The sequence below is a fragment of the Phyllostomus discolor genome, chromosome 8, assembly GCF_004126475.2.
Source record: "Phyllostomus discolor isolate MPI-MPIP mPhyDis1 chromosome 8, mPhyDis1.pri.v3, whole genome shotgun sequence".
Lineage (NCBI taxonomy): Eukaryota > Metazoa > Chordata > Mammalia > Chiroptera > Phyllostomidae > Phyllostomus > Phyllostomus discolor.
In genome coordinates, this window is record NC_040910.2 from 73,420,494 (window position 1) to 73,490,904 (window position 70,411).

Sequence of the window (70,411 nt, forward strand, 5' to 3'; positions counted from 1 at the left end):
TTCCACTATTATCTAATTGGACTCTCAGAGTTAAAATGCACTTCCTGGAGCAAGGATGGCAAATACGTGGCAAATGTCTGCCAGCTACTATCCCATACCCATCACAGACATCACTAATCAATCAAAGCACCCTTCCCGCAGAGGCTAAACAAAGCTTGAGAATTGAGTGACACTCCAGGCAGCTGCTACCTGCTGAATCAATTTGAAACATAAAATCTATGTACCATGCTTACATTTGATGTTGGGTGTGCTCTATAAGCCTCTTAAGTATGGGTCAGAAGACAGGTAGCTTTGATTTAAAGTAAGCTCACCAGCCCAAATCCATTGTGTAAAAAGCCATTATGATGCTAGGGTGGACCCAATGAAAGAGTGGAGGAACCCACGGCCAGGGAACCAGAGACTCTAGTCAGTCTGTCTTTCCAGCTCCGTCTTGTGTTCTCATAGTTTAACCAAGTGATTGGCCAAGCCCTTACTTCTCCAGCTCCGGTGACAGGACACTCACTACCTTCCAAAGGAGCCTACACATTTTTTGTCGGCTCTGCACAGTGCAGGCTATGAAATCATCTGGCCTTGACTTCGCCTCGGCTTCTCCTGTTATAACCGTGTGACTTTGAGCAAGCCACATCGTCTCTTGTGTATAAAGCGTGGCAGAAGTTGCACCTGCTTCAGGAGGTGTGAAATGTAATTGAATGTATGTGAAACAACTTGCAGAATGCCTTATACATGGTTAGTGCATAAAGCACATAGGCTCTTTCTATTTTTAAGCTGTACCAAATTCTACCTTATTGAAGCTTCCTCTGCTGGTTGCCTGGGATTCCAGAACACATCTGCTTCCTCCTCCCCCTGACAGGCGGGCAGATGTTTAAAGTTATTGGAAGACAGAGGGCCACGGCTCCAGTTCCTCAACATTTACAGAAATCTTTCATCTAATGATCGCTTCTTCCGAACTTGCTCCTAACAGGTGGACCTAACTCCAGAGTTAGCTCTGACCACCTCCAGGCAGACAGAGAACCCTGGCTTCCCTCACTCTGCACCTTAGACACCTGTTCATTTACTCACATATTTGTTCACTTAGCTGATACTTCAATGAGTCCCTTCCATGTACCAGGCCGTTGGCTGGGAACAAGGATACAGTGATGAACCCAACAATAGATATGAGGCCCTCAACCTTCACTGATTCACTCATGCACGACTTTGCTAATGCATTGATTCAACAAACATTTATGTGAACCACCCTGCTAGAAGTTGTAGATGCAGCAGAAGAGAAGGCTGATGTGGTTCCTTCAGTCATTTAATGATTATTTACTAAATTTTGAGCACCTAGTATGTGCAAGCCAGGCAGGAAGTCAGACAAAACAGAAGGGACACTGGGATAAGTGCTGTGAGGGTGTGCAGGCTGTGACGAGGTCCGACCCCGGTCTTTTTATTTATTTATTTGTATAGTGGCAAAATATATACATATAACATAAAACTTGATATTTTAACCTTTTTTAAGTTTACAATTCTATAACATTAATTGCCTTCACAGTATTAGGCAACCATCACCAATATCTATTTCCAAGACTTTTCCATCCTCCCAAATTGAAACTCTGTACCCATTAAGTCGTAGCTTTCCCTCCCCTTCTCCACCTCAGCCTCTGGTAACCTCTGATCTAATCTCTGTCTCTATGTATTTGCCTTATCCTAAGCACCTCATATAAGTGAAGTCATTCAAAATTTGTTCTTTATGTCTGGCTTATTTCACCTAGCGTGCTTTCAAGGCTCACCCACTTTGCAGCATGTATCAGAGCTTCATTCCTTTTGAAGACTGAATAATATCCCCTCATACTGATGTACCAAATTTTGTTCATCCATTCTTCTCTCAGTGGACACTTGAGTTACATCCATCTTTTGGTTATTGTGAATAATAGTGCTGCGGGCATTCGAGTACAAGTAATCTGCCTGAATCCCTGTTTTCAAATCTTTTGGACACGCAAGTGGGGCAAAAGTAGGTTTACAGTGCGAGTATGCAAAACAGTTTATTCTTGTGTTATTGTATTATTAATTATTATATTGTTTATTTGTATTGCAACTGTAAGCCTACCCTTTCCCCACCCTGTATATGGTCTTTTATTTTGGCTTTAACATGGGGTGCACAGAATTGATTTGAGTGTAATCCTTGTTTTATCTTACAGATTGAATTGTGTTGCGCCAAATCCATATGTGGACAGTGGCAAGGAGTACATGGGGACTCTCTGTACCTTTTCCTGTTTTGCTGTGTCCCTAATACTCCTTTAAAAAATAAAGTATATATATTTTTAAAAGTCCTCTGCTCCTTTAAGGCATAAACCTCACTGGGGCACCCTCCACGTGGGCAGCCGGCGTGAGTCTGACTCTACCTGAGACTAGGGAGATGCGTCGGGCAGCTCACTACCAGCAAGCCGCCTGAGAGGCCCAAAGCCACATTTTCCACCTGATCTTCAGTAGTAATAAGCCTGACATTTGGGCCTGTATATTTACTTTTTATTTCATTTCACAGCTTGCTCGAAACCCAGAAAGGGTACCATTTATTAGGGGTTTCCCCAAAGATCCTCAGAAGTTGGAGCATTGGGGAATACAAAAGAAAAGAAGAGACTGGAATTCAGGAAGCCAAATGTAGAGACAGCCAGAGCCTGCAGGTGGCCTGGACTTCTGGGTTTGGGCAGGGCATTTTGATCTTGGGGGTTCCTAGAAGTCTGAATTGGGCTGAACAGTGGTGTTTGTTCACAGCTGTGCAGTTGTCAGTTAACAGTTCTGGCGTGGGCAGGGAAGTTTTGCCCCAGGCCGAACAGGACATTGACTTTGGTGGGTGAATTTTGATGCATGCAGCCAAAAGGGGAGCCTCTGAGCACCCTCCAACAAAAACCAAAAAAACAAAAACCCTGAGTTTTGACAAGTGGAGCAAACAAAGAATTGACGGGCAGGTGCAACTCTAGGTCTGCCAGCTGGACCCAGGCAGGTCACGTCCCTGCAGGAGCAGAGAGCAGCACAGTCCCACTCCCTGCAGCCAGCTCACTCCCAAGAGGCAGAAGAGACCATGAGAGACCAGAGGGAGTTTGGAAAAGACTTTCTGGTGGAAAGAAGGCCAGGGGAGGAGGCATTCCCTTCAGGCTCCATTCATTCTTCAGGACGGGGCCCAGGAAGAGGCGCACTGAGCTGGGTTCACTGAGGGAACCTGCATCCAGCGCTTTGGGGACGCTGTGAATTCAACTGTCCGAATGTTGGGTTGGCTTAGCCCTCAGGGTCCTGCCCAGGCAGGCACACACTTTTCTTTCCGTCACTTCTGACCCGGCAGGGGTCAGCAGGTGCAGATCTGGAAACACACACCGGCTCCCTGGCCACCGCGACGCCCTGAGCTCCCAGCATCACTGGCCGTGGGGGCAGACTCTCTGTCATCTGCTTTGATATCAGGACCCAGGTAAATAATTCAGCAGCATTTCCGCCCCTGCAGCATGTTGTACTGCGGCAATTAGCCAAGGTTCTGCTGGGATTGCCTTGTTTCTAGTGTTCCCTGACCTCTGACCCCAGTGAATTTAATTCTGCTCCTTTAATAATTTCTGGGAGTAGAGTTTATTGAGTGAGCAGGTTCCCTCCTGCAGAAATCAATTTAAATCCTGAAGCCGCACGTTGCATATTCAGGAAGGCTGAGCCCTGGTTTGTTGTGGGTGCAGCAAGCAGGACAGGGGAGGAACCAACCCGAGTCCTGCCTGGATGCATGGGGGTGGGGCAGGCCCTCCAGCACCCCACAGATGAGTTGCTTCCTGGAGGTTTTGGTTCTTGGAGAGGCCCCTTCACTGGGTTCCCCAAGGGAGTAGAGCAGCTGGAGACTGCCTGATGCCCCAGGTTAGACGGGCTAGGTGCTCCTTCATCCTCATGCCTCCCTTTACTCCACAGCAGTCTGTGTTCTAGGCATGGACTGGGTACTGGAGGGGGCAAAGATGAGAAACATGTGGTCCTTTGGGGGTCCTTTAGGAAAAGTAGGTGTGTGGTAGACAGATATGAAAGGATTGAGCCACTCTGGAGTGTAAGGTCATCCCATAATTTGGGATCTGGTGATAAGCACCTGGCCCTGGAGAGCCTATCAGACCTCTGTCTGCGGAACTTTGAAACTGAATCAGAACCTGCTCAACATTCTGGTCGCTAGAGCCATCAGAAAAGTTACTGAGTGGTGATGCGTTGGTGATGTGTTTCTCCCTTGAGGCTGAGTTGAGGAAGATGCTGGTGTGGAGAGAGAGAGGGAGAGAGAGATGGGGGAGAGGGACAGAGGGAGGGACAGGGCAGGACAGAGACAGACGGAAAGACAGAGAACTAGAAAGGCAGAGAGAAGTAAGAGGCCAATACTCGGGTGACAGCAGAGCATGGGGGTGGGGTGGGGGGGTGCAGTGTGCACCCCCTGTGCTTGTAGAGGCTGTCCAAGTTTATACTCCAGGCCTTCCTGAGGCCCAGCTGCATTCTTGCCCTTGGGGTTCTGTGAGACAGCTCCCTGTTCTTATAATGCACCTAACCTAGCTTGAGTGAGTTCCTGACACCTGCCAACAAGTCTTCATAAACTATTACGACGGTTGCCATGTACTGGCCTAGTTGCCATGCAGACCAGAGAGGGGATTGCAGAGGCTCAGGCAAGACCCATCCCACTTTAGGTGGGAGAGTCAGCCCACAGGGGAGCCCTCATAAGAGGGCCCATATGAAATCGCAGTCACAAAGGAATAGCAACAGTGAAGCACATCCTTCCACAGTCACTTGTACCAGACACTCTTCCGCGTGCTCTGTGATTGTCTCTAAGTTAGTTTTTGCAGCAATCTAAGATGTAGGGATGATGGTGATGATCCTATTTTTCAGATGGGAAAACTAAGGCTTGGCGAGGCTAAATCGGGTGCCCAAGGTCATGGAACTGAGCTGAGATTTGCACACTGACTCTTGCTTTGTTCAGCTACCAGGCTGTACTGCTTCGCTGCCCACTGACCCCTCCCCAGGGTTTTACACACGGACAAGGAGCAAGCAGAGCTGGGTTGAAGTCCAGTGAAGGTTTTGAGAAACCAGTGATTCCATCTGAGTTTGTGCTTTGCACAGAGTGGATCACTGTTAGTGCCGCACACAGGGAGGGGCGGTCAGCCTCCCCACAGGCAATCCCAACAGGGGTTTTCTTAACACAGCCCACGTGGGACCTCTTGAGTTCTTATGAGAATCTGGCCAAGGAAGTTCAGAGGCCGGGGTGGGAAAAGACTAATTTAGGGGACGTTGAATCCATTAACACAGTATCTTTTTTTTAAAGTCTCAGCTGGAGGAAAATATTTGAATAGAAGTCATTAGTGAGCATATTTCTGAAGCCAACAGCGCCTAATAAGTCAAAATTGCTTTCCCTAAAAATGAAACCTATTGAAGGTTTTCAACCCCCCTTTCTGAAGTGCTCAATTAGGGTGAACGAATACGCATCTCTCCTTGGATGGGACTTGCTGAAAGGCGGGAGTGCTTTCTGGTTAGGCCTTGTCCAACCGCGGCGATACAAATCAGCCCTTTAAGATAATTTATATCTCAGAGAGGAGTTCGGAAATGGGTCCTCTTGGAACTAAAAGCATTGCAAGTAAGCTGGGGTGGGTGACTGTGCCCGCTGCAGCCGGGAGTCACAGACTGGGCTTCTAGTGTCCCCGCCCCCCACAAGGGGCCTGCTCTGACCTGGGCCTCCTAGGCCCCACACAGGCCCCACCCAGGCAGTCCACACCCACCGTCCCCATGGGAGATTTAGCCTCAGGGGAGGGCAGAGACCCATCCACGGTCCCACAGGAGGGTGGTGGCAGAGCCAGTGGCAGAGCCATGCCTCTCGACTGCTCGGTGTGCCCATTAATCTCTCCCTGGTGCTGGGACTGTCCTCCACCCGAGGGCCAGAAGAGGACAGTATGGAGGAGGGACAGGCCATGCAGAAGTCTCAAAGACACCCTGGTAAGAAGTACCAGTGTTATGATTGAAACAAACACACAGCAAAGAGCATTTGTGTGCATGCATGCACACCTCCATGTGAATGTGTGCATGCATGTATGTGTGTGTGCATGTATTTGTGTGTGTGTGCATACATTGTATTGTGTGTGTCCCCATATGTGTGTGTGCATGCACATGCATACATGTGTTCCTGCACACACACAAGTGTACACAAGTGTGTCTGTGTTGGGGGCTGGGACAACTAACCCAGCCTCATCCAACCGCAGTGATACAAACCTGTACTTTAAGATACTTTTTTTTTATATCAGAAAGGAGTTTGAAAACGGGTCTTCTTGGAACTAAAAGAATTGCAAATAAGCTGGGTTGGGCGTCTGTGACAGATGATTTAATCTAGGAACTGATGGTCACGTCTTGGACAAGGCTGGCAAAATGTGGACAATAAGTTTGGCTGCGTCAAGCCTGGCATGGTTGAGTTTGCAGCTTATCTTACAGGACACTGCAGGATCGAGAATCGGGGCATGACTTAGCCAGATCTGCATTTTCAAAACTGTAAATGTTCACATATAAGATGAGATTATTTTTCTCCAAATTTTCACCCAGAAAAGATTCCTTCCAAAGTCTCTCATGTAACCAACAAGACACTGTCTAGATTGTTTTGAAGAGCAGGTCTGTTTGGGGAAAGACATGGTAGCCTGAAACCCTTTGATCTGTCAGTAAAAATAAAAGAACACAAAGAAATTGAACACAGGTGGAAAATTAATTATTCCTGGGAGACTGACCCCAGGGTTGTTGGGTGTTATTGTTAGCAAACTTTTAAAGGTTATCTTTAAAAAGCTCTGAAGAAGATTATTTCTTCTTTCCAGGAGACAGTCATAGTGATGGGTAAAGAGGTGCTTGATGCTGGGCGTGGAGGAACCAGGTCTGTCTTCACAAAGGATGGCTCTGGGAGGCAGGGGTCAGGCTGCAACTGGACGCAGCGTTCCAGAGCCTGACCTGGGAGGAAGGAGGCAGGCTGAGGGAGGGGGCCATGGCACAGGCCCACGGGGGCAGGCAAACAACTTGGGGCGAGAACTTAGCATGTCTCGGTGGCTCCTGCTGGGGCAAGAGTGTCTCTGAAGTGCCACATTCACTTGCAGCCTGCTTCATCGGCCTGGAAATCCAGATGACAGAGTCTTAGTGACTCCTGGCACTGGCTGTCCCTTCCCATTTCCCTGTTTCTGGGAGCTTGATCAGAACTGGGTAGAGTCTGGCTGGAGAGCCTGGCCCACACATGACTTCTGCCATCTCTCAGGCAGAGGAAGCAGGAGGGGTGCTGGGTCCACAGGCCAGGCCTCGGCTTTGCTGGAACTGTGCTGAAACTGCTTACTCGCCTAGGAACGCCAAGGGGAATAGGCGGCTCCAGTTATTTGTCTTAAACTCGGGCCAGAATCCTGAGGGTCAGACTCGTGCATATAGAAACACAAAGATCCCGCTTCACTCTTCCTGCTACTGGTTGCCACGGTAACGGCAAGCCTGGTTGCAGTGGTCAGGATGGTCAGGACCCACCACCCCTCACCCTTCCCTATGGCACTGTTTTCACCAATTGGCGGAAAACTTTCAGTGGCTGTCCAGCACCCAGCTCCAGGATGAAGGCCAAATTCCTTAGCTTTTCTTAATACACTTCTAGCCTCATGCCCCCACCTGCTTGCCAGCCACAGAGGATTCCTCACCTTCCCTGAACATTCCAAGTATGTCTGCTGCCTCAGCCTGGACAGACTTGCACCATCCCCTCCTGGTCCTGGAATATTCTCTTCCACTCACCCACTCCATCAACCTGTGCCTTTTTTCTGAAGTGTTCTCCTCAATCTCCACTTCTATTCCTCCAAAATGGATACCTTGCTCTTCTGAGCTATCAAAGCTGGTGAACGCAGCATCTGCAGGGCCTATCTGAATGATACAGACAACCTCCATGTCCCAGGTCCTGCCTGCTCCCAGCTCTCTCCCGCTCTCCTCCAGTTTTCCACCCACCCAGACACCAGGTACACCTCTCTGCCTCACACACAGTCCCAGGTGGCGGGGACCAAGCAGGAGGGAGTGTGAGCACCATTCATTGCACACCTCGTTACAAGGCCCTGCCCAGTGGCAGGCAGGCTCTGTCCTAGCTTCTGGGAAAGCAGCGTTCATGAGCTTGAGCATGGCCCCTCACCATGGGTTTCAGAGGCTAGTGTCAGAGGCAGACATTAACCCACTAGGCACCCTAATGAAAATGTGTGATAAGTACAAATTGTGATCACATATCCAAAGGGGAAAAGAAATAAAGAAAGTGGTGCAGGTAAGATGTGAGGCTGAGGCTGGGGCTGGGGACTCCACAGGGCTCATCTCCTTTCAGCCCCGGCATCCCCATTGTGCCAAAGGGGAAGCTGAGGCTCTGGGAGGTGAAGGATGCTGCTCAAGGACACATGGTCACACTGTTAGAGGGGGCAGCCTGTCCACTCTGCTGACTTCCTTGAGCCACTGCACCTCTGCTTCTTAGCACCTCCATCCCTTGGTTCCCCTTGGGGAGCACACACAAGAGGGAGCAGAATGCACCACGGAGGAACGCTTTGTGTATCCGAGTCACTTTGCCCTCCTCCACTCTGACGTCTGCCCTGCCACAGAGCAGCTTTCTCCCAAGGGTGTGCCCACAAGTGGGGTATCTAGTACCAGGGTTGTGGCACAGCTCTTTCTCTCCATCTCCCCAGAGGATCCCCCGATCCTGCTCAACCACCTCTCAGAGAGTAACAGCTCTTCCTCCCTCTCCCCCCCCCCCCAGTTCCCTGGGCTCTGACAATGCCATGAGCTACACCCTTTATTAGTGATGAGCCAGCAGCACCCTTTCCATGAAATCCCTTCATAATCGGGGGAGGAGGGCAAGCATGTGTGTGTTGGCTTTGAGAAGGCTGTACAGGGGAAGGGATGAAGGCCAGAGCCTTCTCAGAACAGAGAAACAGCCACTGTCCCTGTGTGCCCCATTAGTGGGATGGGGCAACGGACAGGTAGGTGGACATGGGTAAAAGATTAGAGCCCATGGGGATGGGGCCCTTTAAGGCCAAACAGAACTGAGCTTCAGCTGAGCTTCTACACTTTGCAGTTGTGCGATGTTGGCCTAGTTACTTACTCCTGTGAGCCTCAGCTTTCTCATCTTTGCAATGGGTCTAAAACAGTACATAACACATAGGGTTGTGAGCAGGATTACATAAAGCACCGCATGTAAAATTCCTAGCATAGGAGCCAGCAATCCATGTATGCTTCCTAAGTAATAGCACCTCCCCCTGTCTCACTGAGCTGGAGGAGGATGGATGGAGACATAGACTTTCTGGGACAGCAAAGCTCTGAACAGTTCTGTACAACCCCCCTCCCCTGCCCCACACTCACACATGCACACAGACGCACACATATACATGTGTGTGTGCATCTTAGCTGACTGGAGATTCTCATGTGGCCTTGAGGAAGCAAACAGCCATGTCACAGGGAACTGTGGGTAACCACTAAGAACTAAAGGTGGCCCCCAGCCAACCAGTAAGAAGCTGAGGTCCTCAGTTATTCAGCTGCAAAGAAATGGATTCTGCCAACAATCCGGGTGAACTTGGAAGCAGACTCTTCCCCAGTCAAGCCTCCAGGTGAGAACACAGCCCAGCTGACCCTTGATTGCAGCCTAATGAGACCCTGAGCTGTACTCCAAACTCTGGTGTAAAGGAACTCTGAGGAGATAAAGGGGTGTTGTTTTAAGCTGCTGAAATCGTGGTAATTTCTTACGCAGCAACGGAAAACTAATAAATACAACACCAATCTATTCACCCACAAATCTATCCATCCATGCTGTAAGTTTGAGGTGCTTCCAGTAGCTTAACTCAGAAAACTACTTGCAAGTTCAAGGCCTTTAATGAGTGACTTACGGGGAAGTTCATAAAAATAGAACGAAGGTGAGGTGCATCCTCTGCTAAGTACACACACATGCCCGCTGGTGCACACAAGGCAGCAGGAGGAACAGAGTAGCGTGTCAGCTCTGCCGCTCTCTTGCACCAGGGCCCATTCACCACCCCAGCACCCTTACAACTTCTAGCCAACAAATGATCCCACAAACTCTGCATCTAACCTAACCAACAGACACCTGCCCTCAATCCCTCCCCCCAACAACCCTTGCCATTGCCTTTGTGCAAATAGGATGGGTGGTGGGGTCAGGAAGTTGTACATCCAATCCAACAAAACTTGTTCTAGCATCTGCCACATCAGACCCTGTTGGGAACTGCCCTGACTGGTATCAGAAGCTGAAACCCCCGCCTAGGCTAAGGCTAAGGGAACGCCCTTGGAACCGTAAGCCAGCAAGGAGACAAAAGCTTATCTCCCTGGCAGAAATGCTGCTTCTGCTGCTTTATTCATAACTGAACCCCAAAAAGCTTGGTTGGTTAGCCAAAGACGGGTAAGATTCCCCACGGGGGGAATGACCTAAGACAGGCACGATCACTTTGGGAGGCCCCCCAAAAGAAGGACTAGGTGGGCTGCAGCAAAAGAGGGTGATGGACCCTCACTCCTCAGCTTTGGCATAGCCTGAGTTCTCATCTGGGAGAAAATCTCCTTATTGCCTTAGTCACCAACTAAGCCTGAAACAATGACAGGGTGGTGCAGCTCTGTGCTGAAAAGGGCAGATTCCCTGGGTGATCAGGCCTAAGAAAGAACATGTAAATTATTGAGAAACCTTCTTTGTTTAGAATGCTCTCAGTTGAATGAGAGGGGTCCAAGGAGGAAGTTAGTTTGTTCCTCAAAGTCTTACAGTTCTTTGACCCCCACTCAATAGACCAGCAAAGTTCCTTGTTTTCTATGGTTCCTTACTTCCCCCTAATGAGTACTGTACTTTGCCTGAATTATTATGCAAAATGAGCCCAATAAAAGCAGGTATGGACGGTAAATCGGGGCGCTCCCCACTAGGGGGGGGTGGCCATTTCTGTCCCTACTTCCCCACAGAAACTAGTCTTGTCTCTGTGCATGTGTTTGTTTCTCGAGTGGTTTTCGGCGAGCCATCCGCAGCATTCCGTGGTCACTGCTGGCAGGTGACCCACGCGCAACAAGACCCCATGACAGGTCCAGGTCCAGTCAGAGTTGTCATCATAACTATCACCAGTTGGAAGAATCATCACATTAAATATACACCCTGTGCCAGGAATGGTTCACTAGAAAGATCTTCCCCATTAAAAATCTACTGGGAAAAATTATTTAATTTTCCCAAGTAGAGTAGCAGAACTGATCCCAAGGCACTCATTTTATTCCCCTAACCAGCATCTGACATGAAGCTGGGAAGCAATGTAAATATTTGGGATCCAGTCGTTGGGAGCCACAAGAGAGGAGCAGATGGAGTCGAGAGCCAAGCACAGGGAGATGGAACACTAGCAGGATCAGACTGTTCTGATCCCCAGTCCTACGCTGGCAGGGGAGGTGAGAGAGTACATCACACAGTTGTAACTGGGCACATATCAGCACCACCGCAGGACCACCACAGAAGCCCCTGTGATGTTAAGATTTCTTCCCACAATTGCTTCTGGGATATAGACAGAGATGATATGCAAATGTGTATCAAACAGTCCCAGCTACGCAGAGAGAAGAGCTGTGGCAGAGAGTTGGACTGAGGTTGAGTGATTCCGTTATCAGGCCTAGTCCAAGTGGCTTTCTCATGTCCTCTTAACTGTCACCATTGCTACAGAGGAGGGCCTTGTCCCAAATACTCCCGGCCATGTTAACACTGTAGGTGGTCCAAGCTGCATGTCCCAAGCCCTTCTCAACTACTTCCTGGATGCTCTTATGCACCTCCTTTCTGAACACCTCTCCCCAGAGGTGTCAAGCACTCCTTCCCACCTGTGTCCCTGGAGGGCTTTGCAAAGCAGGTGCAGGGTGACCACAGAAATGGCACAGATGTCCTGCGGCCTTCTCTTTTCTTTCCTTGAGACAACTCTCTTCCCTTGTGGCAGCCTCATCAACTCCTCAGCCTGAGTCCTCTCTCCCAGTGGTAGCAGTAGGGTAATGCCCAGCCCCCCAAGAGGAGATAGGCGTGGGTTTGTCCAGGGCTTACTTGCTGGGAGCCTGAGGCTTCATTCATCTTTGAGCCTCAGTAGTTCCATCTTTAAAGTGGGCCCATGAAGGCACCCACCACCTATTGTGAGTCTGAAGTGAGGCAATGGGCATGAGAGAGTCAGGACCAGCTTCCCAGGCAGAGGTCTGCACAGCATACAGGGCCCCCTGCTCAGAAGGGCTACACACTTGGTTTAATGTTCTGCTCTTGTCTCAAAATTCTTAGTAATTCTTGAACAAGGGGCTCACATTTTCATTTTGCACCAGGCTCTGCAAATTATGCAGCAGGTCCTGGAGAGGGCTTTGAAAATCCAAATGCAATGCAAAAACGTGCCGTGGTTATTCTTGTTGACAATAATAGCAATACACACACCCCACCTTCCACAAGGGACGTGCATGGACTCTGTAAGGAGTGTGCATGGGGCTTTTCTGCAAGCCAAGAATGCTGGGGCCAGAATGCTATAAGAGACAGGATGTGTCTCTTACACCCTGTGCCCTCGCTAGTCCCAGGGCACCCAACACTCACCTTGAGGGAGCTGTTTTAATTTTGGTGCTTGGCCTGACCAGCTGTGTAAACTTAACCAAGTCCCTTTTCTCTCTGAGTGCCCTTTAGCTGACCTGCAGGAAAGTGTGGCTCAGACTGGTCACCTGGCTAATCTTCTCCCAGCCATCCAGCACCTGTTGAAAGGCTCCTCTGAGCCTTGCCAAGCAGCTCTGCCCCTAGTGGGAGTCAGAGGCATGAAACTTGCTTTCAGAAAGATGGGGTTAGAACCACGCCACCTGCTCCCAAAGCATCTGCCGGTCCTCAGCCTGCATGAGCATCTTCACAACCAGCCCTGGGTGAGAACTGGGCCCAACGGATGCACCTGTCAGAGCAGGGGTGACACTGGGGCTTGGGGATTTCTGAAGAGCAGGGCTTGGATCCAACCCTTATTTAAAGAAGGGGAGTGTTTGTAGCAGTGTGGCTGTATACCTGTGCGTCTGCACCAGCACCTGGCCCTCTCAGTGTGTGTGTGTGTGTGTGTGTGTGTGTGTGTGCCATGCCCAGTGTAACTCTCTACGTAAGAGTGTCAGTGGATTCTTGTGCAGCACTGCTTCCGTGGACGACTGTATCAAGGCATGGGTCTGTCGCTGAGTGTGGGTGCGGAGCAGTGCAGTCCTGGCGGCAGAGCCCTGAGTGTGCAGGCAAGGAGAGAGTGTCGGCATATCTGTCTGTGGGGTGGTGACTCCGTCTGGGACTGTTCCAGACGGGGCGTGTGTGTCAGGATGTGGGTGTCAGGGTCAAGCTCCGGGTGGGGCAGAGGTCCACGTGTGTCTGACTGTGTGTTGGTACGGGAGTGCTGCCAACGGGGTGGCGGTGTGCATGTGTGTGCCCACCACAGGGTCCCAGGGTGTTTCTGAGTGCGTGGGACAGAGCCCGGTGTGTGTGAGAGAGCCTGTGAAGCAGCGATTCAGTGTTTGTATCAGGCAGTGTGTGCCTGCCCTGTCTGTGTCTGAGTGAGTGTGGCGACCTGCGCCCTTGGGTGGTAGTGCCCAGTGTGTTTGTGTCTACGTGTGTCTGGGTGTAAACGCCAATGCATTCTCCCGGTGTGTATAACACAGCAAGTGAGGCTGTGTTTGTGTATCTGTGTGAGACTGGGTGTCCGGTCCTCGCTTGGCACGCGGCCGCGCGGTGGGCCCCGGCGGGCAGGAGCATGTGGTGGGTGCCCGCGTGGGGACCCGCGACCCCTCCCACGGGCGGGCAGGAGGGCGGCGGCGCAGGCGCCTCTAGGACCCGGCGGCGGCCGGCCGCTGTCCCCAGGCCGCGCGAGTGAGCATGTGCAGAGCCGGGTGCCCGCTAGCCCGCCGCCCGCCGGCCCGCCGCCCGCTCGGCGCCCGCTGGCTCTGCCGCCGCGGCTGAGCCCAGACGTCCGCAGCCCCGGGGAGCCCCGCAGCGGCGCACTGTGCACTGGCCGCGTCAGGCCGCTCTCCGCGGACCGCCCAGGGGCGTGCGGGCGCCAGGGGCGCCCGGCTCTGGGCACTGCGGGGCTGCGGGCTCGCCGCCCGGGGGAGGCAGGAGCGTGGCCGGCGGAGCGGGCGCCCCAGCCGGCCGCGATCGCGGGTGAGTCCTGTCTCCCGGGTGCCCCAAGCGGGACATCCGCGCGCGCTGCAGGCAGGGTTCCCCCCGGCCGGCCGCGGGCGAACAAGTTTGTGTAGACGCAGCCGCGAGTGCGGTGGGACTGCACCTGCTCCGGCTTCCGGGCGGGCTGGCGGGGGGCGCTCTTTGGGGGCAGAGAGTGCGAGTGTGCAGGCGCGGCGGGTAGAGCTCCGAAATGAGCGGTCTGGGGCCGGTGTGCAAGGCAGTTGCTGAAGCCGAGACCCCTTCCTGGAATACTGAGAGCCCGTCCGTTTCCCGGGAGGGAGCCGCAGATCTGGTGCCGGGGAGGGAGCGAGGACGCGATCTGGGGTGCGCACTACCTCTCCTAAGAGCGGACGATTACCCAGCATCAGCTCCCTTTCGTTCCGCTACCGAGCCAGGCTTCCGGTCAGTGGAGGGTTGCTCTTGGTGAACTTGAGCAGAGGCAGAAGCTAAAGAGAAACGTACGTATTTTGTCCCGAAATCTACCCCAAGCAGAGCTTTGCATCTTCCCAGGTGTGGACGGAAACTCATGACTGAGGGCTAATTGCGTTTTTCTTTTTTACCGAGGCGACTTCGGGAGTACCCTGCCTCTGGGTAACCTCAGGGTTGTTTTTCCTGGGCATCTGTGTTCTCGGATGATGCCTGCTCATTGCAGGCTCATCCCTGAGGAGGCGGGGGTAGAGAGGGGATCTCTGTCCCTTTGCTGAGCTGCAGCAGCCGTGGGAAGGCTGGGTGTAACCGCTTCAGCCCCACAGCCCCCGCCCTGGGATCCAGGTGCTGCCCACACTCACCAGGTTCCCAGCTGCTCCCAAGATAGACAGGCTCAGAACTCCACTGCACTTTTCTAACAACATTAGATGTCATCGTCCCTCCTGTCGTCGCTCCTGTCGCTGGAACTGCATGCTTCAGTTTACAGAGGCATTTGGGTTGTCCCAGGTTGGGACACCATACCATAGCTGAGATCAGAAGATGGGGGCCTTTTATTTCCTCCTTTGAACTGCCTCGGTTATTGGGCACAGAAAGTGAGGGCTGCTGGGGAGTGAAGCAGAGGAGGGGGAAAGCTGGCTCAGCCTGCCCTGTCTGCAGCAGCCTCACCTGATGCTTGCAGGTGTGGAAAAGAGGGCAAGGAGGAGATGTCTCTCAAAGATGTCTCTCATTACCTCATATGCCCTTGGCTTAGCCCTCAGAGTCCGTGAAGAAGGTGCCCTGGTGGGCCACCAGAGCTGGAGCTTCATTCTACAAGGAGGAGCAGCTATGCTGGTTGTGGGAGCGTGTGTTGGCCTCCCAAGCACACTTGCTAAAAGGAGCCTGGGCAGCTGGGCAGCTGGGCTGGTGGGCTGAGCCTGGCTGCTTCATCTTCCCCTGCAGGAGCCCCCTGGTCCTCACCCACTGCTGCACCCTCCTGTCCTCAGCAGCACCATTTCCACAGCACCTCTGGAAGCAAGAATGCCTTACTGGGGGTTAGTGGACACTGGAGCCCTGTGGGGTGCTGTCCTGCAGCCTGCTGTGTATCAGGCTGGAAGGGAAGCATGGATCAGGCAGAAGTCCAGCCCCAGTCCCTTCCCTCCAGTCTGTCCAACCAGGCAGAAGTGGATCTGCTGGACCACCAGTTGGTCAGTTGCTAAAGCCTGAGCCTCCAGCCGAGTCCGTGAAGGCCCAGCACTGGGCAGTAAGGCTCAAAGCTGGTTCCCCACAGAGACTCCTGGCAACACGGAGCTTCCAGGGCAGATGGAATCACGTCTGAGTGGGACCTCTAGGGAATGGGTGCTTCTCTTTGTGGACACTCCTGGTTGTGCTCTCCTCTGGCTCAGATCCCAGTCCTCTGGCACTACACTGAGGTCAAGGCCGAGGGTTTTGGGGCAGCTCAATGTTTAGGCCTTCAGGGTCTTCTTTACCTGTAGGATGTGCTTGATCATCAAACCTGCCTACAGAGGTGGAGCTGGGCTAGGGGTCAGGCCCTGCTCATCTGGGGAGTGAGTGCTTGAACGTGGCCTTTGACTACCTACTCCTTGGGGCTCCATGTCTTATTTTCACACTTTCTTCTAACCTCTCCATGTGGCTTTAATAATCCATGTTGACATATTGCCTGCAAAATTACCAGAAGTGTGGCACTTCTGGAGAACATGGCCAGATAGGAACTCTGCTTCCCAGTGTGGATGCGAGAAGTAGAGGAAAGACTGGGCTGGATTAATGTTGTAAGCTATAAAATGCAGTGCACCTATTGGTGGCTGTTAAGGTCTCACCCCTCCACTTGTCTTGCTGCTGGAAACCAGAGGTCAGCTGTCTTGGCTTGAGGGGGTCAAGAAGGCAGGGTCTGATGATAGGAATGCCAAAGGAGTCTTGGGTCCCCGCCCCCAGCATGAGTCCCTCATGCCAGTAACTGCAGGCACAGCAAGCAATGGCCAGAGAAGGGCAAGGCTGACTTTGGTTGGGTGCTCCACTCACTCGCCCAGGTGTGTCCAGATCGCTCAGTGTGGTCTAGGCAGCCAGCAAGAGTGCTCCACGAGGAGGAGAAACATAGGAACAAAACAGGCTTCTAGGGAGGAGGTGACCCAGAGGTAGCCCAGAAGAGGATTGATTGGCTGTTTCAAGAGTGGGTTGGGCTCCAGATCAACCAACTGAAAAGGGAAAACACCAGTCCCCACAGTGGTGTTCTCTTTTTCTTTGCAGCCCTGGCCCCTAGCGTGGTGCCGGGAAGAACCTGTGTCTGTGGTGTTGAACAAAGAAAGGCCGTGTGATGTGGGAGATGATACCACAAATTTAGAATCAGAAAGTTTGAGTTCAGTCTAACAGTAGCTATTTGTCTTTGGTCAAGTTAACCAGCCCTCTTTCTGCCTCAAATTCTGTGCCTGTCTGTCAAAGGGGGATGACAATGATTGCGGTGTCACAAATCTGTGGGAAGGTCCCTCATTCATGTGTTGATTTGCGCATTGATGCGCACACTTGGTGGTATGTGAAAGGGCCTTGCAGTCTCTAATGAGGCACAGAAGCATTTGTCCTTATTTATGTGAACTTCAGCAGTGATTTGATGGAGGATCCTCCCACCTTTGCATCGAGTGGAGTTCTGACTTTACTATTAAGTTTTATACCTTTTAGCAACATTTCTTACCCTGGACTTTTTCACTTAAGCTCTTTGAAGTTTGGAAGATCACAGATTTGCCTCTTTTGTGCTTCCTTCAGCAGTACATAGACCAGAGATTTGCCTCTTCCAAGTTAGGGACCCCCACCCCATTCCCGTTTCCCACACTGTACCCCACCTGCCATCCAGCAGATTTATATTTAGTAGGACCTTTTGCTTTTTCTGAGTCTCCAAGACCCAGAAGCATTGGACCCCAGTATGAGGGTGGCATGGCCCTGGGCAATGGAGCATGGCCAATGGACACAGATTTCCTGGGTGCCTGTCCTGGATCCCACTCAGCAGTGGGTGGGGGTACTGACTTCATCTGCAAGGGACTCGCAGGCTGGGGGAGAAGTAGGCAGAGTAGCAGTGAGTCCCGACTCCAGGCAGGACCAGGCACAGTTCACAGGGCATCTAGCCTTGCCTTCTAGTGCTGGAGAGCGGCTCTGTTCTGGGGATCAGGAAGGCATCATGAAAGAGGTGGCATTGGAGTTGATGCCACAGTGATTGATGGCCACAGTGCATTTCAGAGCCACAAGATGGGGCTCAGGCACCCACGGCCAATGATTAAAAAGATATGAGGGGGCACAAAGCACCTCATGCTGGCCAGGGGACACTGGTTGGGAGACTGTATTCTGAAAGCAATGGTGAAAGGAAGGGGCTGGGAGACTGAACCAAGAAGGGCCACTGAGTACCAGGCTGGAGAGCTTCAACTTGGCCATCTGAGTCCTGGGGAGCCATTGCAGGCGGTGGCATTGGTTCTTTGTGTTAGAAAGATCACTCTCTTAGGCTACCGGGAGTGGCCAGCCTATTGGGGCAGGTAGGGTCCAAATGCAGGTGCTGAGCCTAAGCAGGGCAGAAGCAGGCTTTGGGGGCATAAGAAAAGACAGGGAGCAATAATTCAGAGCACTGAGCCCCCTGAGGGCTCCCTGGTATAGCTTTGTGAGGTCCAAAGACCGACACCCACCTCCTGGCTGCCAGTCATGGAGCCTGGGGCTCGGAGCACCCAGTCCCCAGTCTGGAGAGCCACATGCTGGGCCCTATTCCTTCGTCTCACGGCTCTCGCCTCGCCAAGAGCTCAAGGCTCTGAGTCCCTTGAGGGCCACAGCCCTCACTGCAGTGGTCACCATGGCTGAGATGCTTCTGGGGGTGTCTGGAGTCATTCTCCCCTCACCTGCTGCTGCTTATCTCTGTCTAGGGGTGGTTGGGAGGCAGAGAGTCATGGGACCGACCCCAGTGGCCACTGGGCAGGCCTGGGTCAGCTCCGAGCTTCTTCTTCAGCCCACAGGCCCCCTGGGACTGCCTCCTCTCCCCTCCTCTGCTCTCCTCTCCTGTCCTCCCCCTGCTGCTGCCACCCCGCACCTGCTCAGTTTCTCAGACCCCCACACCTAGGTGAGAGGCAGGTACCATCTGCCCAATACGCCCTCTCCTTCATCTTCAGCACCTACCTGGGACCCAGATAACAGCAAAGTAGCAGAAGAAGGCTCAGGTTGTCTGAATCCCCACCTGAGCAAGGCTCCTGCTCCCTCCCTGAGACCCCCAGAAGCCCCTTTGGCTTATTATTCTCCTCTCATTCCTAAGAGGGAACTCAAGGTCTCTGTCCCTCAGGCCCTGCCCCCCTCTGGGGTGACACTTGGCCTCTAGAAGGCTGCTGGGCATGGGAGAGGGCATCCAGCTTTGTCCAGCCTGAGACTCTGTACTCAGCCCTGGCACCCTGTCCCAACAAGGCCTGAGCCTCAGGCAGGGTTGGAGCCCCCACCATTCTCCTGAAGCACTTTGCGTGGTTCCTAGAAGGGAGACACCACACGGGAAGCATGGCTTAGGGAGAAATGACCCAGGCTCCCAGAAGGGGAGGGCCCAGGAGGAGGGAACGCTTACCCAGGTGGCAGCATCTGGGAGGTTTGGCTCGCAGATGCTGCGTGCAGCACCTTCTCCAGGAGCTTTGGCCTGGCATGTTTCCAAAAGGGTGCTGATGGAGGCACACTATACAACTTTCAAGAATAAATCTTGCCTCATGTGAAGCTGGAGCTGGTGTGGGGAGAGGGCAGGAAGCTTAATGGGCACGGGGTCGCCTCCGAAGCTGGTGGCCTGGGTCTGGGTGCTGACCTTGGGCAGTGCATGTCACCCAGCTGAGCTTTGGAGACCTTGGCTCTCGGGGGTGACCAAGGCACCTGCCCCGGTGGGGCATATGCAGTGAATGAGATGGTGCAGGTATCCAAGGCAGCCTAGCCTGTTTATTATTAACACTGCAAGTGCTTAATAAACGGCGATGAGGAAAACTAAGGCGACTGCTGACAGCCATCTTAGCATGGGACCAGCCTTAAGTCAAAATGGGATGCTGGGCTCCCCCAGGGGGTGGGGGGCTAAGAAGGGGGTGCTGGTCTCCCCCACGGCACAGCTGCTGCAGGCCTCCCCTCCAGCATTCTTTTTCTGTCTCTCTGATTCCTAACCGATGTTTGCCACGGTGTGTAGGCAACAGGAGTGTTGCTCCCCAGTTTGAACCCACAACAGTGCCAATTTATCCCCATCTGACAGAGGAGGAGCCTCTGCCTGGTGCGGCGACTTCCCCAAGGCAGATTTGTGTTAATGAAGCCCCCTGGCTTTGGGGTGCGGTGGGCACAGCTGGTGGACTCCTGGGCCCAGTGCATTCAGGCCAGAGGAGGCGCCCCCCTGCCGCTGGCATTGGCAAGTTCTGCTCTTTGACAGACTGACCTCGTGGCCTGGCTGTGAGTCCTCTTGCGGATGCTCCCCACCGCCCACCCACCTGCGGCCTCTTCAGGTTCGGCCACTCCGAAAACAGCTGCCAACCCTGCCTTGCAGGCTGTGTGCTGGGGTCTGGCGACATGGCAACAAATCGTGTGTGACTTGTGCCCTGGAGGGGCGGCCAGCTGGGAGGAGAGGTGGCATGGCAGAGAGTGGGTGGGGGGGGGTGGCTGACAAACGTCATGTTGGTGGGAAGTGTGGCAGGAGTCCAGGGCAGGGGACAAGGTCCTAATGCGTTGGGCAGGCAGCCTCCAGCAGCCCACAGCAGGGGCTCTGGGGCTGGGGATCAGCTTTGTGATTTCAAAAGTTCAGAGTAGCAGCCTGCTCTGTAGGAGGCCTGGGTCATTGAGCTCTGGCCTGATGGTGGCTGACCCCTGCCTTCATGCCCAGTGTGCCCCTCCCCAGACCAGGGGCAGCCCCTCGGGGAAGGGGATGCTCCAGAGAGGACTTTGGAAGGCCTTGGGGCACTTGGGTGTGACCAGGACAGTCCTCGTTGTGGCCCTGACAACGGCCCACCCACTGTGCCCACCCTGGCTCCTAGCTGTGTCCCAGTCCCACACACGAGATGCATGTGGGGTCCACCCCACACCTTCACACTTCTGAGCTGTTAATCCATTGCCCACATTTCTGCTCTGTCTTATCAGGACCTTCCTTTCCATAACGGGAGTCCTTCCTTCTGCCCTCGTATTTAATTGTACAGGGACTTTGTGCTGATAGAATCCTGGTCTTGGGACCAGAAGCCCTTTGTGAGCAGCCCTGGAAACCCCTCTTTATGGAATCACTGTCAAGAAAGGATAACAGATAAACCTCAGGCACCTTGTTAACTTCCATGTGTCTGAAAGACCTCAGCTGTGTTAAGCTGCCCTATTTAATTGTGCTTCTGCATTTCTCCATGCCTCCCGCTTGTCAGGCTGAGTGCCCACAGCTCTGGGTAAGTGCAACTTGAGATTTCCTTGCCCTAAGACCCCATAGGAGCAGGTTTCCGATATCACGATTTGCCTGTCAATTTATCTTATCATTCATCTTTAAAAATGTATTCAGAAACAAACATGGCCAAAGCATCTGCACTGCCAGGCCTCACCCTGGGGGCCAGAGTTGCCAAATTGAATGGGGTTTGACCTCTAGCCTCGAGTCAGTCACAGTCCTCCCAGGATGACTGACAAGGAGTCGGGCCATCAGAATCATCCCAGGATGCGAGTGCTGGGATGGGGGCAGCTGTGGGCTGTGGGAAGACAGAGGATCCCATACCAGTGGGTGGCTGGTGGGGGGGAAAGCTTCTCGGAGGAAGTAACCCCCAGGCTGGGCCTTCGGAGGAACCACAGGGATTTGTTCTGCAAAGAGGGAGGAAAAGGCCTCAAAGGCAGAATATACAAAGGCACCGAGACAGATGTGGTGTGGTAGTTGTGCTAGACCTTGGTGTATGAGTATGTCTGTGTGTGTTTGTGTGTGTGCACATGCATGAATGCCGATGGGGAAGCTGAAGGAGAGGGGCTGGCGAGAGAAGAACCGATGGGTTGAAGCATGAAGGGGCTTTGTGCGCTGTGCTAAGGAGCTTGGAGTTTATCCCGAAAGCCATGGAGAGCTATTGAAAGGGCTTGAAGCAAGGGAGTGCTGTGATCAGATCTACGTGTTCAGGAGGATCGCCCTGGCAGCCCTGTGGAGGGTGGACCGGGGGTGAGGGGGTGGCCAAGCTGCAGACAGGGAGATCAGTCAGGATTTCTTGGGATTTTCTCTGTGGTTTCACAAATCTGACGAGCTGGCTGGGGTGGGCCTGGCACACACCAGCTTCGAGAGAAAATAAAAGCCCTGGAAGCCCGTCTGAAATGGCTTTCTGACTCAGAGTTTAATTCCATCTTCATTTTCTGATTACCCAGCCTGCTGCCCCCACTCCAGCCTAAAGGACCAGCCGCCCTGTATTCCCAGATCCCCCTTCTCCCCGAGGCCTGAGAACCTGGCAGCTGGCAGCGTTCAGTCAGAAAGGGCCGTGCCGGCCTGGGCACCTCGGGATCTTCGCCCCTGGAATGCCAGGCCACAGAGCCCAAACATTGTCTTTCCTCTCACACCCGGCCGGCTGCTCCCGGTGCACAGAGCAGCCATTGAGGGGCCGCGCGGGTCTGGCGGGGGTCCCAGGCCATGTTAGTTACGGGCAGCAGCTTAGTCACGCTCCTCAGAGCCTTTCTTCTTGGGACAAGCGTGTCCTTGTGCTGAGGCCTTCCTCATGCAGCAGCCCCCCTCGAGGCAGCTGCGGAGGCCTCTGCCAACCCCTGCAGCGCACTTCAGAGGCCCCGCCAATGGGAACTGAAGCTCAGCACGAGTGCCGAGTCCTAGGAGCAGAGGGCCTCCCTGGGGGGGCCGCTCTGAGAGCTCTTCTGCCTGCTCTGCCTCGGACGGTCTGGCCTCCTCTGTTCACAGGTGCAGGGCCCTGGGCTGTCCTGCTCCATCGGTCTTCAGGACGTCTGGGGAGAGTGTGCAAGTCTCGCCCTCCCCTGTACCCACTCCTGAGTTAAAGCTGACCAGCCTCTGCAAAGCAGTTTCCCAAACAGAGCCTGCAGTGCCAGTGTGCCCCTGGGAGGTGGCAGCTTGCACACATGTAGTGAGCACCCATTGTGTACTGATGCCCTGGGCTGGGTGCACTTCTGTGTGGTGGTGTCTCATTGTAGTCTGGGCTGTCTCTGTCGTTCAGAGTACGGGCTTTGGTCCAGACTGCTCCAGTCCTTGGCTCCTCTGTTTCCCAAGTGTGTGACTGCGAAAGTTTCTTTGCCTCCTTTTGCCACAGTTTCTTCATCTGTAGTGTGGGGACGTTACAGTATCTGCCTCGCTGGGTCAGTGGGAGGATTCAGTGAAAAAATACATGAGGCTTTTAGCTGAGCACCTGACACTTAGTAAGAGTTCAGTACAGAGCTGCTGCTGCTCTCCCTCTTCTGTGTTGCTGTCGTTACTGCGTCTCCACTACTGCTCGGGGGACACTGTTATTCCCACTTAAGAGGTAACTTGCCTGATGTCACACAGCCAGCCAAGGGCAGAGCTGAGATTTGAACCCAGCTCTCTCTGTCCAGTGCTCCTGCAACACAGCCAGCCCGTTGGGGAAACAGAGCTGGCAGTGAGGGGCTCCCAACCCCAGAGCAGTGGGAGTGGTGGACCCTATTTCATCTACATGCTTTTTCTCTGCTTTTCCAGATTTCAGAGCCAGGAGAGGAGGGTCGATAGAGCTCAGGGATGGTGAAGGCCATGACACTTAGGCAGAAGCTGCAGCTGCGGGGCCCAGTGGACGAAGATAAGTGATGGTGTCAGTCAAGTACCTGATGGAAACGGGGCAGAAGGAGCAGTAACCCCAGAAAAGCACAGGCTGGCTCCACAATGCCGAGATGACGCCTCCGGAGGCCCAGGCCTCCCTCCCACCCGGGCACTAGGAGCCGTCCCCAGGCTCCAGCCAGGAGCCCTGCCTCCCAGGGGCATGGCCAAACCTTTCTTCCGACTCCAGAAGTTTCTCCGCCGAACACAGTTTCTGCTGTTCTTCCTCACAGCTGCCTACTTGATGACCGGCAGCCTGCTGCTGCTGCAGAGGGCCCGAGTGGCCCTGCCACAGGGTCCCCGGGCACCTGGCTCCCTGCAAGCCTTGCCTGTGGCTGCCATGGCACTGGGTGTGGGCCTGCTGGACAGCAGAGCCCTGCAGGACCCCCGTGTCAGTCCGGAGCTGCTGCTCGGTGTAGACATGCTGCAGAGCCCCCTGGCCCGGCCCCGGCCTGGACCCCGCTGGCTCCGGAGCCGCAACTCGGAGCTGCGTCAGCTACGGCGCCGCTGGTTCCACCACTTTATGGGCGACCCCCAGGGGCTGCCGGCCCTGGGCCCTGAGGCCCCCAGGCCAGCCGCTAGCAGCAGAGGTAGGTGCTCAGCCCTGGATCCCCTGGCGTGTTTTGGAGCTGCTCTCAGGAGCCCTGCCCAGAGTCACAGAACCACTGGCCCCTTTCCCTGGCCCTTAGGGCAGCTGAGAAGTAGGCACTGTAGGCCCATGGCCTTCACAGAGTATTCCTTCCCTCCTTCCTGCTCTGCAGGATATGGGAAGAGCCTGTGATGGGAAGCCCTTTGGAGTTTGCTCACTCACCAGCTGGACTTCCACATGGCTCAAGGCCAAGAAGTGCGAGTAGTTCACTTAGAGCTTAGGCTTTGGGTTTAGATAGTTCTCATCTTGAATCTTGGCTTAGCCACAACTTTGTTGAGTAACCTTGAACATGTCGTTTAATTTCTCCAGACACTCTGATACCTACCCCAGGGTTGTTGTGAGAATTGAACATGATAATGTGGAGCAGTAGTTCACAGACTGGGGTCCCAGACCAGCAGCTCCAGCATCACCAGCGAGCTGGCTATGACTGCAGATTCGCAGGTTCTCCCAGGCCAGCTGAATCCTGAGCTCTGGGGTAGGGGCCACAGGCCATGCAGCTGCACCCTACAGGGGATTCTGTTGTACACCTAAGCCAAGGACCCCCAAGCTGGGAACTTAGTATATTATTTGGCATTCAGTAACTGGAAGCTATTATTATTTAATAAAAATAACTAACTCATATGACATTTTCTATGTACCTGTAAATGTGCTATTTATGGGTACAATTATTGTATCCCAATATTATAGATGAAGAAATTGAGGCACCAAGAAGTTAAGGAAATCTGCAAGGATGGCCTTCTTTTAGTTCGGGTTCCTACAAGCAAACCTTGAAACCAGGGTTCCAATGCCCATTGTATATTTGGGGTGTGACCCCAGAGACACTGTTAGGGAGTGAGAGTGAGACAGGGAAGAGAAGACAGCCAGTAAAAGGTGTGTTATGGAGCAGGTGGGGACTCGGGACGAGGCAAGGGCACGTATCTCAGTGCAGCTGGAAGCAGCAAGGCCTGGGGGACACGGGCGGACACAGATCACACCTGCCGTAGTCACACTGCTGAGAGTCGAACATGGGGACAGCCTGGCTTCAGGTCGAGGCCCTTTGCACCGTGTTCTACAGGCTCTGTTCAGGGCCCAGTCACGGAGCCCGCATGGAAGGAGCACCCAGAAAGCACCCAGCTGTGGTTGAGTGGTGACAGCTCAGTCAGCATCTCAGCATCCCTGTCACCACCACACATGGCCCTATACCCGGAATCACAGGAGGAACTGCTCTCTTAACGACAGAAAGTAGGGTTGGAGAATAGAGCCCTCAGTGCAGGACCTAGAAAGAGATGAGGCGAGAAGCTCATCTTAGAACTTGGACTTTGGGTTTGGGCCTGGTGCCTGGGTCAGGGAGGGCTGTCAGGGCCCAGCCCAGGCATTGGGCTTTATCCTGAGGATTGACAAGGTTCCAGGGAAGGGAAAGGAGCCCAATCTTCCCTCACCTTAGGAGGATGACCCTGGGTGCTCAGTAAAATGTAGACTGGAGGATTATGCCTTGTTGTCTGCATGAAAGGAAGTTACTTCTAAAATCATCTAGGTCAAAGCTCTCATTGCGGGATTTCTCAGCAAGGCTTTCATGGGAGAAATGAAGAACTGGGTCCACAGCTCACTTTATACAGGTGTGATTTCTGTAAACTCTCTTCAACACACCCAGAAACTGAGTCTCTATGCAGGTTGCACCAGTGCAACTCATTTAGCCTGAAGTGTAAATGACTGACAAGGTCAACATGGATTTGTTGAGAGGAAGCCATAGAAAGAGGACAGGTTTTGAAAGAAGACTTGCATTCCTCTCTTGGTATTGCCAGTCCTGGTCCCTGTGACCTTGGGCAATTTAGCCACCATTCCTCTCTCTATTGATCTCAATCCACACTTGTTGAGGATTCATGTCTGGGTCTGCATATATGCTATTCACCATACACTTCAGGATCTCAGTCTGGTGGTAGAATCAGATATGCAGCCCAATTATTACTGTACAGCATGACTGGAGCATGGTAGAGGCCCATGCAAAGGGCTTTTGGGCTTATTAGACAGAAGCAACTAGTTCTTTGTGACCTGACTTCACTGTGACTGGCCAGGAGAGGGGAGGGCTCAGGGCGACCTAGTTATAGCCCTGAGTGTAGAGTACGTATGTCCAGGAGACCCAGTGGGTACCCCTTTGCTTTAAGTCATCTCCAATGGGGAAGGCTAAAGGACTGTGGTTAGTTCAACCATTAAATACCAGTATGGCCTTATCGGTTGTTGAAATATTGGAGTGGTTACTGCCCTGAGCCTCTGAGGTACCCCATACACTCTGGCTGCCCTCCCCAGTGACCCACAAACCTCCTCATGAGCCAGCAAGTGAAGGGTCAATGTTTGGTACAGCAGGAACATCAGGATCCAGTTCTGGTGTTGAATGGTGGCAATTCTGAATGGTCAGTAACCAGCCCCCATAGGTTATTAAATATTTTAAATATCCCCCAAGATTTCAGGAAGGATTGGTACTCTGGGAGAAACAGTGGTGTCCCATGGCTGGAAATCTTCAGAGAAAGAGGGGAGAGGTGGGGGCACTGGCCTGAAAACCCTCCGGGAGCCCCCTTCCCCTCCGGTGGGGGAGGGAGGTCTCTATGGGCCTGCCCAGCCAGGCAGTCTCATTGGTGGAGAGTAGCCCCCAGCCCAGCCCTCGGGACAGCTGTCAGGGCTGCACACAAAGAGGGCATCTCTTTGAGGCGCAGGCAGCCTGCCATCCTTCTGAAAAGGGATCCTGCAAGTGGAGGAAGCTGCAGGAGGCTCCATCAATCACTGAGCATTTCATTATACCTTGGACAACATCCATAATGGAATAAAATGTCAGTAAGTTTACTAGGGGAAAAATAGTAACTTCTCCATAGCCAGTTTGTTTTTTATTGATAGTAATTTCCAAAGACATTCCAATATCTCCAAAGCCATCATTAATAGCCTCACGGCATGTCCATTTTGATGTGCAAATGAACAGATGTGGAGTCACAGACAATAATGCGCTGCCTCCATTTCAGCCCGAAGTAATAAATCCGCCTCAGAATGTGTCCCAACGTATCCCTCGGAAGTCCTTTTCTTTCTGCACATTCTCGCCCCTGTCAGGGAGGTAGAAAGGCCGTTCATTATCTTTCCAGAAGAAAGGGCTCACCTCCTCCTCACAGACAGGCGGGCCATCTGCATCTTAGGCCTCTGCTGCAGATGAGTAGGGGCCAGCCAGGCAAGGGCTCCCCCACGCCGAACTGGTCAGTGCCAACAAATGGCCAGCTGCTGACTGGTTAGCCACTCCTTGTTTTCTGAGGAACCTGAGCCTGACCGGCTGAAACCATCTCTTTCTCTCTTTTATTAATGTGTTGATTTTTCAGCTGATATTTACTGATCCATCGTCATACCAGGTCCCAGGTTAGAGCGTAGGATTAGAATAATAATAGCTGTCATTTATTCAAGCATCTGTTAATGGCCAAACATTGTTCTGTGTAGATGTACATCTGTTATCTCATTTAATTTCAAGCTGCCTTATATGTATGTGGTGGTATTGCCATTTTAATGATGAAGAATTTGAGTTTCAGGGAAGTAAAGCAATTTAAAAATGTTTATTATTAATCATGATATATCGACAATAAAAACAATCACGACTGAGCACGCACTCCATGCCACACCTTGTGTTTGACACTTCCCATGTGTAATGGAGTTCTCACCACCACTCCATGAATTCCGTGGGAGCATAGCCCCATTTCTCACATGGGAAAGCTGAGGCTCAGGACAGGGAAGCTGCACATGCCAGATCATGGTGGAGCCTGGATTTGAACCTAGTCAGCCCATTCCCGAAGCTGTTCCCTACTCCCCTAGATACACGCATGTGCCATTCTCAGCCTTCAGGGTCCTTGAGCCCAGGCACCTTTGCAACCTTTAAGTTAATTTCTCACTAACAGGGATAAGTGTTTAACAACCCTCGAGCTTGTGACTTGGATGTTTAATTGAAAACTATAATAGAATTTCTTCTTCGTTGAGCAAAACACAAGAAATTTCTGAAACATTAGTTTTCTTATACTAAGTAGGCAGGCTAAGGAGGCGAGTAGTTCATCCTTGCTGACCTGGAGAAAATCTTTCTTCAGTGGTCCCTGCTGCTCCCCGGGGTCCTGAGACTTTACATAAGGAGAATGAAACACTTTCAGGGCCTGGGGATCCGAGATCCTGAGTGGAGGGATGTAGCGTGTGCCTATGACAGACACTGGGTGCGGCCACATGTGTGCCGATGGAACCACAAGAGGTTCGTTGCCTGGAAGGGGGAGAGACATCTCCCTCTCCTAGGGCAACAGGGCAGGGCTGTCCCAGACTTCCACTGGCCTGTGCATGGTTGGGTCAGCTCTGCCACTGCTTTGAGGTGTTATGTCCTCCCCCGGGGACGTGCCAGAGGTGCCTGGACTGACCCAGCAGTCTTGAGTCTTGTTGAGTCCTGTACAGGATGGCTCTCTTACACACTGACAGACTCTGCTCACACACCTCCAGTGATGGGGCTCGCTCTCTCCTGGGAAAGCAGATTTTTTTTCTTGAAATAGCTGTATCTGTTTGCAAGATCTTATTTATATTAGCTAAGATCAGAGTTTCCACAATTAACTTCTTCCCTCTAGATCACAAGAAGGTGACAGAACCCGCCCCTTGGGACATTTGTGGAGATAGGGAAAGCTCTCCAAGCCGAGGAAAGGTAGGGATCAGGGAAGGAGGGGGTCCAGGAGAGGTACTGGGCTGGCCAAAAATTCCATTGCTTTTTTTCCATACCATGGCTCTAGTATGGAAGTAAAGTCTTAATTGACTTTAACTTCATTCAAAACCCCAATTTTGTTAGATTGTTTTGTGACAGCTGTCATATTAGCATGCACTTTAAAAAAGTATCAAAATTGGTCAATTTTGTGCAGCCATTTTAATACTGAAGATGGAAGAAGATATGCAATATTTTTGGTGTATTATGTTTTATTATTTCAAAAATGCAACTGAAATGCAAAAAAAAAAAAAAGATTTGTGCAGCGTATAGAGAAGGTGCTGTGACTGATCGAACGTATCAAAAGTGGTTTGTGAAGTTTCTTGTACTTTTGAGATTTTGGCCAAATAATTCTTTGATGTGAGGCTCTCTTGTGCATTGGAAGGTGTTTAGCAGCACCTTTGGCCTCTGCCCACTAGAAGCCAATAGCGGGAAATAGTTGACATACTCAAAATACCCAAATCAATAAAGTTATTGGTGATAATGAAAAATGTGTCTTGTATTTTACAGAAAAAAAATGTAACAGACTTTTTGTTACTTAACTCAGCCAGACTTGCTGAGTTGGGGTGGAAGAAAGTGGTGTTCAGACGGTCACCAGGTTCCCGGCAGGGTGTCTAGGGGGACAGAGGGCCATCAGTGAAGAAAAGGGGCAGGGAGGGCGCAGGGATGAAGGATCCAGAAGTGCTGCAGGGAAAGTTGGGCCAAAAGCCTCGTCCCCTGGCTCCCCTGAGAGACCCCCTTGGCCAGGAAGGGCTGGGGGTTGCCTTGGCATTTCCTTGGGGGGCGCGATTAGGAGCCTTCCCTCTCTCTGCATCTCTGAGCTCTGCTCTGCTCCTCGGCCCACAGGCACCTATGTTGGATGCTTCAGTGACGATGGCCAGGAGAGAACACTGAAGGGCTCTGTGTTTTTTGACTTGAGAAAGATGACTGTCTCCCACTGCCAGGATGCCTGCGCTGAGCGGTAAGTGTGGGGCCCCAGACCCTGTACTCCACTGGAAGTGAGGTCAAGAGACAGTCCCCACAAGGAGGGGACGCTCTAGCTGCCAGTTGACTGTCAGAGTGTAACTAATCAGGGCTTGACTGGTCAGGTCCCAGTTGTCCAGAAGGAAGTTTATTGATGAAGTGGCAGAGGGTTGTGGAAAGGGCCCTGGGCGTGGTGCTAGGAGACCAGGGGTCTAGTCCAGCTGCACCAAGGACTTACCGTGTGACTTAGCCCTGAGTCAGTTTCCTTTCCTGGGCCTCAGTTTACTTGTCTGTTTAAAATAGAATAAAGAACTTTAACCCAGATTTCTCTGAGGACCTTTTAGTTCTGTAGAAAAAGTTACTGTGTTTATAACAAGATTTGCTCTTTCTGCTCACCTGGGCATAACCAGACACTGGTCGTATGCCAGGGAATCGTCCCTAAAATCAAGGCTCTCACAGCACTCTTTGCACGTGTGTGCACGTGTGTGTGCAGGTGTGTGCATGATCAGACACAGTAGATGGGTAAAACAGAGTCAGCGGAGGTACTCTGGACTTATTTCAGTCACATAGATTATTTTGTATTTGTTGGGTCATAAGTCCTCACCTTCTTCTGCTCGGTAACCACAATTATGCCCATTTTATAGGTGGAGAAACTGAGGCCAGAGAAGGAAAGGAAAGGGTCCTGTCAAGTGTGCTTTATAGTCCAGCTATAGCTACAACTGAGACTGACAGTCTCATTTTATTCTGATGGTTAAGGAATCAGAGACTCAGAGGCAGTAAGTGGTATTCAGGATCACACAGCTAGCAAGGGGCCCAGTGAGGATGAGGAGCTAGCCTTTGGGTTTTCAGTTTGGGATTTCTGTACCTAGGCCCACTGAGGTGGGAGTTTCAAAATGTTGGCCTCTTTTCATAGTTAAAACGCTGTGTGAAAAGACACTGGTCCCCTTTGCTGTCTTTCTTTACTATGGCATCACTCCAGGGTGGAGGTGGGTAAGAGTGCCCTGGGGGGAAGGAGGTGCCTCGGGCCCTGTTTGTAAGGCATGGAGGGCAGTTTTGACCAGCGGTGTGCTGGAGCCAGCTCATGGCTGGCTCAAGACAGCGGGCAGTTCAAGTTTTAGAAAATGTGATAAGCCCATTACTAAACCATCGGTAGCTCGACATCATCTACAGAAATTGGCAAATGTCACCAATTAGGGCTCCTTCCCTCCCATCCTGAGAACCGGTTAACAGCTCAGTGCAGCTATGGACACACGGCAACCTGTTCCCATGGACAGCACCTCAGGGGTCAAAGCTCAGGGCTGACAGGAGGAGCCCACAGGGCTGATTCAGTCAGCTTATCACAAAGGAAGGGCTGTTCCCTAAACCCAGGCAGATGACCCTGAAGTCTGGCCAAGACCAAGGGCTGAGGGTAGCCACTTGCTGAGGGCCGTGGCCCCAGCCCCAGACCTGACCTCCACTCCAGGCTCAGCCCTCATCCCGGCCCCAGCTGCAGCTGTTGTTCTGTGATCCAGACTCAGTGCCTTTGGGATCCCATCCCCAGCTCTGGGCCCAGGGCAGCTCACCCCAGGCCTCACTTTCCCCACAGGTCCTACGTCTACGCTGGCTTGGAGGCCGGGGCAGAGTGCTACTGCGGGAACCGGCTCCCGGTGATGAGCGTGGGGCCGGAGGAGTGTAAACACGAGTGCAAGGGCGAGAAGGGGTCCATGTGCGGGGGTGTTGGCCGGCTCGCTGTCTACCGGGTGGAGGAGCTGCAGCCGAGCTCCAGGAAGCGTGAGTGTGCCTCTGCCCTCCCAAGCTCTGTCTGTCCCCTGCACTCCAGTTGCCCTCCCCCGCCTGTAGCCTCTGGTCCAAATTTCTTGGAACAGAAACCCTGCCCTCCCTCCCTTATCCCCTTTCCTGAGCAGGCTTGTCATAGAGGGGAGTGGGATTAGAGTGTGCCAAAGGTTGCTTGAGTTCATAACTGAGGCACATCTTTCTCTGTCCCCGAAAGGAGAGAGAAACTGGTCAGGAGGCTTGGGGCGTAGGCCTAGGTGTGTCTCAGACATGCTGTGCAGCCTCAGGCAGCTGGCTTTCCCTCTCTGGGTTCCAGTGTGTTTTGTAAGGGGTAAAGGCAGGCCTAAATTTTTAACAGTGGGGTGGACCAGATAATCTGAAAGTTCCCTAGCCATTAAACACATAGAAATGGTGGATAAAACTGAACAAACACTGTTTCCCATGCATAGCTGAACTAGCAAGAAAATAAGGAAGTCCCTTGCTCCAGAAGAGAGGAAACTGAGCATCACAATGGTAAGATGAGAGTCCAGACAATGCCACGCAGCTCTGGGTTGCTGCAGAGGGAAGTTGGAGGCCACAGGCTGAGGTTTTGGTGTCCCTGTGGGACAGAGACGGAGGCTTTGAGCTGGTCAGCTAGGGAATCAGATGGACACCTCTGCATAAAGTGGAATTTGATGTCACTGAAGTTTAAATCAATACAATGTAGGAGGTTTTAGCTATAATAAAGAGGCTTTTATTTTTTTATTGTTGTGTAATTACAGTTGTCCTCATTTCCCCCCGCATTACCCTCCCCTGCCCTCCCCATCCCCACCTCCCACATTCAATCCTCCCCCCACCCCCGTTGCCTTTGTCCATGGGTCCTTCACACATGTTCCTTCACGACCTTTCCCCTTCTTTGCCCTATTATCCCCCTTCGCTCTTCCCTCTGGTCACTGTCAGTTTGTTCTTTATTTCCATGTCTCTGGTTATATTTTGCTTGCTTGTTTGTTTTGTTAATGAGGTTCCACTTATAGGTGAGATCATATGGTATTTGTCCCTCACTGCCTGGCTTATTTCACTTAGCATACTGCTCTCCAGTTCCATCCATGCTGTCATAAAGGGTAGGAGCTCCTTCTTCTTTCTGCTGCATAATATTCCATTGTGTAAACGTACCATAGTTTTTGATCCATTCATTTACTAATAGGCACTTAGGTTGCTTCCAGCACTTGGCTATTGTAAATTGTGCTACTGTGAACATTGGGGTGCATAGGTTCTTTTGAAGTGATGTTTCACTGTTCTTAGGGTGAATTCTTAGTTCCACTCTTCTTAGCAGTGGGATTACCGAGTCAAAAGGCAGTTCCATTTTTAGTTTTTTGAGGAAATTCCATACTGCTTTCCACAGTGGCTGCACCAGTCTGCAATCCCACCAACAGTGCACTAGGGTTCCCTTTTCTCTACAACTTCACCAGCTCTTGTTGTTTGTTTATTTGTTTATGATGCCCATTCTCACCAGTGTGAGATGGTATTTTATTGTGGTTTTGATTTGTGTCTGTCTGAAGGCTAGTGATGCTGAGCATCCTTTCACATGTCTCCGGGTCTTCTGTAGGTTTTTTTTTTTTTAGAATCACCTACTAGTTCGGGGGGTAGAAAGAAAACGTCTGTTTGGACCTGAGCTTCAGATTAAAAAAAATATCTTCCTAAGCATTTGTATTGTAATTGCGGGCCTGCATTTGTATGAGTTTTGAGTTCTGATTAGTACGATCTGCCTGGTCCTGGAAGCTCCAACGTAAAAACTGGCTCTGGACCACCTGATGGTGCTGGCAGAGGCAAACCAACATCAACTCAGGGATAAAGAGTTCCCATAGATAAATTCTCACTGAAGATAAGCTTGGAAATTAAGTACAGAACTCAGGAGGAAATAATGAGCCATGAGGGAGAGTCAGCCAATGCTTCAGACAGCAAGAACCCCCAGGAATTTCAATGGGAAGTGCTTTCACACAAAGATGACAACTGAGGGGGCTCAACTAAATGTGTCTGAAACTCAGGTTTGTCCTGATTGCAAGATGATGGTCCCCAGATCCACTTAATCTTATTATAAAAGACTCCTTTAAAAAAAGAAATACTATTATGTACATGGGCAGCCATCCTTTTCATATTTGGGAGGGGCTGGGCTGGGAAGAAGTCAGAATGTAGAGAGTACCCCCACTGCTGGCAAAGGTGAGGCAGTAGGTGATGGAGGCACTGCCTAGCACTCAGGTACACAGACTCATGGACACAGCCACCTCTGGCCATGCACCTAGTGACAGGGCTCCGGGACAGGAAATGGATTAGTTTGAGGATGGGGCCAAGCTCAGGGAAAGAGAGCTTAGGTCAGAAGCTAGAACTGCGGAGGGGTGTCTGGGAGGGCTCTCCTAGCAATGAGTGTTTGTCACGCAGCACAGAAGCCTGGCTCTGGGAACCACGGGGCTGCACATGGGGCCAGAGTGACAGGGAGAGTGGCTTAGTGCTCAGGCCCAGCCAACTGTGCCCATGCTTGTGCTTCTAGTCAAATGAGCTATATCTGGCCATGGGGGCTCCAGATGGGGAATTGGGCAGGGGATTCACTAAGGAGACCAATAACTCCACAGATAGTCATTGACACCTGCTCTGTGCCAGGCCTGGCAGAGGTCACCATGGTGCATGGATCTGTCAGGTTCTTCTCTGTCCCCTGGGCATCCAGATGGGCTTCCTGAGGACCAGAATGTTCCAGACTGGTTTCCTGGGTCTCTGGTTTTTCTGGGTTCCAACAATAACAGCCCCCAGTGCCTCTCCTCTGTCTACCAGCAAGACCAGGTCTGTGCGTGGGGTCTGGGCCCCCCTGCCAACCTCTCCCGCCTGCTCAGCCACTGACTTATCAATCATTGTTGTGCGTGAGGTTGCCCATTGGTTAAGGTGAGATGGCCCAGTAGTTCAAGCCAGCCTCAGATCTTGAGCCGGCTAGACTTGACGCCATGGTTAATGTTGAAAACAGTGTAGTAGCTGCCCCTTTGGATGGGCTGTGGAGCTGAGGGGTTGACCTTTGCCTGCCTACTCCCTTCTCAACGGGATGAGCCAACGGGATGAACTGAAGAGGCAGCCAGGTGACCACCCATGTTAAATGTCAGCGTCTCTCTAGCTAGAAGCACTCACAGGAATAAGAGCCGTGAGTGTGCTTCCCAGGCTGGGATCAGAGATAGGAACAGAGAAGCTCATCAATGACTTCATCTTGAAGGGGTTCTTCTGCCCTAAGTGGCCCTGGGGCTGTCACCTGGGAAGCAAGGGAGGGGGCCATGGATAGACTGCACTAGATGACAGCCTCTTCCCTGACAGTCACTCAGTGATGATGTCTAGAGGTAGCTGAGGCTGCTGCCCCCAGCAGCTCAGGCATTGCAGTGTATGCTAGGCCCCCACATGCCCTGTTATGTTCAGTTTATTCATCCGCTCAGCCCTCATTGGGCACCTGCTGTGTGTCAGGGTCAGGGCTGGGGGTGGGGAGCACAGGGCCGACCCAGTTGCAGACTTCCCCTGGAGCTGTCCCTGTGTCCTGGGATGCCCATGACCCCATTCAGGCTGTGCCCTGCCTATGCTGCTCAGCCTCCCTGTCACAGGCCCTGCAGCCTGTCTCCCGTTGTCTGTCCCACCCCAGAGAAGCTGGCTGAGGGCCATGGGCCAGCCCATCTAGCCATTTTGTTCTTTGGGGGCCCAATCATGCCACGGGACAGGAAGGAATTCCGTGATCCCAGCACAAAGCACCACTCCAGGGCCCTTCCACCAAAGGCCAGGGCAGCCACATCAGGGGCTGGCACGTGGGTGCACATTGCCCCTCAGAACAGCTCTGGCTGCCAGGCATTATATAGGTGAGCAGTCAGAGTCCATGACATGGCCCAGTTTCAGAGCGAGTCACCAGCAGTGCCAGGACTTGACCTCCAGCCATTAGGATGCTCAGCCTGGACTGTTTTCCTGGCACCAGGTTGCTTTCCTTCATTTGTGCCCAAATAGGTTGGTGTCCTGACGTCCAAACTACCGGTGACATGGTTGGTCAGATGGGCTTCCAGATCCAGGGCTCTGTCTTGCTTTGCAGTTTTGCATGGAGAGCCCTCCCGCCACAGTGCTGGCTGGTGAGGGTTTCTGCTGCTGGTCGTAGGCTGCAGCAAGCAGAGGGAACAGGCAGAGATGCTGGGCACCAGGAGATCTGGGGTTCAGAGGAGCCTGGTGTGAGAATCAGGATGCCATCCGGAGAAACTCGGATAAGTCTAGAAGAAGTATGAGCAGTTGGTGCTAGAACATTCCAGAAGGTTTGTTCAGCACCAGGGAAGCTAACTAGGGATCTACAATTTTGCACCTGAAGAGGAAAGCCTGTGTTACAGGCTTCCTCTGTAACACAGACTTAAGGATTATTCCTAGAATTTGGTGGGAGTTCAAGATCAGGGAGGAAGCAAAATGGCGGTGGACTCAGTGGCACAGTGAGAGAGAATGTGGCAGGATTTCAGATTTCCAAATCTACTTTTCTTTCCACACATTCACAGGGAAGTCATAGACTTCCAGAATATCGGCCTCTCGGGTCACCTCTTGCAGAATCTGGCCCATAATGGATGTACAATTCAGATTGTGGAAGGCAGGAAAGGAGGGAGTGAGGGAGGGAGGGAAGGAGAAAGGGAGGAAGGGAGGAGGGGAAGAAAGGAGGGAGGCAGGCCATCCCCGCAGAGCTGGCAGTAATAGTGAGACCCAAAGTTTCAGACAAGTGTCCCCTGGTCAGTGACCCGGGGTGACCAAGGTTCTGGTACCTGGTTTCTCTCAGGAGCTTGGCTGGACTGCACCCCATCCAGGGCAGTTTGCCTGCTCTGATGTGAAACCTGCCCCTCCTGAGGACAGCTACACCTGTTCCAGGATCCGAAGCCACCAGCTTCCCTTGGGACAGACACCAACAGCTGTGAGCACCATTTCTTACCGGAACCCCTTTTCTTCCATAGGGAGGACAGTCACGTACCGTGGCTGCTTCAGACTGCCAGAGAACGTCACACACACCTTCCCTGACTCCTTGATACAAGCCAATGTGACCGTGGAGACGTGTTCCGGATTTTGTGCCCAGAAAGTAAGACCAGTTATATTCCACCACAGTCCCACATGTGAGGTGGTCTCAGGGGCAGGTGCCAGTGCAGGCTGCAGATGCCCGTCTGCCCTCAGAGCGGCAGGCCCTGCCACAGACATCACTGAGGGTGCCCACAGGGAGCCCATTGCTGAGGCCAGTGATTCCAGGCCGGCTGGGGAATTGTCAGCGAAAGTTGTAAAAGCTGAAAGGATCATGCCTTTCTCGACGTGAGCTTTTGGCACCAGTGTCAGATGTTAAATTTTAAGACTTGGTTTGGCAGCAAGAAGATGCTGGCTCGGGACTTGGGGACAGCAGATGGATTTTCTGTTCTGTGCGCTGACAGTGTTGGGCCATGAACCTGACTTCAGGGGCTGTGTTCACACGGGCGGGCACCTTTGGTTCAGCCTGCGCTGGGGAGTGGAGTTGACTCTATGCGAGGGCTAGGCGGGGCACCAAAGGCCATTGCCCCTGTGACTCTTGTTAGCTCTGGGGTGGGAACATTGGCCAAGGCCAGGCAGGGCTTGCAAAAGGCAGTCCCTGGGAACTGCTGAGTGAGGCTGTTGAGGCCAGCAGGCTGTCCAAATAGCACTGAGGTCTGGGGTTGGAGTGCAGTGGTCCCCAGACTGCTTCCATGGCAGCAAGCTGGGGTTTGGGGCTGCCACTGTGTGCAGGGTTCAGCAGTCTTAATGGGGCCATGGTACCTGGCCGTGTAACAGAGTGGGGCTAGGAGAGAGGAGGGCCTTGGCAATGATGATGATGATGAAGATGATGGTAGTTATCAACAGTAGCTAACATATATTGATCATTTATTCCATGCCAGGTACTGTTCCAAGCTCAAAAGTGTTAATCCATTTAATCTTCGTAACGACCCTATGGGATAGTTGCTATGATTATCTGCATTTTGCAGATGAGGAAACAGAGGCAGGGAAAGCTTGAGCATTCTGCCTGGGTTCACACAGACAGTAATGAGGGAGCCAGGATTTGAACTCAGTATAGCTCCATAGCCTGCTGGTGCTTTGAAGGGCACAGAGAGTAGGCCTCAGGGAAGGCAGATATGGTTGGGTATGAAGGAGCCTGCCCTCCACAGGTACATCCCCTCCCTGGGAGCAGCCTGTCCTCAGCTTGAGATGCTTCCCCTGGAGGTGGGCACTTTCCTCTTGTACGCATGCAGCCTTTGAAGTGGCTCTCTTGCATGTCCAGCAGCTTCAGAGGTTCTGAAGCCTCTGCCAAGGATGTCTTGGGCATCAGGGAATCACAAGACACATGCAGTGAGCCATGAACAGTTTGTTGGTTTGCAGGCATCTGGCCTGAGGATCTCTACTTCCCCTCTCCCCCTCCTGGGAGCAGAGCCCGAGGTAGAGACAGCAGGAACACCTGCTTGTGTGCATGCAAGAAAACAAACTGCAGGGCTGCCTTCACACCTGTAGTCAGAGCAGGTCCCTGGAGAGCCCCCACTGGAGTCTGAGGAGCTCAGCTGGGCCCAACCAGGCTGCAGGCCCACCGAGGTGTCCTGTGTGCTGGGTGCTATGCTAGGGCCTGCCTACCAGTGCTCTGCTTTAACCCTCCTAGCCCCTCCCAGCACTCCCTGAGTGGGGATGCTCTGATCCCCGCTTGCTACAGAGGCAGTGCAGATTCACACACAGACATGGAGTGACTGGTTGCACAGCCCGCTCTGGACACCGCACCCCTGCACTTTCAGGCTGCTGCCTTTCTGTGACATTGCGGGGAGGGAGACTGAGAGGGTGAGTGCAGCAAGCAGGCAACAGAGCGAGGAGAAGAAAGAAGAGGACACGACAGGAAACAGACATCACTACCGCATGTCCTTAGTGTTGTAAAATATTTTTTAACAGGTAATACACTCACATGGAACACAGTAAAAAGACACCAAAGTGCCCAGAGGGGAGAGTCTTCCTCTTGTTCCGGGTGGCACCCCCTGCCCCACACCCTCAGAGTCTGTCCTTCCTTGGAGGTAGCCTACAGCCCTGACTCCCTGGTCCACTCTCAGGGAGATTCTATGACTATTCAGGCAATTGCTTCCCTCAGAGGCATTGCTCCTTCACAAGCCCACAGATGGGGATGCACTGCTCACACTCCCCTGTACCAGGCTCCTTTTCCTCGACAATCTGTGTTAGCGATTGCTCCCTATTGGCAAAGAAAGTGCTTTCCCAATCTTTTATTCCATTACACGGATGTCCTATAATTTATTTAACCAATCCCCTGCTGTTACACATTTAGCTTGTTTCCAGTCTTTTGCTTTTACAAATAAGGCTGCAATGGCTTTCCTTGTGGGTGGCTCGTTTTGTTTCGTTGGATCTGTAAGACAAAGTTCCAGGGAGACGCTGGGTCACAGACTGCCTGTCCTCGTGTTGGTAAACACTGCCGTGTTGCCCTTGGCCAAGGTTGTGCTAATGTTACGCCCCCACCAGCGATGGAGGAGAGGGAAATGAGGGTGCACCCTGTGAGTCTTCTTTTAGGGGCAGCGACTTCAAAGCAGCCTCCTAGGTAGATATCCCAGTATTCTGGGGGTACCTCCTCCAGGGCAGCCCTTGAGAGTCCAGAGATTTCTGCCTTGTGATTACAGACACACAGCTTGAAGATTTAAAACTCTTCCCTTTCTATTTTCAGCCTTTCTTCATTTTTACTGGCACAAATCCACATTGCTGCAATTTCACATTGGAGTGTGTGCCAAAGGTACCTGCAGGAGCTTGATCGCCTCTGCCGTTTTGCACTTTAGCACCTTGTACGTCTCTCCTCATTGTGTGTTTCAAGGGCAAGCTACCTGCTCAGCTCTGCCTAGTGCTCGTGGGAACTGTGAGGTCAGAACAGGGAAGAGAGGGCATCTAAGATTCTCCAAAGTGGCCTTTTCCCTCATGGTTTGCTTCTGTTCCTGGCCTCGCCTGTATCCATTGTCTGGCGGGAGGGGAGGGTGGTGTTTCCGCCAGTCCCACTGTTCAGACGCCCAGAAGTTTGCAGCTGTGAGGAAGTCACTGTTTCTAGCTTTAATGCTGAAAGCTGGTCTTGGCAGGACACATGCAGTGAGATGTGGCCAAACACCTAAGCTGACAGTTATAGGGGATGAGGTGGGGATGCCAGCAGAGTTCAGAGGTCGGGGAGACCAGGGCCCCACTCATGAGGTACAGCACACCCCTGGGGAGGGCCTAGGACAGGACCCGGCAGAGTGAAGTCAGGGCCTGATGGGGCGAGGGAGGCTTGGCGAGGGGCTTAGGGAGGACTGCGCCTTTGAGGAAGGGTTGGAGCCAGAAGACGTGGGGCCGTGTCAACAGGTGGACGAGGGGTGTATGGGGGGGCATCGTAAGACTAGGCAACTGTTGAGCAGGAGGGGGCTGGTGGAAAGCATTCTGGCTTGCCCAGAGTGGAGGGCTGCACAGTGTGGTGTGGAAGGCGGGGTGGGGACAAACTGCAGTGGGCCTTGGATGCCTGCCTCAAAGTCCAAATTTTTTTTGTGTGGGTAGGAGGGAGCTACTGTGGTGTGCCCTGAGTGGCACTTTACAGCTGCAGGTAGGATGCTCCTGGGTCGGGGGAGGGTGGAGGTGTTCTCTGGGGATCCCTTTGTTTTAGGATCAGTTTGTGCATTTTAGGATGTTTAGCAGCATTTTTACCCAAACTGTCTCCAAACAAGACCAAATGTCCCCTGCAGGACAAGATTGTCTCCTCATGCCTGGTCAGAACCACTACCCTCGGGGCAGCTCAGCAACACCCAGACACGGCCTACATTCGCCATGAGTCTGCACCCTGCTAGACGATTGTGCTTCCCACCTGTTCGGTGAGGATGCAGAAGGAAGTTCTGCCTCTGGTGCTGAGGTCTGGTAGCTGTGAGATCAGTTAGAAGCCTAGCTGATCCAGGCCTGCAGTTACCAGCAACCTCTCTGCAGGAATGGTTTTCTCTCTTCTCTCCTGGATGTGGAGGGTAGGTGACAGAGGGGAAGTCAGGGATGTCTGGTTATACTTTCCTGTCTGGATTGCCAAATGCTTTCTCCCCGGAGAGGCCGGTAGCACCGAGGCTGCAGGGCTGCTGACCCAGTGGGAGCTTCATCTCATCCTAATTTGGCTGAAAGACAAGCTCAGATGTTCTATGATGTGGGAATGGTTACATTAAGCCACAGCCATACAGTGGACTATAATACAGCCATTGAAAATGTTTGCAGAGACTTTTATGATGGAAAATGCTCACAGAAGGATTTTAAGTGGGACAGCGCTAAATCTGGGGGAGGGGACTAAGGGCCTCATTAGGTCTGGCTGGGTCCTGGCCCCTCCTCCCTCCCACCGCAGCAGATGTGAGAGGTGGGGCTTCCAAACAGGAAAAGTAGGGGAGCTCCCCTCGCAGTGCCCAGCAACCATCTGGAGTTTATTTGAAGCCCCAGATTAAAATCTCTATTGTTTCTTGCTAGCTAGTGGAAATGGATTCGGGGTGCTCCATGAGTATAGTCTGACAGAAAAAAAAGACATTTTGGGGACTATCAGCACCTTAATGATCTCTCTCTGCCTGCGAGAGGGACTTGACCAATGTGATGTATTTTTAAACACAGTAAAATGGTCTAGTTGTCTGTGATCATATCGGAGATAGAAGGAAACCTGCTCACTCTCAGTACTCAGGGACCTATCACCTCCTTATTTGGACAGAAGTAAGGATGAGGAGGGAGGGAGGGAGTAGCTCAGGTATTTGCATTGTTACCAATTCCGATCAGGGGGTGATTAATTTTGAAGCCTGATATTTGTGTGCAAACAGACAGACCATTTGTGGGAGTGTGCAGTCCCACAGTGGGGCTGAGGAGTGAAATCTAACGCCATCTGCAAACAGGTTGCTAACGTTTCACCAGCTGTTATGCCTTGCGATCTGAGGTTTTATCTGCCAGCCACGGCCGGTGGCCATGGCCGTGGTTCTTCTGAGAAGGGAGTCGGAGGGACAGGATGGCGGGGAGAGGAAGCAGCCTTTCTTTTTGCCCTCTTATAGTCTCTTTTGGGTGTATAAATTCTTCCTAGAGAATATTAATCTCCTGGATGTTTTCCCACTGACATTTCCTCTAGGGGGTTTCTTTGGCCATTTAATGGTGGCAGTAACCCAGCCGCCTGTGAAATGGAAAAGCGTGTGTTAATGTGGAGCCGGCTTGTTCTCTGCTGAGCGGCCACTCTGCCTAAATCCACTTGGACCCCGACAGACACCGTCTGTCCTGGTGGACCAGCTGCCTCCGTGGGGCATGCGGTCCCATGGTCTGCCAAGGTTGGCTCTGTAGGAGTCTGGGCTTTGTGAATTATTACTTTGACATTAAGAATTCTTTTCTTTGCCAACATGCTGTAGAGTCATTCAGGTAGGTGCCTGATAGGGTGTGGTTTTGGATTTCTTATAAAAATTCTGTAGGAAACCTGTTGATGTTATTCTGTGTGTCTTTAATGGATACATACACATGTATTGTTTTCTTTGGGGGGATTACACAGGTTTTATTTTAGGAAGTTTTAGAAATTTTCAGAAATGTAGAAATAAAATTAAAACTCACTTGTGGCTTTACCACATCAGAGAAAACAACTAAGAAGATTTTGCACACTTTTGGTCTTTTATTGTAGGTACACACACACACACACACACACACACCCCCGTATCTACATAGAAAGAGGCAGGTAGATGTGGGTCTGTTTTTAACAAGTTGACTCTTCCCTGCCATTTGTTTCCTTTTCTTATTTAGTGTTTCATGAACCTCCTTTGGCCGTGCTTCCTGGTGATAAGGTGTTCATTCCATCCTCTACTGTCGGATGTTTAGACTTTTTCTTGTTTTTTCCTTTTGTTATTATAAACAGTACTGCGGAGCATGAACATCCCTGTGGGTAGACCTTTGAGCATGTTCATGATTATTTCCTGAGGCTATGTTATCAGATACAGAATTGCTGGGGCAAAGATGTGCGCATTTTCGATGTGCACTTAAGAATTTCAGCACATTTGAGCAGTGAGTCAGCTGGCCTCTCATTCTGAAGATGGCAGGAAGGCAGCTTTAGAGTCACAGTGACCTGGGCACATAGCCCTGCTCTGCCCCTTTCTCACTTTCTGATCCTGGCCAATCACGTGTAGCCGTGACCTTAGTGTCCTCGTTCACTGAGTGGGATTGGCCGTGGCAGAAATGCCTCACCAGACAGTGAGGGGGACTCGGTGACATTGTGGACATGAAAAAGTTCTGTGATCTGGGTGTCTCCCGCACAGCAAGTGTTACGGATGATGGAATAATGGTCATTATTACTCAGCTTCCCCTGGTTCCTTTGCTGTGCGTGGGATGTTTGGGAAATTGCCCAAGGCCAGGGACTCATCCTCTCCCATGTCAGTGGAAACCAGGCTCCTTGGGATCCCACGGGTTTGGCAGCTGAGCCACAGTGTTTAATGGATTCTTCTTTCTGATGTACATTTGGCTCTGAAGGGGAGGGTGTTGCATGGAGAGGGTCAGTTGGTCTCCTGGCTGGGGCTCAGTGTCTACAGAGAGCCATTGGCCAAGGGAACATCCCATAGAGGCCCTTGGAGACACTGACATTTGCCCCAAATCTTGAAGCAGCCCCTTTGAGGCTGGACACATGCATGCAAGGGGACTGTGAGTCAGCTCTTCTTATGGAGAAGGCCCTGCCCCCACCCCACACCTTTAGCCTCCCCTGGACTCAGGCCAACCGAGTGGCTGATTGTCTCCCCTCTGACAGGCATCTCACAAGTGTTTCACTCCATCCTCAAACCCGCCTTGCAGATGCAGAAATCAGAACTCAATCCATCTTCCCATAATCTCACACCTGCTGACTCCAAAGCCTATGATCATTAAGCTATGCCCCTTTCACAGGTGATAAGACCAAGGCTCAGAGATGCTCAGTAGCTGGTCGACACCGTGTAGCCTGACACCAAACCTCATTCTGGCTCTGCCTTTCCAAACCACACAACCCCGGCTCTGCAGTCAGACGCCAGGCTCTCAATCACAGTACCAGCTGACGGGTTTTCAGTCAACTTGACATTTGCCCGAAAGCACCAAAGGCAGAAGTTGGCCCTCATGGCCCACGTGCAGCCACCTGTGTGGACATCTTCATTCTCTTTTTGTATTTTCAATGTCAGACTTGCCTCTGGAGTGGAGGGAACTGCCCTGGAGGAACAGACTGGTCAACCTAACCTCTGGCTAGTTTGCAGATTTCTTCCAAAAATCCATGGGTTCATGAGTCTGCCCCCATGGAATTGACTGTGACAAAGCCCCAGACTGGACCCCAGGAAGCTGGCTCTGTTCCACTCCCACTGATGGTCTGTCTTGGGCTGCTCACTGCCAGTCTCCAAGCCTCAGTTTTCCTTCTGAAACTGGAAGTGCTGATCTATGAAGTTTCTGGAATTCTGTGTAAATATGGAGATCCCAAGAAAGGTGCTCAAGGAGGAACGAAGGTGGAGATGAGACCCAGTTTGTAGAGGGGTCTTACTTGGGGCCTCACTCATTGCCTGTTGGAATGTCCATTCCTTGACCCCTTGGCCATGATCAAGCCTTTGCACATGGGTCCCCACCACCTAGAGAGCCCAGCGCGGCTGAATCATGACCTGGCTCCAGGCTAGACACCCAGGCTTAGGCTAGAGGGGAAGAGTCAGGGTTAGGATGTGTACCCACCCTGCTCTCTGACACAGGCTCAGGGGCTCCCTCTTTAACCCCATGTCTATTTAGTGAAATGCTCCCACATCTGTGTTTGCGCTTCCTACCTTTTTCTGCCTTGCTTTTCCTAATCATTTTCTTCTTTCTCCCTGCATTCTCTCTCTCACTGAAGTCTGGGATGGCTGGGGGAGGAGGAGAGTGGGTAAGTTGGCAGAGAGATAAGATTCATCAATATTTAATTTTTATGGAAATCATGTCCTAGAAATCCGCAAGGGGCTAAAAATTGTTCTGTTTTCAGAATCCAGTGATGTCGCTGAAGCGGTTATGTTGTAAATAAAACCACATTACTGTCTGCAGCTCTCCCGTTGCTCTGCAAACACCCAGAAACTTGACAGTTTAATCCACTCAAGGAAGCAAAAAGGTTCAGGTCACTGGTGAGAGGCAGCCTGTCCCCAGCCTTGGGATGTAGGACCATGAGGCTTCGACATCAGCAGCCCGGGAAGGAGACAGAGCTAGCCGCCCTTAGTAGAGCTACCGTGGTGGTGAAATCCTCTGTAAACAAGAATCCCAGGAGAGCCCAGGCCCCTGCGCTCCCTGCTGTTGGGGATGGGGGGGGGGGCGGTTGGCTGTGAGGCAGCAGCTTCCTTCTCCTCCCTCATGCCCAGGGCAAAAATGATCAAGAAGGCTCGTACCCAAATCCGTTGCCAATAACTCTGGGGAGAGTTAGGATCTGTAAAGAATTCATTCATTCGTTCATTCGTTTGTTCATTGGGTTGTCCATCAAACACTCATTAAGTATCCACGATGTTCTAGAGAATACAATAAAGCTCACCAGACACGCAAAGGTCCCGGCTCAAGTTCTCGGGGATGGAGGCAAGCAATAAACAGGTCAGTAAGTAAAACAGATTGTATGTTGAATGCTGACAAGTTCTGTGGAGAAAAATGAAGCAGGAACCTTAGGTATTAACCCATGAGAAATGAAAATATTCATTGACTCAAAGTCTTGTACATGAACATTCACAGCAACTTTTTTCATAATAGGCAAAAACCAGAAACAGCCCATGTGTCCATCAAGTGCATGAATTAACAAATTGGTGTGTTCACACACAGAATAATAGCGATAAAAAAGAACAATGTACTAACAGATAAAACTACATGGGTGGATTTAACAAATGTGTTTCTGAATGAAAGAAGGCAGACACACAAAAATAGACATTGGATGACTCTATTTATAGGACATTGGAGAATAGACTAAATGAGTCTGTGGTGGTAGAAATCAGGATAGCAGTTGCTTTGAGGGAGGCAGGGCTGACTGGGGAGGGACGGAGGAACCTGGGGTGAGGAACATGCTGTGTGTCTTCATTCATCAAGACTGGCTGGCTGGTACACTGAGGGTCAGAGCCTTGCATCACTGCTACACCTCTGAAACAAAATCAGAAAGCACAGCTGGGGGACAGGGTATATCCGGGGTGATGGGAAGAGTGTTGCAGCTAGAAACGGGGAAGCTGGAAGAGGCTCACGGAGAAGGGAAGATGAAGAAAGTGAGGGAGAAAGCCATGAGGATGTCTGGGCTCACAGCATTCTAGGCAGCAAGGACGGCAAGTGCAAGGGCTCGAGATTGGCATGTGACTGCGATGGCCCAGGGCTTGAAGGGAAGCTAGTGTGTGAGTTTACCAGGGCTGCTCTCACAAACTACTGCAGACCAGTGGGTGGCTTAAACAACAGCACTGTATTTTCTTATAGTTCCGGAGGCCAGAAGTCTGAGATCAAGGTGTCGATAAGGTTAGTTTCTTCTGTCCTCGGCTTGCAGATGGCGCCTTGTCCCCGTGTCTTCACGTGGTGGCCCCTTGGCCCGGATGCGTTGGTGTTCTAATCTCTTCTTCTAATAACCACACCAGTCAGATTGGATGGGGGCCCTCCCCAATGGCCCCGTTTGAGCTTAATGACCTCTTTAAAGACCATATCTCCAAATGAATTCACTTCTGAGGTCTGGGGGTTAGGATTTCAATGTATGAAATTTAGGGAGCATGATTCAGCCCGTAACAACTGGTGACATAGTCGGGTGGCCGAGCACTCACCCCGTGGCTGCCCTGGGTGCCCCAGCTGCTTGTTCCCATGTGCTGCGATGAACCTGTTGGTCTGGGAGGAGGTGGCATGAGGACTTTGTGGGAGAGGGTGGGTGGGGATCAGAGAGGCCAGAGGCCACAATTCCTGTGATGGCTTCTCACGGACTCATGTCAGCAGAACTTCCAGAAAGCCAGTGGTGTTCTGATCGAGGGTCAGAACTCACACACTTCACTTTCTATGCAGAAATGGCCTGGGGGCCCCGGGTAGCTGGAGTCTAGCTGGGCATGCAGACAGGGTTTGTCAGCCTTTGTCCACTCACTGCCAAGTCCAGTCACCTCGGCTCTGCACTGTGACAGTGGCCGATGCTGCCCATTCTGGACTGTCCCTACAACTGACATTGAGGGCAGCTGTGGTTGGGGGTGTGGCTGGTCCCCAAGTTAAGGGCTCATTGTGGCAACTGAGTCTTCAAAGCAATTCATTTCTTCGAGTGCCTGGTCAAGACTAAAAGACCACAAGAGCTAAGTGCGGGAGGGGCTTCCGACCTTTGCTTGGTCCTGAGCTTAGCAGCCTTGGAAGGGCGGCCAAAGTGAGGAGCCTTAGGAAACAAACTCTTGGTACTCTGAGTCAGGTGAACAGACAGCACAGTGAAAGGCCTTCAGTGAGAAAAATAAGGGAGCACCTACTATGTAGTAGGCACTGGGTGGGGTCCTTCTCATGCATTATCCTCCCTCCATTCCCCAGCACTCTGTGAGGGGAATATGATTACCCCCATGTTACAGATGAGGAAATCGAGGTTCAGAAAGGACAGCTAACCTGTCCAAGGTCACACAGATCCCGAATTATGACATGGGAACTTGAGTCCAGGTCTTTTGATTATAAGCCTGATGCTTTCTCTACTACACAGTGCTCCCTCCCTCTGACACTGAAGTCCACAGATACCCAGAGCAGCTGCCGCCCCACCCCCATTCCAGGTTCAAGCCTCCCCCAGGAAAAGCTTGGGGATAACCTGCTAGTCTATCGGGGGGGGGGGGGGCGGGGGGGGCAGGGGAAGCTGGCGAGAGGGCCAAAGAGAAATGATATACTCCATTCTCACAGGCAGGCCGATTTCATGGAGTGTGTCCATCTTACAGATGGGAAAATGAAGGTTTCAAAGTGGAGGTGACTTGCTTATGGTCACCTAGAATGTTTCAGAGTTTTTCCTCTTAAAAAGGGAGCTGTGAGCTTGAGAAGCAGCCAGTACAGCAGGATATTGTGTGTATGGGGGGGGGGGTAAGTGTGTATAAGTGAGAATAGTGAGTCTGCCTTCCCCCCACCCTGTCCCTACTGGACAGCTCCATTCTGAGAGACAGACCTGGGCGTGGGCTCTGGTCAAAGCCGAGGCAGAGGCGAACCTTCTCCTCAGCCTTGACAAAGGAGGAGGCGGGCAGGGAGAGGCTCTCACTGAGGAGAGAACTCAGCCTGTGTCTAGAACAGCGGCCCTGTGTGGGGGGCAGGGGTCAGCAGCACTCGGGAACACCTCCTCCCCTCCCCCCTAAAGTGTGTCCCCTCCCCCAGGCTCTGCCTCGCCCTCCCTTGGCTGGTGACTCCACCTCCGTTGTCTTCTCTGCGATCCTCCGCGTTGCCAGGCTCTGCTCAGAAACCGCTATTGATTCGCTTTTATTTATTTATTTATGAGATTTCGCTTTGGGCAAAAAATAAAGAGGTTTTTGCGGAGCTTCCCTTGGCAGTGAGAAGGCTCCTCCGCCCACAGCCTCCCTCCTGCGCGCACGCTCTTGACTCCTCTCTGCACACTCCAGCAGGCTCACGTTTCCTGTGTTCAAGATGCAGAAATGAGATGCGGCTATGTGGCCTACCTAGTGCCCGGTGCGCAGTAGCTGCTCAAAAGATAGCTGTGGGAGAGGTGGGTGGGGGATTTTTGAGTGAGCCGTGACTGCTGCCAAGGGTGAGGAGGCGGACGATGAGCCGCGCCCGTGTGGGAGCGCGGAGCGTGCGCCGGCCCAGTGCTGGCGTTAGGACCCTTCTCATCTCGTCCTCATAATAAACCTGCAAGGCGGATTTGATTACTTTTGTTCAGTGGGGAAATTCAGAGAGGTTCAGCACCTTGCCCAAGGTTACCCAGCTCGGGAACCCAAATTCGCACCCAGGCCTTCCAGAAGCCAGCATCTCAGCTCTGTTCATGGTACAGTGCATCCTCCTCAGGGGGACAAGAAACCATGAGACGCCAGGAGCGGGCTTGGCCCAACACTGGCAGGGTCCCTTCATCCTCAGGAAGCCCCCACTGGGCTCTCAGTATCTTGGTGAATTGAGTCAACTCTCCCTTACCCTTCCTGTCCTGGAGAGATGGGTGTGTGGGAATCTGGCCTTGGTCCTGAACCCCACCGTGCAGTGGAGCGGGGTATACGGGTTGGGTAGGGCCTTTCTCCAGGGAGAGCTAGCGGGAATTCAGAAGTCATTTGGGGCTCTCAGTCTGTTGGTTAAACGTGTGACACGCTGAGCCCTAACTGCCCATGTGGGCTTACCCATCCCATTCTGAGTCTCACACACACATGTTCTTGCATGGATCCCACTGTCTGAGTGCCTGCTCCCACCCCAGCCCTCCTGACGGCCTCCCAGCCATCTCGAAAGTCCGGTCCCAAGCCCTGCTCCCTGCCTCCCACCCTTGGCTCACCCCTCCGTGTGAGCACCACTGTCACTGCACTGTGACTGTTGACTGTCACTGGCCAGCTGGGAGCTACTGGAGGGCAGAAGTCACACCTCATTGAGTTGGTCTCCCTGGGGTTGGGCACAGAGCCTGGTGCTGGAAGGATGGACGGACATCCCTGCTGATCCCCTGTAGCTGGCAGTACATCCACATGTTCATCCCCGCACCCGAGCTGCGGGGGGTGTGGCCCTTACATTCACCAGAGATGCTTCTCTTTCACTCCTTGTCTGGCAGGAGTTCCCCTTGGCCATCCTCAGAGGCTGGGAGTGCTACTGTGCTTACCCCACCCCCCAGTTTAACCTGCGGGATGCAGTGGACAGCTCACTGTGTGTCCAGGACCCTGAGGCACAGAGGCTGGCGGAGTACTGTGAGGTCTACCAGACCCCCGTGCAAGGTGAGCCCTCCCCTTTAGGTGTACAAAGCATAAAGGGCTATCCCCCCATGCCTGCCTCTGTTTGTGGCATTTGGTCTGGGGGTTTGGGAATGCTGCCCATGGCAGAGTGTGCAACCCTGGGGAAGGAAGGGTGTCTGTGTAACAGCCCTAGCATCTTCACGGGTGGTCTTGTCTTGGGATAATGAGATGGAGGAGGTTTCTGCCATCCCTGGAGGGTAGACACGGGATGCAGGGCTAAGTGTAAAGAGCACCTGACCTTTATCTGAATTTCTCTGGGATAAAGGTGTTTTGAGGAAGAAAGGAAGAGCAGAGAGGCAGGGGCCGGAAGGATAGCAATGGCAAGGTGGTGGCGTTGGGTGCCATGGAAGCTCAGTGGCCACAGGGGCCTCAGAGGCTTCCCTGAGCCAGCACAGGACCTGGAGACCCATGTGGCTCCTGCAGTGTGATGTGCGTGCGTCCATTCTGCCCCAGCTGACCATCGAGCTGATGGAGGGGGAACAGACAGGGAGGAATGTTACCACCTTTATGGAGCACCTACTGTGACCCAGCACAGCACGGGGCTTTGGGTTTTGACCTGATCATTTCATGCAGCCTGGGGGTGGGGGTGGGGGCAAGAGGAAGAGCAGGCTCAAATTTCATTTGCCTGAAATTAGTCCAGCTGGTTCCTTGTTGGCTGTACCTGGATGTGTGGCATTGGTCAGCCCAGCCATGACCCTAGCCACCTCTCCTGGAGTTATCTCTGCTGAGCGGGTAGCCATGACATTGGCCATGAAGACAAGCAGGGGCTGGGGGTCCACAGTGTGCCCATTTGCACCACACTCTTGCATGGGCCTTGGAGGCCTCGTTGTCATTGGGGCTTTCCTCAGGCAGCCACAGAGCCGTTCAGCCCACGTGCAGGCGGTGAACCCTGCCCCTTTCTGGGCCTCAGTTCACGCTTCCATTAAGTGGGAGTCTTGGGTCAGCAGTTTCTGTCTAGGGGAGTCCAGCGGCGAGTCTGGGGGTGAGTAATCCCGAGATGCCTTCTGGCTTTCAGACACTCGGTGCACAGACAGAAGGTTCCTGCCCACCAAATCCAAAGTGTTTGTGGCTTTGTCGAGCTTCCCGGGAGCCGGGAATACCTGGGCACGGCACCTCATCGAGCACGCCACCGGCTTCTACACGGGGAGCTATTACTTCGATGGGACTCTCTACAACAAAGGTGAGCGAAGGCTGTGGGAGAGCGGGAAAGGCAGCTCCCGTGCCAGACAGCCCCCGGCCCCTGGCCCCCGGCCCCCGGGAGCGCTGGCTTGGTGCTCCTCACACCGCAGCATGTGCCGGAGCCTCCAGAGGGCTTGCTCCCTTCAGCAGGTTCCTGGGCCGAGCGCTCAGAGAGTCTGGTTCAGTCGATCTGATGTGGGGCCCAGGAACTGCTGTTTGTGACCAGCTCCCAGTGGTGATGCGGCCAGGCCTCCTAGGACCACACTCTGAGTGAAAATTCACGCGATCTAGTCTGGATTCAAAGTAGCTCGGATTCACTCTCTAGAAATGTTTCTTGTATTATCCTTCCTTTTCAGAACCCTCAATAATTAGGTGAGACTGTATCTGCTGCCTCCTGTTGGGTGGGGGGAGGCAAGGGGTAGTTTATCAAAGTGCTATTTTTAAAAAGTAGGCCCCAAAATCTTCACCAGTGTTATGATTTCTAAACTTGTAGAAATAGGAGGCCTTATCAGGCCAAGTAAATTAACGTAAATGGCTGGAGTCTGTGGGCTGCTGAAGGACTAAGAACCTCAGATAAGTCAAGTGGCACTTAAATTTGGTGGAATATATTTCTCTGTTGCCAAGTGTTATGACAGCTGGGTTTCTTGGAAGGCAGCTCTGCTCACCATGATACCACCAAGGCCAGCAGCAGCTGGGTTTCTTAACTAGAGCTCAGTTTAGGGAATGGATACTATCAGTAACATCCTAGAGAAAACGGAAACTTCCTGAACAGCAGTGGGTTCAGGATTCACCCACAGCAACCTGGGTCTGGTTGGGAAAAAGCCGAGAATGTCCACCAAACCCAGCCCCATTGTCCTTGGGACACCTGCAGGTGCAGTGGCCAGGTAGAGCACGTGGTCTCACCCACTCTGGCCTGGTTCCCTGGGAAGTACCCACTGTGCACAGGCTGGAGACACCCACCCTGTTCTTCTAGAAAGCCTTTACCTTTCCCACACAGCTGGTTACTTCGGTCCCCAAGCGGCCCACTGGTCCACACGGCCGCATGTAAGGGCTGAGTGACACAGCCACATGTTCCTGAGCCTTACAGGACAAGCCAGAGGTAGCTGCTGGCCTTGGGGCACTTACAGAGCAATCACACATGCAGGTGCAAAATTCCCAAGGCAGCTCCAGGGCCAAAATGCCACACCTGTCCTGGGCGAACGCAGCTGGATTACACGGCAAAGGGGCCTCTGCCAAAACAGGCTGAGGCAGCCAGTAGGAAAGGCGCCCTACATCTCAGTGTTCGAGACCAGATTTCACGTCCACTCAGTCCATGGCTGGACTCCGCTTTCCTGGAAACTCCCAGCCTTTTGACAGAATGAGTCAATGCCTTTTGGAGTTTGGCCCCTGGCAGAGACAAGTTTGGAACGTGTTGCATTTCAGTAGGTGAACCCGGACTTCCAGATTCAAAAGAGGCTTGTGAGTTTCCAGGCGCTTGTAGACACAAATGCTCCCCAGCCATTCATGAACGAGGTAGAGGCTTATTTATGTTTCTAAGAGCCCAAGATAAGCTCATGCACATTTATGGAGTACGTCCCAGGAACTGGCTGGTGGAGCTGCACTGGGATACGGTCAGCAGACAAGTTTCAGGGGACATCTTTCCTGGAAACCTTCGGTGTCATCCTACTATACCCTCTAATTAGTGCCCCCTCATCTTTGTTCCCATAAGCCCCTGTGCTCTCTAATATACCTGGGCTATTTCCCTGATAGATTGTAAGCATAAAGGCAGGGTCTGAGTCTCGACCCCCAACATAAAGTCCAACACAGAATGAGCACACAATAACCGTTATTGATAAATATGTGACTGTGTTTATGGACGGGCAGAGTTCGACCTTCTCAGCCAGGAGTCACTCAGGCTCAGGCACCCAGTGCTGGTCCAGGGAACCCAGGAAGAAGGCAAGCCCCCAGCCCAGAGAGATTGTTCCATGGGAGCAGGGCTCTGTTCACAGAAACCAGGCCCTGGGTACTGCAGGACTGGGCTCAAACATCGTGGATGAGACCTTGGCCTGACCTGCTGTGGGGGAGGGGCATCCAGGTAGAGAACCTCCATAGATGCATAGGAGGTTGGGGTCCTGTTACGGTCAGAAGGAGGGACAATAGCTGCTTACAGCCTTTGTGCGTAATGATGGGGAGCCTGTTCCTCCTGTGGGAGGTGGGTGGAATCTGGGAGCCTCTTGGGGATACACACAGTCATGTAGAGAGAGCCCTGGCTTTATTGACATAGTGTTGTGTGATCTTGGGCAAGTTACACACCCACTCTGAACCTCAGTCTCTTCATCTAGTTGTGCCTGGAATATAGTTGACCCACAAGGGTATTTCCAATGTTCTTGGGAAATTGCCGAGAAAACGCCAAAACATGTGCATCTCCCATGTTTAAAGATGGGACGTGGCCAGGCCCTCTGACCCCCGACTCCTGGGGATCTGCAGGAGGCACCTTGTCTCCCTCGCCTAGCAGACGCCATCTTTCCCAGCTCTTAGACATCTCCTGCTGTCTTGGGCAGGGTCAGCCTTGAGGAGGCCACTCCCGTCAGCCATCTGTGAGCCATCCCAGTGCCCTCTGCTCTGCCATCCATGGGCCTCTCTTATGCCCCTATTGTCAGCTTTCCCTCAGGGAGGCAGGTTAGCTTTCAGATTTGTCTGCTGCCTGGCAGTGGGGGCCCCACCATGCCTTCCTCCAAAGCGGCTCTCTTCTCTCGGAGGCAGGATTTAAGGGCGAGAAGGACCACTGGAGGAGCCGGCGCACCATCTGCGTGAAGACCCACGAGAGTGGCAGGAGGGAGATTGAGATGTTTGACTCGGCCATCCTGCTGATCCGGAACCCCTACAGGTCCCTGGTGGCTGAATTCAATAGGAAGTGTGCCGGGCACCTGGGCTATGCAGCTGACCGCAATTGGAAGAGCAAAGGTGCAGAAGTGGTCGGGGGTGGGTGCTTACTGCAGCTTTATTCACACAGTCATCCTACTGACACATACTTACTGAAGTCCTACTGTGTGCACTAGGCAAGGTTCCAGGGCCCAAGGAAAGGGGTCACGGTCTCTGCCCTCAGGGTACTCACAGTCAGCCTCTAGGCAATGAATTACAGAGGTATAGGTCAGGGTGGTGAGAGATATAAAATTAAGCCATCAGAAAGAGAGCTGTGCTCAGCAGGGTGGCTGGCATGATGAGATATAGGGCCATAGGACAGGCAGTGCCCCTGTGTGACTCTGGATTAGCGGAGGCTGACCTTGTCCTCCCCTGCCCCTGTCGTCCTTCCCTCGGACCAGCCCCCCAGCCTTCCCTATCCCCCTTGCTGACTCCCCTTTAGGATGGAGGCCAGCTAAGCTCTGATCGCTCCTGGGCCCCTTACCAGCCTGGTGCCCCTGGGCAAGTGGCATCCCTCTGAGCTTCAGGTCCTTCATCTGACAGACAGGGCGGTCCCCATCTCATAGGGTTGTGCTGGAGATGAGAGAAAGCAGATGCCTTTCCACAGCTCAATTTTGGAAACTATTTTCATTGGGGTGACTCTTGACATTTGTATACTTTGCTTCCAGCCCCCAACAAAACACCTACTTTCTTAATTTGCTGGAAGAGAAATCTCATGCAGTAGGTCATCTGCAGAAGTTGGCAGCTGCTCCATCCATGGCTTCATTGCATGCCCTTCCACACCGCTGTGCCACAGGTGAAGCCAGCCTCATGCCTACCAGACTCAGGGGTGCTGGCCAGGCACCACCCTCACACAGACACACAGCAGAGGCCGGGAAGGCAAGCCTGGCCTGTGCACCATCTTCCTCTCACCAGGAGGCCCAGCAGCTGCTCCCACCACCCACATTAGATGTGCACGGTGGCCGGAGACAAATCAAGATGAACGAGGGTCATCTCGAAAGAGATGTCCTGCCTCAGTTTCCCACCTGTCTTTAACACTGCTGTGTCATGCACTGTGGCCCAGCCCAGGTCTCCCTGGCCAGGTACCATCCCTAAGGTCAAGGAATCCATAGCACACGAGAGAGGGAACCAGTTCTTGGTACGTAAAGTTCACACTTGTTTTAACTTGATGTGTTTGCCAGGGGGCTGGCAGACCCCAGGTCATATCTTCCCAGCTTACGACTCTTCAGAGCCCAGCCCAATGTCAACCCTGTTCACACTAAGTCACACAGAAGGTCCTTCCCAGCAGCACTTCGGGCAGGTTGGCCCTGGGCTGTGGGTGGTGGAAGATCCTGGCCGCTTGCCTGGGCATCCGGAAGGGCCAGCAGCCCTCCCAGGCTGGGCCCTGACGAGGCCCCCTTCCTGTCCTCCCCAGAGTGGCCAGACTTCGTCAACAGCTATGCGTCGTGGTGGTCCTCGCACGTGCTGGACTGGCTCAAGTATGGCAAGCGGCTGCTGGTGGTGCACTACGAGGAGCTGCGGCGCAGCCTGGTGCCCACGCTGCGGGAGATGGTGGCCTTCCTCAACGTGTCCGTGAGTGAGGAGCGGCTGCTCTGCGTGGAGAACAACAAGGAAGGCAGCTTCCGGCGGCACGGCCGGCGCCCTCACGACCCCGAGCCCTTCACCCCGGAGATGAAGGACTTGATCAACGGCTACATCCGGACAGTGGACAAGGCCCTGCGTGACCACAACTGGGCTGGGCTGCCCAGGGAGTACGTGCCCAGATGATAGGCCCAGCCGCTCTGCCTGCCCTGCTGAGAGCTGGCTGCCCCTGGGGCTGCACCCGCTCAGGTGCTCAGGTGGTGGCCTCGCTGGGACACAAGGCTGCTTGTGCTGCCAGCAGGGAGGCTCGCCCAGCGCTGCCTCCCTCACGTGCAGGGACACCAGACACAGGCCCTTAGCCCACTCAGGCAGACACGGTGTCACAGAACAGACACTCACACCTAGCCAGACACGCTTAGACGCACCACTCCACGCTTGCAATGCCCATTTTGACAAGCCCAAGACACCATGCAGAGTGTGCCAGACACTCCCAGACTTGCAAACACAATCACACATACACACCAGGTTATGTGTTCCCAGAGGCTGTCAGTCTGTCCCTCTCTCACACTTAGAGACAAGTTTTCCAGGGCTCTTGGAGGCCCCCAGTTTCCTGTCTCCAGCCCCAGGCATGGACTTGCTGGTCAGGGCTCTTGACTGTGGGGTGCTGGGCTGGGCGGGCATCCATGCTGTGAACAGCAAGGACTGGGGCATGGAGGTGGGCTCACGCACTGTTGCTGCTGAGCCACACAGCCCTGACACCCTATAAATGTGTGTGGTGTGACAATTGGGCACCACAAACTCTGCAGTCCTGCCTCCCTCTTCTCTGTGGGTGGGCAGCGGCTCCATGGGCAGAGTGGAGCACCCCTCACACACACAGCAACCTCAGGACGCACAGCAGGTTCTGTGCACCCCCTGCTACCCCTTTCAGCATGAGTGCTCCTTGGAGTGGGACCTGTTTACCAGGTTTCTTTCTCTAGCTGTCCCCAGGAAAGCTGGGCATTCACCCAATGCCTCAGACACAAGGTGTGAGGGCGAGGGGATGGTGGGGCAGGGAGGGGGCTGGGCCTCAGGGGAGTCCTAGACCCAAGGGCCCATATGCCATCAGGTGGGGGCTTGGGATGGACTAGGAGAATCCCAGGAAGGTCATGTCTTGGGGATCGCTGTGATGGACTGCCCTACCCATCTTGACAGGCCCCTGCTTTCTGTGGGTACTGCCCTTGGGTCATGAGGAAGGGGAACTACGTGGTCGATCAACAGCATAACACATGGCCCCAGTGGCCATGGCTGCAGCTTCTGCTTAACCCCAAGTGGCTGTGGCCAAGCCTTCCCTGTCCTTCTGTTAACTCACCCTACCACTTCCTGTCACCGGTCTCTGCCGTACCACTTGTCTCTATTTCTGCTACACTGTCATCCTCCCCCCTTGTTCATCCATTCCCTCAACAAAAGGGGGAGGACACCCAAAGATGCTGAGACCTACTGTGTGCTGGCCTCTGGGAGAAGGAGAAGACTATATGAAAGTCACCCTTTTTGCACCCACAGCTCATTCTGGTGGGGCCAGGGGAGGGGCCATGACAAACTGAGCAAGAAGCCCAGTAACGGAAGAGCATGTGTGTGTGCAGGCTCCCAGTGGTCAGCTGTGTGCCTGGGTCTTTGGGGAGTGTACCTCAGTGACTTTGCTCTGGTCTTGAGAAATCAGTAGGAATCCCAGCAGAGCGGAGGGCAAGGATAATTAAGGCAAAGAGAACAGCATATGCAAAGGCTCAGAGGCTTGGAAAACCTGGTGTGTTTTGTAGAAGAGGTGAAAGGGACATGGGCTGGGTGTATCTCTCCAAGTCTGCTGCAGGACCAGCGGAGTGGATGGGTGAGGACAGAGGTGGGACCTAAAAAAGAACTCTGTCCTTATACAGCCACTTAGTGTTCAGCCTAGTAGGGGCAGAGGTGCTGATGCTAATTACCTTCCTGGATCACCCTTCCCTATACATCCTGGGCTCAGGAATGAGGCTGTGAAGGGCAGGGGGCTCAGGTCTAGAGATTGGAATGGACCCAGGAGCAATGCCTAGGACAGTAAGATGTAGGAGAGTTATAGAGAGCCTAATTGCACACTGACCCCTGGAGTGGGTGGGGGAGAGAGGGTGGGCGGGTCTGAGCTTGGGCAGCCCCCAAGCCCTTCTGCAGCTTGTCCAGGCCTGGACTAACCCCAGCTGGGCCCTTCATCTGATGTCTCCTCAGCCTGAGCCAATCTGCATCACAAGGAGAAAATGGGGTGAGAGGTTTGAGAAAGCTGGACTGGGGGAAGCCCTGACCCTCTGCTCCCTGGTGGGTGGTGGGGAGCTGAGAGCTACCCCTAGTGAAGGCAGGCAGGGCTGCAGGGCCCAGCAGAGCCACCCATCCTCAGAGGGGTGCCTCTCCAGCCTTTGGTGTTGCCAATGAGTGGGCTCAAGCATCTGTGCTCCTGGTGGTCTCCAAGTTCTTCCTGAGGTTCCCCCAAACCCATGCTGATGCTGAGGCTGTTCTAGACCCTCCCCAAAGCATCATCTGGCTCAGCTCAAAATTGGAAACACCAAGGGCTTTGTAAATGTGTATTGACTGAGCATAGCTCCATGGTCAAGTCTGCAACTGCCTGATGAGGCAGTGTCTCCTGAGTTCTAGGAGCACTTGAGACCCACCATGGGTTCCCACACTGCCCTGGACACCTGCATCCCAGAGCAAGCCCAGAGTCTCAGAGGAGACACAGTTTCAACTGATAGAAGGAAAGCTGGCAACCTCCTAAGACTGGCTCCATGGCTGTGGCCCTCACTCCCTAGCCACCCACCCAGATGATATTCAAGTAGAAGACTCAGAAGCCATCGGGCTGGAGAAGGCAGAGGTTTGGCTGGACAGATGGCCTAGACCACAGCCCAGGCACAGTCCCCTGAGCTCCACCCTTCCCCACCCCACAAGTCAGGAGAGCAACATCACACAGCCCATGCCTCCTGGTAGATGGATGGGTACATCTCCAGCATCCAGGTACTAAGGGACCTCTCCTTCCAGGTAGAGTGTCACCTGCCCCAGTGACCCTGTAATTTACTTGCACCTTAGCCAGCCATGCAGATGAGTGGAATAATGGGGTCAGGGTGCATCCAGGTTGCGCTGAGTCACTGTGCATGGTGAGGGACCTGACATTTGGCAGGTGCTTCTGGATACTAAGTGAAGAGGTGAGTGAAGAAGTACAAAGGACCTACCTGCTGCTGCTGGTTCTCAGCAGCCATAGCCCTGGGCCTGCTTCTGTGGGAGAACAGCAGGGTAAGAAGATCCACCTTTCCTTTGTTTGTGTCTAGGTTAGGTCTTGTCTATAGTGCATAGCTTCTCCATAAAGAGAATACTGTTCCAACCAGCCAAGGAATAAAAGTGGATCCGTATCTAGGGGAGAAATGTGGTAAATGCATCAGGAGCCTATGGACAGTGAAACCCTGACTGTCTACAGATTCCATCTTTAATAGCAAGACTGTGGAGTGACACAAGCCTGTGTTAAAACGTAATTTTCATGGATTTCATCTCCTGTTGTGGATCAATTTGGAAAACCCAAAATGTATAATTTTAAGAAGCTAAAACACATTCTGATAATCCCAGTGATGTGGAAATGAGAGAGAAGAATAGACAAGCTTTCAAACCCTGGGAAGAAAGCTGCTTAATTATGTGAGCATCTTGTAATGAAGTCTTTTGCAGCTAAAATTAGATTTTGAGTGCATGAATATGCAATAATGTTTGCACACCAGAATGCATTTTTTCCCCTTAAAAGTAGCAGGAGCTACTGGTACTTAGGGGGCCCCCAGAGGGGAGATGAAAGTGCTGGGGCTGAGCTTTGTGGCTGCAAAAATCCTTGGAGCATAGGTCTGCTTTCTTTTGACTAGAAACTCATTGGAGGTATTTGAGATGTGATGCCTCCAGTTCGTTCAGGTTTAGGGAGAAATGGATTGGTCTGAGCCAACACTGATCACCACTCAGGAGTGGGCAAGTTGGCTTAACAAGTAGAAGTAGAGCAGAAATAATACATGGTCTGCTCATAGAAGGGCAAGGTTGTAGTCTCAGCCCTGCTCTGCTGTGATCTTGGTCTCAGTTTTCCATCCACAAAAGAAGGGATGTGATGGATGTTGTTGGCTGCATCCCCAGTGTTCATTCCCCCATTTCCTTTCCCAGCAGCCCCTGATTTCTGTCTGGGGATTTCATGATCGGGCTGCACAGACTCTGTCATCACTTCCAGGGGTGCATGCATGACCTAAACTAAGTCAACAGCGCATTCCAGCTCCCTGGCTACAGTGATTGGTTCAGGTATGGCCATGTGAGCTAAGGCAATACAGACAGAGGGAATTTCAAGACTTTTTCTGGGAGTGTTGAATAAAGGATCTTTTTATCCACCCTGCTGGATGTGAAAGAGAAAGTAGGAAAACTTGGATCTTGATGGTGATCATCTTGGGCCCATGAAAAAGAATCACTCTTGCCCTGACAGGTTTGGGTCAGTTGGTTGGGCATCATCCCACAAAACAAAAGGTTGCCAGTTCAATTCCCAGTCAGGGCACATGCCTGGGTTGAGGGTTCATTCCCCAGTTGGAGGGCATCTGAGAAGCAACCAATCAGTATTTCTCTTTCGTGTTAATGTTTCTCTTCCTCTCTTCGTCCCTTCCTTCCCCTCTCTCTAAAAATAAATAAATAAAATATTTAAATAAAAGAAAAGAACCACTCTCAGCCTGAAGCTGACATTATTGAAGGGAGAATCAAGAGGCATAAAGAAGCCAGGTCCTTGGTGAGGTCATTTAAGCACAGCATCAAGCTTTGCATGGGATTGGCCCCACCTGTGGACAGTTTTCTTTCATGAGTCAATAAAGCCCCTTTCTTGTTTAAGTTGAGTTGAGTTTTTGTTACCTACAGCCCAGAGCAGTGTCCAAAGGGCTTGAATTGAAAGGCCCTGAGGTCCTGACATTCTCCATATCTGGCTGATGTAGATAAAGACCAAAATTCAAATCAGTACAAGCTAGGAAAATTAGAAAGTTGCTTTTCACAGGAATGGGGCTGGGTGTGAAATGCTCACTAGGTGGTTGTGCTTTTCAGCCAGGACAAGAAGCATTGTCAAGTCAGTACACCATGAAGTCACCTATATATCCTTAGAAAATCATTCCTCTTGATTATCCAGCCCAAACCATCAATTGTCTCATTTAATCCTTAACCAATACTTTGTTTTTATCCCCACTTTGCAGACGAGAGGACTATCTCATCTTAAATGATTGTAAAAGTATGGCCTTGTTACATTTACCACAACTCTTCATGAAGAATGTGATGTGGTCTTGGATGGAATGCTTTGATAAGCTATTTGGATTGAAGGTGACACATCATTCATGGGATGATTTTGAGTAACAGCTGATGGGTAGTAAACTGCCTTCTAAGGAGGGTAGGTATGGTTAGTCATACAGCTTTGGTTTTGCTGCGTGGGACATGCAAGCTTGGGGCAGAGCAGAACCGCTGCCATTGGAGGAGAGGTAGAGTGATGAAACTGAGAGTTACCCTCTTCTGTCCTCCCCTCTTTAACCCTGCTGTGTGATAGAAATTAGAGGGATGGGTGGAGTTATGGCCTCTATATTCAAACTCTCCTTGTGATGTCTGACTCAAACACAGTGTGCCAGAATAGAGGTCTATGAAATTAGTAGAGAAAGCCAACTACCCAGGAAATCACTGTGAGTACATTTGCCCCCAGTGCTCCCTTTTGTGATGGAAGATAGATTTGGACCCCTCCTCAGAGCTCTTACATGCAAAAACATTGCAGAAATCTGGTCCTGTGCCGTGGAAAATATGAGCAGTTCCATCCTAAGTAATAAGCACAATTGCTCATATAAAATAAAGAGTCTTGATGGCAGCAAAAATAAAAACAGTTTTAGTTGGTGCTATAAGCATAAGCATGAGCTAAATGAATTAATTTTCCAAGGTGCCTTCAGTACTTGAGACTTTTTTTAGATTCAGACATTAGCAGTGACAGATACGTGGTTTCATGGTGTGGCCAACGATGACTCATAACAGCAAACAGTGTTCTTACAAGTTATGAAGTCTGACAAACTTCCACGTGTGCATCAGTGTGGAGTGAACATTATCATTTGCATGGGAGCGGGGGGGCAGATATAGTTTCTGAGACTGTTGCCCAAAGTTCAGATCCGTTATTGTGCAGATGAGAACAATGAGACTCAAAATGGGAAAGGGTCTCCTCCGAGGTCATGCTGCAAGGGTGAGCGGTGGAGATGGGGCTGGAGAGGGGCCTCTTCCATGAAACCACCTGATAACCCTAGTACTGCATTCCTGTAACTCCTAAAGAAATTGCTGGAAATGAGGCAAGTGTGCCATTAAGCTCATTTGGAAGCGACCCCATTAATTCCACTGCAAATACTTTCCATGGGCACCTGAATTCAATTTTAAGGACCATTTATCAAGCATCCCCAGTACTTAAAAACTTGCTCAGATGGTGCAGGCTTTTCCATAGGAGTGCAGTCAGAGAGATGGACCATAACTTGCCCTAAGAAAGGAGCCTAGGGTTTACATCCTGTGTCACAAACATCCCAGGCAGCAGGAAAGTCCTGATCCCAAATGCTATTAATACAAAAGCATCTTTGGTGGTCCTGAGCCCAGCAATGTACATGCATTTGTGAGTACATGTATGTGCAGGCATGAGCTCCAGCTGCTGACAGACAACTGCCCCTATGAATCTCATGCCAGCCTACCTGATCATTACAAGTGACAAGAGCCTGGTCACCTGACTTTGGCATCAACTACCTGGATAACGCTTCCTCCCGCAGGCAGAGCTACCACATCCAGATGACACAGCAGTCCCGTCCCACTTTGGAAGGCAGAGCACACACTTAGCATGTCTGGGAGAATGCCTGGGAGTGCGGAGCAGTGGTACCAGGCACAGACATTTCCCTCTCCGTGCAGCCTCCAGCTGATCTGCATTGTACCATCAGACATGCCAGAGGCTGAGATCACAACTCACCAGAATCACCTGGGTTAGTTTTCTAGTGCTGCATAACAAATTACCACAAACTGAGCAACTAAAAACAATGCATATTTCACCCCACAGCTTCTGCAGGTGAGGAGTCTGGGCACGGTGTAGATGGATCATCTGCTTCAGGATCTCACTGGGCTGCAATCGAGGTGTTAGCCAGGCTATGACTCATCTGGAGGTTTGACTGGGGAAGTGTCCAGGTCCAGCTCACGCAGATTGTTGGCAGAGTTAAGTCACTTGCAGTTATAGGACTGAGGTTCTCAGTCTCGCCAGCCTGCCCACAGTTCTTCATAACTGGGCCTCTCCGAGGCAGTTCAAACATGGCTGTGGGCTTTTTCAAGACTGGCTGCAGAGTGAGGCAGAGTCTTGTGTACATTACAAATCACAGGAATGCTGTCTCTTCACCTTTGCTGTAGCCTGGATAGAAGCAAGTCACAGACCCTGCCCACACTCAAGGGTAGGAGATTACACAAGGGTATGAACACGGGAACTGGGGACCACTGGGGACCATCTTTGGGTCTGTTCATCACAACAACCAACATGGAACAAGTCCAGAAATTAGTGCATCCTTTATGGTCTGTAGAGCAACGCTGAGCACTGGATTGTATTGAGTATAGTAGATGTTTTGAAGAATCATCCAGGAGGATTAGGTCTAATGTCCCCAATCCACTGCCTTGACATTAACAGACCCATTAGGAATATCCCAATGCATGTTGGCCACCTCTATATTCTCTTCTTATTTATCTTGCTCAGCAAGATTGTGGGCCTTTCAACATCTGGACTTCTTCCTTTAATTTTAGGACATTAACTATTATTGATTTGAATAATGCCATCTCTTTCCCTCTCTAATCCCTCATTCTGGCATTCCTCCACATTGACCCTGGAACTACAAAATCTAGTTTCCACGTCTCAGCCCTTTTTACATATTTTCTATCTCTCAATCCCACTGTGCTGGGTTCTTGGAGAATTCTTCACTTTGATAGTCAAAAACAATAATTTGCTTGTTACCATGTTCATTCTTCTATTCAATGAACCTGATTCCCAAGACCTCTAGGTAATTAAAACTTGTTTCATGGATGATGCCCTTTCATATCTGAAGATATTAAATACACATATGTAAATGTTCTCTACTGATTATTCTACTACTTCTGTGTCCTTGGGTGTGAGTTTTTCCATTTGTTGATTTTTATGTCTTTTCCATGGTTTGCGTTTTCATCAAAAGTTTAGCAGTTGTGTGTTTGTAAGAGGGGAGAACTGTGCAAGGACCAGCCATCCTGGCTGTCTCAGGTTTGATGCCTCTACCCATGGCCATGTGAGCTCCCCCAGACTACCTCCTGCCCTCCAACTGCAGCTCTTGGTGGGAGGTTTCTGAGGCACAGCTCCCAGCAATGTCCTGGCTGCCAATTTCCTCATCTTTCCTTTTTCTGTGTCTCAGAGTTTGTTCGGTTTAGGATCCACTCTGGTTCTTGTTTTCAGGCACAGCTAAGTTATCATACACATTTGATTCAAGGAGGAAAACACAGAGCTAATGCTTGCTTATCCACCAGGATCATGGAGACCAGATCCTTGATCATTAAAACAAGATCTGTCTTTGATCCCTTCAGGTGACCTAAAAGCATTACAAAAACTACTGGCTTAGAGTGAGAGACCTGAATTTTATTCTAGAAGCATAGTTTGCTCACTGTGTGACTTTGGACAAGTGTCTTCCTCTCTCTGAATATCAATGTCCTCATTAAAATAATGAGAACTTTGAGATAGAAATCGTTGAAGGCCTCATCCAGCTTTGGCGTTCTAAAATTGTTTATCTCATCTACGTGATCTGGTAAAAAGGAACAATCTCCATCCCTGCTCAAAGTGCAGACCTCACCGACACACTGTGATAGACCAAACTTCACATGGGAAGCCAGTCTTTTTCCAGGCCCCCCTCCAATAAAATACCCTTATGATCGTTTTTGTTCATTCCTTCCATTCTTCATTTTTTAAATTTTGATAAACAATTCACCAACATTTTTCAGTAACTTGAAAACTGTACTCATATATTTCCTTCTCTAGATTTTATAGTGTTGGAGGCAGGGACAGTATGGTAGTTTGTATCTCTCTCTGTAAACTCCACCTCAAGCACAGGGCAGGTGAGCCAGAGGCACAGGGAGTATTAGTGAACCTGAAGGAAGGATGCATGAAAATCCTAAATCACCTGGTTTTGCAAGTTTTTCAGGAAAATAAAAAACCTTCCTCAAATACACTGTCTTGCTTTTCTTCTGAGTTGAAAGGATGTTATTGAATTTTTCCATCAGCTGCCTATTGAGAAGCTTGGGAACTGAGTTCACCATAATTGCTTAGTGCTACAGGTTAAAAAAACAGGTGAAGAAATATGGCAACTCCCAAAGCCCCCTGGAGAGTTGTTTTGAACTACGATACCAGTTTCTGTCAACCGTCTGTTCCTGACTCTTGGAGAAGAACAGGATAAAAAATCAGCAAGATTTTCCTCAGGGGCCCTGTTCAGGAAGGTAGTCTAATGATGTGAGCTTCACCTGGCTCCACGTGGGAGCCTCCATTGCAGGTGGGCTCCCCTAGTTTGCCTTGGGGTAGGTGGGCTTCTCTGCCTCCTCAGTTCTGCAGCTCGTTCCCTAAAGATAACCATTACTATAGCAAAGCATTTTTTCTTCTAAATAAAAACCTCCTATTTATTTTATGCCCCAAGGTATAACATAGAGTTCTCCACTCCTTTTTCTTCTGAGAGCAACAGAGGAGGGCTAGTGAGTTTGCATAAGTGGCAAAGAGAGGAAAGTTGGAGGCTCTCTTCTCTGGCTCAGGCACTAATGAATGCAGGTTTCTCTCCCAGCCCCACCAGTGAAGTTAGGTGCAGGTGGGTCTTTTCTTTCTGTGGGATAGGGTGAGGATAAGAAATGCAGAGACAGAGAAGGTCTGCCTACTGGGCAGCCTAGAGTCTCCCATCCCAGCATCATCAAAGACTCTAAAGCTCACCGCATTAGTCATCTGTCATCGTGGGATAAATCACACCTAAAACTGAGGCATAACTTAAAGCCACAACTTAGACCAAATATTCATGAACTCAGAGTTTCTGTGGGTCAGAAAATCAGCACAGCTTAACTGGGTCCTCCAGCCCAGTAACTCTCATGAGGCTATAGTCAACAAGCTGACCAGGCTGCAGTCTCACCTGAAGGTTCAATTGGGAGCGGACACATCCAGGCTCACTCTCCGCATCACTGACAGCATCCAGGTCTGCACAGACTGTTGGACAGAGGCCCTCCGTTCTGTGCCACCTGGGCCTCTCTGTAAAGTGTCTCCCAGATGGTGGCTTGCCTCATCCGAGTGAGAAGGTGAAGCGAGCTAAAGCAGTGTCCTCAAGACAGAAGTTACAATTTTGTAACCTAATCTTAGAAGTCGCATCCCATCAATCTTCCTGTATTGTATTTGTTAGAAGCAAGTCACTAGGTCGAGCCCACACCCGGGGGAGGGGATTATACCTGAAGGTGGGCTCACAGGGAGCCACGGTGGTAGCCGCCCACTGCATTCCATCCAGCTGAGGCCCTCACAGTCCTCCCTGCTGCTGCTTGCCTGTGGCCTCTCCCCTGAGTGGTGCCACGTCACAGCCATCTGCCTCTCTGCAATGTTTCCCTGGACCCATAGGCTGGCTGGGCTCCTGCCTACAGTACTGTTGAGGGTAGGGATTCATTCCCTGCAGTCTTCTCCCTTGCAGCTGTCATCACTCCTTTATACCAAGGAGAACTGTCCTGGTCCCCACATTCATCCCGGCAGGGAAACCAGGGAAGAAAAACTCTGGCCAGACCTCCTGGTACAGCGGTCCACCCCACAGGCTCACCCGTGAGACCTGCCTTTAGCATAATGCATCGTTTTCTGTGACGCCCAGGCTTCCCCTGTTCCATAAGCACATTAACCTCCATCAGATAATTAAAGGTTTGGCTTTCCATGAGAGACCTTAAATGTCACCTTTTTGCCACCCAATGCATCTTTGAATGACACAGATTCTAATGAGATGTTCAAAGATAGAGAACTGAATGACTCCTTGCTTTCATCACGGCATTTATTCAGCTGGAGCAACCTGACTATACCACTACATTACTTATCATTTCCACCTGACCTTGGGTGGTGGAGTGTAATCTTTAAGGAAACTATCCATTTACTCTTTTGCACCTTATTAGCATTTAATTATATAACAAATTTCTAGATGTACAAAGTGTATTAGGATTATAATTTAATTTTCTCCTCAAATAGCCCAGTAGCCAAGGTTAGTAGGACCATCTCTGAGGCCATTGAGTTCTGATCAAGGAATTGTCCTGGATCTCGTTCCATCTCCTGCCCTTCCAGGTCCCAGCAAGAAGCAGTCTCTCTCTCTCTCTCTCTCTCTCTCCCTCCTGTCCCCACCCCACCACCCCACTTGCTGTCATCAGTGGGCTGTGCTTTGCTACACTGCACAGGCTCAGGATGTCTGATGCCCAAGATGCCAGCAAATCTTCAGATGGGAGAGCTGTACTGGACCGTGAATCCCATCAATGAACTGTTTTAGGCAGATTTTTGATTGCAGACGAACAACGGATAAAATAACCCAGAGATACCTTCATCTATTCTCACTCCTTTAAAAAGCCACATTCTGCTCTGTGAGTTGCTCTGCCATTATCCCACAGAAACACCCCTTTCTGATACCTCTTGCCTGTCCTGATCACACGAGTCACTGAGCAACACGTGCCCTGGGTCACCGGTCTGTGGTTGTGGAGAACGAGACGACTCTGAGGAGGGGAGAGACCACCAGACCTAGGGGTCTGGAGCCAGCTGGGCTCTAGAACTGGCTCTTCTGCTAACTGTCCCTGCATCTGTGGAAGACTCCAATTCTTCTCCATCGCTCAAGGCTGGTGGTGGAGCCAGCATCTGGCTTTGACCTCATGCCCTTGTCCTCCTGGCCAGAGTTCACAGGGGCTCCCTAACTTTGATTTTGTTCTCATCTCATTACCATTTCCACTTTGAACTTGTTTATCCTACACTTGGGATATTTGTAGATGCAAATACATCACCATATTTTCGAAGGGCCTGCTATCACTAAACAAGCAGTCAAAATTGCTCGAAGATGACCAGTCAGCAGGATCAGGGAGTGATTTACTCACATTTCCCTTTTGGTGGATATCCAGGCTGTTTCTTGTTGGGGCCACGACACACCAGGCTGCCACAGGCATCACGCAGCACACACATCTGTACTTCAGTGTTTTCAGTTTTAGAGAACAGAGCCCCAAAAGCAAAAGTGCTGACTCAAAGGCATGTGACATTTTCACTTGAATTGATATTGGTGACCTGCTCTCCACAAATCTGAAACCGTTCATAGTCCCACCAGAATGTATGAAATGCTTTTCTCCCTGCATCTTCATGGACTGTGGGAGTTCCCACTCTTCCACTCTCCCCAGTCTAATGGGTGGGTTACGAAACAGCATCCAGTCTTCAAAGAGCGCCTTCATGTGGAAGTGAAGGCATTGGACAAGGTGACCTCTGAGCTCCTTCTAGCTCATCTTCCTGAGTCTATAATAATCTGTTTTTAGAACTCACACATTACAGGTGAATCTTCAGGCCGCCTTCGTTGTCTGCCGTGAATCCCAGAGACGTCTATAGAACAGTTGCCAGAGACCAACAAAGCGAGGGCTGGGAAGAAAGAAAGCTGAGTGCAGTCCAGAAGCTCATCCTGCCAATACTGTTCAGCTTGTAAAAACCATGTAGGCCAAATCCCTGCAATTTCACCCAGAACAAATAATAAAAAGCAGTACGCAATATTTCTAGGATGAGCATATTCATAGTAAATATTTTAAGATCAATGGCTGCACAAAATGCATTTTCCATGGAGTTTCACTCTTCAAATGGCTTTGTATTAAAAGTGCTACTTCAATAAATATTCATGGGAAAATTCATTGATGTGCTTTATCGTTCATAGCAAAAATTTCAAAGGTCCTGGGAAAAAAAGATCTATGATATGTATTTTACCCTCTTAGGAGAGAAGTGGTAAAAAATGCATGATATGGTTTGGTTTTATCTGGCTCTAAAGCCTCCAAGGCAGGTTGCTTCTCTCTTCATTCCTGCTCCTGTCTAGCCAGACCTTAGACGGAGAAATGGCAGCCTGAGCAGGATGCCGCTGGCGAGGAGGACTGAGGGAGGGATCTGGGGAAGGAGGGAGGAAAGGCTGGTGTGCTGAGCCTCTTCAAAGTCTCCGAAGCCCCTCCTCCCAGATGCCCTTCCATGAGCACTTGCTGCATGCCCGGCCATATGCCCAAAATGTTCATACATTCTCCCCGAGTCCTCATCACGACCCTGTGAAATAGAATCCCCCTTTATACGGATGGGGAAAACAGAGCCTCAGAAAAGTTGTCCAATTTGTCTCCAAGGTCACAGAGCTAGTTAAATGACAGAATGAAGATTCAGACTCAGGCTCATCTGGCTCCAGTTTGCCTTGTTATTTGTCTCACCTGCCACAGCTTCCCATGTATAATTTCCCCAGATCTCTAGAAGCCCACTGAGGCTATCCAAGTTGGGGGAAGTTGGGCATGCTAAATGCCTTCTTCTTCACCTCCTCTGCCTCGTGGTCCAGCAAGTGCACGTTGGCTGCCTGCTCCACACATGAGGCATCCCAGGGCCCCCACGACATCATTATTCTTGGCCCCTTTGCCTGTGGCAGGAAGCAAACTCACACAGGCAAAGCACTGAAAATCTGGCCACTTACTCCTGCCAGTTTTCTCAGAGTCTTGGATAAACGCATTTACTCTTACGATGGCAAGTTGTATCCTTGGCAATGATCGGATCCCATTGCTCCCTTGCTTCAGATGCTGAACCACTCCCCATGGCCAATAGAATAAACCCCAAATGCCCCACTTGGCTTGACAGTCAAGGCCCTCTGCTGTCTGGCCATAGCACCGTCCTCCAAGTGACTGTTATCTTCCATTTACGTTCAGCCACCCTGTCCTTTGCCCATGCTCATACTTATCCATCTGCTTGAAACATCTTTCTCCCCTCTCTCTGACTATTAAAGTCTTAAATGTCCTTCAAGGCCCACCTCAAGTGGACCCACCTCCTCCAAGGAGGCTTCTCTGTTCCCTGAAGCAGGATGAGTGGGTCTCTCCGCCAGACCCCACCTCCAGTTCCATTTTCATCACTCTGCTCCTAGCCGGCATTGGAGCTCTTCCTTCCTGCCTGGGCAGCTGGACAGTGCTGTCTGCAGGGCGGAGGCTATGCTGTTTGTCCCTGTTTCTACAGCACCCCTGGACACTTGGCTCAAAGTAATAGTAACAACAACGGTATCAAGAGCAGTGACAGTAGCTAACATTTATGGAGGGCTTAAAATGTGACTTTATTGAATCCCTCAGAACAGTCTCATGAAGCAGATACTATATTTACTCCTTCTATTTAATAGATAAGGAAATGGGGGTTCAAAGAGATTGGGAAGTGCTGGAGCTGGGATTTGAAAACCAGGGTGCTGAGTGGCTTAGCTAATCACTCTGACCGTTGGCTTCTTCAGGTTCTCACTAAATGTTTGCTAAATGAATAATCAGATACATTCATGAGCAAATGAATAATAAGGGAAAGTCACACAAATACAGAAAAATTATACACCTCATTGACTAAAGCAAGGTGTTTCCTAGAGTCCAAGCAATGACAGTAAGCATTTTCTTCTTCATTCTGTGGTTGCCCTCCTCCCACTCAGGACAATCCCACCGACGCACACTATAGAAGCCGCAGCAGGAGTGTCTTTCCAAACACATTCCCAAAGGATACAGAGAAGAACGACTCATCCTTTTGGGTCCAGGACAGCACTCTGGTGATCCCTGGCCAGCAGGGGTGTGTGGCTCTGGCTCGTCCACACCCCCACCCATGATCCTACAGGGACAATCTCTGGTCCCAAGGCTGCTACACAGTGTCAGAGCAACACAAGCAGGAAATGTTGGGAGAGGAGAAGAGAGCCAAGTGGGATAGAAGAAACGAGCGAAAGGGCAGATGGAGAGCCAGCTATGCCAGGCTGCAGCTGTGGCTTTGCCTGCAGGGAACTGTGGGTGCTGGCAGAGCAGAGGTCACTGGTACAAGAATGCAGAAGCAACAACCTTTCTTTCAGGCCCAGAGAAGGCATGGGTGCTGGTGAGCACATGGCAGACACACTAAGCTCATGGAGAGGCCCTCTTCACCTGGGGCTCAGTTAGGAGTAGCCCACCTGCCTCCTGGTGTCCACCCTGCCTGATGCTCCAAAGGAAAAAGGGGGTGAGCCCTGGAGCACTCCCTGTCTGCCCTTCTCCCCACCTGTCCGACACAGGAAGGGTTCTGGAGAAATGGGAGCACACTGACATTTATCACATGTGCACACACAGACACGCTCACCTTCAGACTTGTCAAGCACCCCAGCACTTCGAAGCACTAGTCGATTGATGA

The 70,411-nt window shown here is 51.6% G+C and overlaps 1 protein-coding gene across 4 annotated transcripts; it reads left to right on the forward strand.

Moving 5' to 3' along the window:
• Window positions 1-12,782: 12,782 nt before the first annotated feature.
• WSCD1 (WSC domain containing 1) lies at window positions 12,783-55,908 on the forward strand. Of its 4 annotated transcripts, none has more exons than XM_028534716.2 (9): window positions 12,783-12,870; window positions 23,208-23,911; window positions 29,543-29,657; window positions 31,245-31,429; window positions 36,400-36,521; window positions 49,125-49,284; window positions 50,318-50,482; window positions 53,224-53,424; window positions 54,797-55,908. In XM_028534716.2, the coding sequence occupies exons 2-9, from the start codon at window positions 23,485-23,487 to the stop codon at window positions 55,147-55,149; spliced, it is 1,728 nt and encodes a 575-aa protein (XP_028390517.1). In that variant the 5' UTR covers window positions 12,783-12,870; window positions 23,208-23,484; the 3' UTR covers window positions 55,150-55,908. The 4 variants fall into 4 exon arrangements, with proteins under 4 accessions (XP_028390517.1, XP_035889106.1, XP_035889107.1 ...); XM_036033213.1 differs by lacking the exon at window positions 12,783-12,870 and adding an exon at window positions 13,870-14,131; XM_036033214.1 differs by lacking the exon at window positions 12,783-12,870 and adding an exon at window positions 14,333-14,610.
• Window positions 55,909-70,411: the final 14,503 nt, after the last annotated feature.

Excerpts from the sequence above, each read along its gene's own strand:
- WSCD1 (XM_028534716.2), top strand. The coding sequence starts at position 23,485 with ATGGCCAAACCTTTCTTCCGACTCCAGAAGTTTCTCCGCCGAACACAG. Across the intron at positions 23,912-29,542 it reads GCCAGCCGCTAGCAGCAGAG|GCACCTATGTTGGATGCTTC; the intron begins GTAGGTGCTCAG and ends CTCGGCCCACAG. Across the intron at positions 31,430-36,399 it reads GCAGCCGAGCTCCAGGAAGC|GGAGGACAGTCACGTACCGT; the intron begins GTGAGTGTGCCT and ends TTTCTTCCATAG.